This window comes from the organism of the source record quoted next, unplaced genomic scaffold (assembly GCF_019419815.1).
Source record: "Pyrus x bretschneideri cultivar Hongxiangsu unplaced genomic scaffold, Pyrus_bretschneideri_v1 Contig25, whole genome shotgun sequence".
Classification (NCBI taxonomy): domain Eukaryota; kingdom Viridiplantae; phylum Streptophyta; class Magnoliopsida; order Rosales; family Rosaceae; genus Pyrus; species Pyrus x bretschneideri.
Genome location: NW_025999557.1, coordinates 2,345,575 through 2,415,597, shown reverse-complemented (window position 1 = coordinate 2,415,597; position 70,023 = coordinate 2,345,575). Strand labels below are relative to the sequence as shown.

The window sequence follows — 70,023 nt, the reverse complement described above, 5'->3', positions numbered from 1 at the left end:
TGAAAAGCAAAAGACTAAAGTTTGCATCTAAAATATTAAATACTTTTGAGGATATCTGGACTTAATAGATTATTCCAACGGATCTGTTTCAAGTTTTAGAAGACTAACTAATTGAATTGCAGAAAAATGCTTTTGAATGGTGCTTACCAATGATTCCGCACTCAGAGAATGCTATTCAAGTGACTCAGCACGTCGCAAACTTCTTGGTCAGGTTAGGGTTTATGCTTTATCCTTCTGTATCTGTCTTTTAGTTCTAAGTGAACCGTTGCGTTTTTGAACATTGTCTAGAATGTTGAGTGGCACTCTATTCGGAAGGGCATACGTAGAAAAAAAAATTGGAAAATTTAAGGTTCAGAATCTTCGGATAACCGCATTATTTGTTTATTCAATGCATCTAGAACTTTAAAACTCCCCCAAGTTTATTCAACCGGAATGGTATCAGACCCTAAATTTACGCTAATCGTGAATTTGTGATGCAGCGAGGCAAGGAAGTCATTAAACAGACCGCCTGTTGGGCAAGTCCTTGACAATCTCATCTACAATTACAGTCCGACTTTCTGTGGGAAGGTTGGGTAAGCCAAAGTGCTCTTCAGACTGCACTTTTATTTTGAATTTGTGCATGAATTTATTAACTTGGTTGCCTATGCTTTGCTTTGTGACCGCAGGAAGGGATACGACGAAGTTTACATCTTTACACAACCTTCACTCGCTCATTCGTAAATCAAACGTGCAATCGAACGTGTAATGGACAATGGAAATGGAAATAACTGAAGACTTTGAGAACTGTAAACATTGTAATTACAGGACATTAGCACTCTCATGAGTCTAAAACCTTTTTTGTGATATTCATGCCATCAGATTATTTAGTGAAAATATGACTTTAGCCCTTCAAACTCAATTTTCTTCATATTAAACCCTAGATAATCTTTTTATTCAAAGAAAACCCAATGACTAGGATCCACATAAGCAAATTCATTAACTTCATATTAATTCACACATTTTACATTTTTCACATGCCTAAAATACCCCTATTACATACTTGATGTAGACAATTAATTGTAAGGAAGTAGTAAATGATTTTGCAACAAGAAAAAAATAGAGACATTAATGTTAAAAATTTATTGCATATTACTTTTTTAGAAAGGTTTTGAATTTTCATAAAACTATTCGATTTAGTTTTTTCACCCTACTCTTGAATACTTTTGAATTTATCCTTCTTTTATTAATATATTAGAACATTGTATTTCATTATCTACATGCACATTTATTTACCTACGAACAATTATACCATGGGTGTAATATAATATCTCTTTTTTACAATGATGCAAAATAATGTTTATACCAACAACAAAACGTGCCTAACATATTACTAATACATGGAAAATAATTTACCTATATTAAGAAGAAATGTAGTTCGATGCATAGTATTAAAAATACTATGTTACACCCATGTTTATACAACAATAAACCGTGCCTAACATTTCTAACAATACATGAAAAATAATTTACCTACAAGTTAGAGAAATGTTATTTGGTTGGGTGTAGTATAAATTTTTTTAATAATTGGAAAAATTAAATATAACTAGGTGTAGTAAATTTTTTTTTTTTATATAATTAGAACAAATTAATATACCTACCTACTCTTTGAAATGTTCATTTCCAATGATGCAAAATGTTCATTACCTAACTACAAATTAATTTCCAATAATTTACCTACAACAATTATACCATGGGTGTAATGTAATATCTTTCTTTACAATGATACAAAATATTGTATGTACCAACAACAAAACTTGCCTAACATAAGTACTTGTACATGGAAAATAATTTACTTGTAACAAAAGAAATGCAGTTTCATGTATAAAATCAACAATATTATGTTCCACTCATGTTTATACAACAACAAAACGTGTCTAACACATATAAAAATACATAGAAAATAATTTACCTAAATGTTAGAGGAATGTTATATTTGATTCAAAATATATAATATAGGTGTAGTATTTTTTATTTTTAAATAATTGGAACAAACTAATTTACCTACCAATTAATATGGATAAAATTGCTACAAAATATATCACAAAAAAAAAAAAAAACTACTTTTCTAGTTTGCAATGGATACGGTTAATGCAAACACTTTTTTCATTTTATTTCACTTTTTCTACTACTTTTAATTTGTCATAAATTTAGGAATTTGGAAAAGGGACCATAAAGTATGAGTGGCATAAGTGTAAATAAGTTGTATTAATAGGTCAATAGTGTTCCTATATGTTTGCAAATTTTAAATTTGGGCTTAAACTGGATTTTTAAAGATAGATGAGTTTTTATCTAGAAATAATGAATTGTAAGGGCCAAAATCTAAAGCACCCGATTATTTATGAAATAATCTACTCCGCAGTCCGGTGTGCATAAGAAGTGGCAACTAGAATATTGCTTGCATCAAAAGAAAAGGAAAAGGAAAAACGAAGCAAATGCACTTGAAACATTTTCCTTCCAACTATAATAAGGGCAAACCATGCAGTTCAAGCCATAGTCCCCGGGATGTAGTGCAGTAGCAGACTTGCTCGAGTGCCCTGGGCGAGAGTGTAGCATTGATCGCCGCCATCACTGCTTGATCCTCCCTGCACCATATTGCCTTGTCGGAGCGTAAGAGCGAGCCATCGACATAACCCATGAGATCGTAAGCTCCGAGTATGGCGGTCATCTGATATTTCCAGACATCAAAGTTGGAATCTACCTTCAACTTCATAGGCATAACATTGTTTATATTTGAGAGCAGATCGTTGATTGGACGTTTCGGGGTGGAGCTAGATGAAGAAGCCATGGTGGAATACCTTTCGGTGTTGCACTGTAGAACTGGATCAAAACCAAGTGATAATTTCACTATTTGCAAAACAAAATCGAAGAAATAGTTCGTCAGATTTGAAATTTACCAGATGAGGAGCAGAAGGATGAGCACGAACAAACGCACCGTAGTAGTCTTTTGTATCACTTTGAACAGGGATATAAAGTAATTTGAGTGATAAAGCAGTGGTATTGTGTTTGATATAAAGTAAATTAAAGTGGTGGGTGCTTTAGTGATAAAGCAGTGTTATTGTGTTTGATATAAAGTAAATGTGGATGCTTAGTGATAAAGAGTCTTATTATGTTTGATATAAAGTAAAAGTGGTGGACAGATATTTTTTCGTTTTTGGGTTATTGGGATATAAAGTAATGTGAGTGATTCAATTGGGATCTTCAGATATTTTAATTTTTTTAATGAATTTAGGGGTATTCATGCAGGATTTTAAGTGATTCTCTGAAATTCAAGATGTATTCAATTAGAACTTTAAAATAGTTTATTAAAATCCTTAGAAATCCAGGTGTATTCAATTAGAAATTGATTTTAAAGAATTTAAGAAGGTTGAGGAATTAGAGCGAATTGGAGAGATTTCGTAGTGTATTTTAAGCATCTACAAATCTCACCTCTCCCCATAAGAGTTCGAGGGAATTGAATCAAAATTTTATATGGAATCTCTGCAAATCAATTAAACTCCATAAAAATCTATGAATTTATAAATTCATTAAAGTCTCTCAAATTCTCAATTGAATACACTCCCTTATTGTGTTTGATATAAAGTAAAAGTGGTGGATGTTTCTTGGATGTTCCTTCATTTTTGGGCTTTTGGAATATAAAGTAATGTGAATGATAAAGTAGTGTTATTGTGTTTGATATAAAGCAATGGCGTGTTTACCAATCAAGAGTGGAATGGAGAGAAATGGAATTGAATTCCTCCCGAAGCATTATGCCATTTACTAGCAATTGAGGAATCAGATTTTATGTGGGGTCCACCCAATTTCAGGAGTCAATTCCGGATTTTCCCGGAATTGGATTACCTCTGTAGAGGTGGTAATTGAATTTCAGGTAGAGGGCTGCATCATGAATCAAAGTTTTCTACCCAAAATATCCATGTATATTCCTAAAATAACTCCTACCTTCAACAATCACTCCCCTCTGTATTTGTTTCTCTCGTAGCACAGACCACCCCACCCCACCTTCGCAATCTGAAACGATGTCGTAGCATTGAACAACGAACGCCTAGATTTGGAACAATGATCGCCTAGGGTTTGAAATGACGCCCCAACAACGAACATGATCTGGAACAACGAACGCCCAAACCCTCAAGGAAATTGTGATTTGCAGACCCAAACAGAATAGAAGGAAATAACTTTTATCATTTTCACCCTGAAAATTGGATTTTTTTTTTTTTGGTTAAGGGGGTGGGTCGTGGCTTCGTGGTTCCTTCTGGGATTGGATGGTGGGGTGTGGATACTGCGTACAAGGAAACAAAGGAGAAAGAAAGGGGGAAGAGAGAGAAGGAAGTAAAATTTTATTTTAGTTTACTTTATGTAGGTATTTCTAATAGGGTTTAGGGTGATTAAGAATTAGACACTGGAATGCCAAGATATGGAAAGAAATTCAAAAGTTTCCAAGGGTTTTACAGAATCGGATTATATTACATAACATTATATTTGCAGCCTTTTTCACGTGAATTAGGTTCATGTCTTTCTGATATGCAGTTGTGAGTTTACTAGCTATGACTAGTTTCATTATGTCGTTCGAGGCATGGTTGTGTGACTGAGCAAGATAGCTCTAGGTTGTTCTACCCTAATATATAGTGCCATTGCCATACTTAGTTTTTAAGTGAAACATTTTCTTTGCAAGGCAAGGGAATACTTGAAGCTAACCCTACCACCTTGTTAGCCCTTATGGTTAGAGAACAGTGGCAGATCTAGAAAATATTATTAGGGGTTTCATTAAGAATGGTGTGCGTGGTGCACAAAATTTTTTGGACTGTATAACATGAAAATTGGCATTTCATCAAGTCTTGGTAGGCTTGAGGTCATTTGCCAAGTTATATTGCACATATGTCAACATATGCCAACAACTTTCAAACAAGCATATCGACTGATGTCAATAGCTTCTGATAAAGCATCCCAATCAAAAAATGCCTATAGCAAGCATACAAAGGCATGAGACTAGCAGCTACCTTGCCAAGTGCCCTTAAAGGCTATACGTTGAACAGTTGGAGGACAACTTTCAAGGTCATCTTCAATTTTCAAAGAATAGCATCCAGTTCTTCCATAGAAATTTCTGAGTTTGGGGGGTCAGCTGACCCCAGATCCGCTGCTGTGAAGGGGGGTAATGAATTAGAATATCATTGTTTCGATTCTTTATGACAAAAACAAAAGAAGTGTTACTTAAACTTATATTCTCGAGGTTTTTTTTTTAATTTTGTTTTAAGGAGAATATTGCTTGTAATTCAAGATATAATATGCATTCTCTAAACCTTTTTGGGGGACAAGTTATTCTTGCCCATAAATGTGAACTCAACGATTTGCCCTTAGAGCATTCTTACACAACAATAACATGGGTTGTTCCTAGGGATAGACAAAATACACGTGGTTATGGGTAACTGTAGTAACTGTGTATCTATTTATTTTATATATGTAAAATTAACACAAACCATGTTCTCTATCGGACAAAACTTAGATCAATGCTATTAACTGTAGTGCATGGTTTATGTAGCTAATTATAATATAATGTACCTAATTATATATATTATGTTAATACTTTACATTATGGGTTAAATATTAAGAATACTATCTTCTAAACAATTTTCGTAACCCAATAATATTTAGCAAATATTAAATTACCTTCATTGGTAATAGTTAAAAATACCATCGGTAACCTATTATTCCAATTATTGGAATGGTGTAAGGACTTAAAAATTTCAAATACCGAAATGTATGATGAATGTACCTATAACGGTTGTAATGACCTGTCCCCAATTATTACTATTTTTATAATTTAAAAATGAGAAATTACAAAAAATGCCCTTTGAAGCAAATACTTTGATCTTTATTAACCGCCTTGTCGTGTCACATAAGATCTGTTTTCTTGGCATATTTGGGTAGTACTCGTTGCCACAAACGCGTGGGCGTAAACGGAACGTGTTTTGGAGTTATAACAAAAGAATTATTAACGTTTAAAATTGGGGGCATTTTACTAAATTGGTTATTTTCTAGAAAGCTCCAGATTTTTGGAGCTTAAGCTGGAAAGTCACATTTGTGGCCCAAATTTAAAGAAATAATAAATTGACGGTTGGGAGATAAGATAAAGGAGAGAAATGAAGGGCGGGATGCCCATTCAGAAAGAGGAGAGAAGGAAGGGACGAATGGGAAAGAAAAGAAATGAAGGGAAGGGAAAAAAATGAGGAGTACCGGATCACCCTGACCTAGTTTCTCTAGCGACTCGACCCGGTTCTCTTCACTCCCTCCAACGGTTTTCTGTCGGTTTTTCCGATGAACCATGTCAAACAAACACCTAGGAATTACTCCATGGCCTTTCCTCTACCAATTACAACCTAAAATTGATGGAGATTAGCTTTGATTTAGTGAAACACCGGTGGGTGCGATGGATTCATGTCGTCGATCCTCCTATTTCTGAAACAATTTCTTCCAATTACCACCACCAATAGACTTCCCTTCAGGTTTAGAACAAAGCCCAAACAACTTGGGCGTAACATCGGAGGTAACGGATCGAAGTCACCCAAATCAAGGATTTCGGACGATTCGTGGGAAATTTGAGCGGTTTTCCGGCCAAATTGGCCTTAGTCACAAGTATGAAAGTTGCTCCACTCATTGAGATCTTCATTCCTGTAAAATTTGAGATTTTTTAGAAATAGTTAATTTTTCCGGCGAGTCGGGGCGGCCGAGGTATCCCATAACCTTTCTAGACTAAATTTGATTCTCCAATTCCGTATGTGAAGTCCGATTGACAAATTTCTATCATTTGAACCTAGTTTCATTAAGGTTCGCCACTTGATTAGAATAGTAATCGATGATCCGACCGTTGGATTGTCACCAAACTTTAATATATTATAATACGTAATATTTGAGTACCATAGGAATTTACGGATCAAGAATCTGTAATAAGGGTATTTCTGAATTAGATTTGTAAGTTCGTAAAATAAAACGTTGGCTGCCACTTTTTTTTGGCAATTGGCGAAGATCCAACCGTTGGATCGTAATGAAACTTTAGTATAATGTTTTAGAAGCATAATGTAAATATTTGGAATTTATGGATCATAAATCCGAGGTGTGGATCTTCCAAATCGAGTTACGTAGGGTTCTAGACCCTACCATCGATCTTTGACCGATGGTTGACTTTTGGTCAATGGGTCTCAAATCATTCTAAAACATCCTTAGAGATGTGTTTTATGTAAGTTACGTTTTCTATTGATAAGAACTCTGAGATGTGGTTTGATAATTGTTCTAGGCACCGATCGTTCGTGACGCCTCGATGTTTGTGTTAGAGAGTTGTAGCGCGGACTCCAAGTGAGCGGGTCTTTTTCCTTTTTATAGTATATATATACACACCTTACGGTTTTCTAGAAATGTTTTAAATTGATTATGCATAGCATGCCATGATTTAAATGTGTTATATTTAAATATTGCATTATGATGAGATTTGTGGTTATGCCAAATGATCCTACGGAGGTGTAGGTAAGTTCAGGTGAGTTATTATGAGATTGAAATGGTTAAATTATATAAGCATGAATATATTTATTTGGAGCTCATCATGGCTGCACCCCGGTGTTAGTGCTCCCGCACCGTGCGCTCACCTTGGATCCAAGTTTTGTGCCAACCCTATCGTACAAACCACAATAGGTGGTTCCGACTCGTAGGTGACTCACAATTATTCGCACAGCCTTCACGTGATCGTAGCACTTGAGTGTACATATTTACACTCAACACTGTCTTACAGACCATAATAGGTGGTTCTGACTGGTGTGCTAGCCTAGATTAATGAGCTACATGTTCAGTCGTACAGGTCACGTTAGGTGACTCCGACTGGCATACTATTTTATATTGGTTTCACACCTGATTTACGTTTATTATTGCTGAGATATTATGACGTGGCATGCTTCTGTTCTCACTACACTTGTGCATTCATTTTCATACTTATGTAGTATTATTATTTTCTAGAAACTATACAGGTTTTACGGCGAGGGGTTATAACTTTTTCAAAAAGGTTTTTATTAAAACTTTATTTTCAGGCCCACTCACCTTTATTTTTCGCCCCTCCAGGTTTTAGTTGCTGAAAGTTCGTATCGACGAGGATTCTTGGCGAATCTCAGTATAGGTGGCTACCTCTGAGGGTATGATCCTTACCTACATTACTGTACTTTACTTGTGCTCTGACGTCGCGTGTGAAATGGGTTCATTCCCGCTCACATCACACTCTTGTCTTTAGGCACTTTTAGGTTTAAATTTATTCACATTTTCCACTTCACTATACTTTATGGCTTCGTCACCTTCCAGTTATCGGCCATCACAGCTCGATTTGAAGCCCTAGTGAACATTCTGGGTTGGGGTGTGTCAACGGTGCTTAATTGTCAGAAAAAGAAAATTATGACAAATTTTTATTTTTTTTAATTTTCAAGTTGTTTAAAAACATGTAGACGGGTGAAAATTGAGTAAATGGTAAAAGGAAAAAAAAAAAAAAAGATAAATGGGTTAAAAAAGGGTAAATGGGTAAACGGGTACTAAATGGTTATGATTAAATGGATAAGCGGTTATGTGTATGGTTAACCGTTTCTAAACGGTTATCCGTTTAGGCAATTATCCAACAGCTAAACGATTATACAGGTATGAGCATAAATGATTATGGATAAATAACCGTGGTTATCCGCCCGCCATAACCGTTGCCCATCCCTAGTTGTTCCCTGACCCCATTTACCATATTAACTCTTTACTCTTACAATGAGAAACGATGATTTGAAGTTAAGACCTCTTCCGATATCAAGAAAATAAATTAGTTATCATTATATTGAAGGTGTAATTGCTACAGAAAAAAATAAATAATATATATATATATGTATGTGTGTGTGTGTGTGTGTGTGTGTGTGTGTGTGTGTGTGTATTATATCTTTGACTACTTATTAGCATGAATTGAGTAAGAGGCCCATGGCTTAGGTGCTTAACTAACATTTACATGCGTGCTAGAAGTCTTGTGTTCGGACCATCTTCCCTCCATATTTCTAAAATTAAAGACAAGACTGAGGCAGACTTGAGCATACTTAAGTTGCTAGGGCAGTGTGCTTTACACCTGTTACTTTCTCAGGGTTTCGCATGAGAAGTAAGAGGATTAATTTTCTAATGAACCGAAGGTCCCTCTATTCTCTCTTAAATCTTTATAAAGCTCGGCAAGAAAGGGTTGGTTATGAACTCTTGAGCATCAAATTGATGTAATCCAAGAGGAAAAATGAAACTGATCACTATACTGGAGAGCAAAACATGACCATTACTTAAGATTTAAGTACCATTGACAAGACTAAAAAAACCGAAAAAATGACTACCTATAATAAGCATAGGCTAATACGGGCCGACCATGCTCTCTTGCACTCAAGTTCAAGTCCATCTCTTTGTTTTGATGAATTTGATATAATTTTTTAAAAATAAGAAAAAAAGGAATGAGTGTATGGAAAACTTTGATGACACAAAAGAAGTTTAGATGAGAAATGCTTATGGTATCACAAACCACCAAAGAAAGCCTTCTTCCCAAATGATCACGTGACTATTTGCAGGGGCACGTGCTGATGTGAGTCCCTACATATATTTCACTTGTAACAACTGAAGAAAGGGCAAAACTAGGGGTAGTATTGGAACGATTACCGTACCAAAACTCATGTATCAATTACCATACTAAATTTTTGGTATGACAAAATCTATTACCATTACTATGCCAAATTTTCGGTATACCGAATTTCGGCATGCTAAATAGTTCGGTTGACATGGTATGGTAATAGTAATTACTACTTTGGGGAAAAATTTGATTTTTTTTTTTTCAACCCAATTAAAGGCCCAAACGTGTTTTGGCCACTCCCTTTGGGTTTCTAAATTTTATTTATTTAATTATGAAAATTTTATAGATTCATTTAAGAAACAAGAAGTGAATAGATGAAAAAATTGTAGAAAGAACCCAATATCCCTAAAAAAAATAGTACAAAGATTCCTAAATTCCATTTCTACATTCTTTAAAATTGTACAAAAATTAACTTGATAGACGAAGCTAGGGAGAAATACATCCCAATTTGATGAAGGTGAAGATGAGATGGACTCCGGAGAGAGTCGCCGGAACTAAAGCAACAGAGATGAAGTTGATGGCTAAATGAATGAAAAGATGAAGAGTCACAGCACAAGAAGGCTTAGGTTTTTTTATTGGGAAGGTTGAGGTTAGAGGGTGAGATGATTGGATAAATGACTAGGAAAAAAATATAAAGTGCATATATAATGATAATAATACCTAAATATATATATATATATATAAATGAATAAATAAATGATATAATATTAATAGTAGTGGTACGGTATGGTATCACTAGTAATGATTTTGAATATTATTACAGTACCAAAAATGTATAATACGGTACAAATAACATACCATTAATAATGATACAATTTTTTTGACACAACTTTAGTATAGTACTGTTTGTCATTCAGTTAGTATTGGGCAAAAAATTCCACCTAGGCAAAACGCAGAGAATATGGCGGGAAAAGAAGCGAGCCTTGGGAGGGAAACTCATTGAAAGATCTAATCTTTCACTTTCACGCCTTTTACTGTTTTTCTAAGGGAGAATCGGCGACCCAAAATTTTTCCTTTTACAAAAAATGGCCCAAACCGAAACCCTAGGAATCATCCAAGACATCGAAACCCTTGTCTCCGATCAACTTCAAGTGGTACCAATCCCTTTCTCTCTCTCAATCTCTCGATTTTCGTTTTATTTTTCTCAATTTTACAGTTATTATATTATTTACTGTAATTTTGGCATGACCCATCAAATTTTCAGCTTTAATTTTTGTTATTTTTGTTCGATTTAGTGTTTTTGCTGCGTATTACTCTTTGATTTTGGAGCTAGCTCTTACTAGGGTTTTGGTGAATTTCTAATTGTTTCAAAAAATTAATTTTTAGGGATTTGTTATTGGGTTAGGTTCAAAAATGCAATAAGCTTCGGAACCACTTTCAATTTAGCATGGATATCGAACTGTTACTTGTGTGTTTCGTGACAAAGAAAATTCTTGATTGGAATTTGAGTTAAGATGCATTTAACTTCGTATAAGATGGTCTAAATTTAGTTACTTTCGGTACTGAATTATGTTATAGGTTTCCTACAAGTGGCTGAGTCGAAATTATTTGGTGTCTTCGAATGCTGCAAAGAGGTATAGGAACTGTCTCAAAGCTTGTGGGTTGCATTTCTTGTTTACAAGTGATTAAATGTTGTTTTGTATAGGTTACTCCAGGAGTTTGTTGAAAAGCATGAAAATGGGTTCGAAGTGGTATATGTTTTGGCTGGCTGGTTGAAGAGCGATCCTTCAAGCTACCATATAAGGCTTGTTTCTGGGCCTAAGCTTACAGGTGACATATAATTGTAGACTAGTATGTATGTTTACTTGTGCTGATATATTTTCAAGTAAAATCTAATAGGGAAGCATCCAATTATATTCCTTTTAAAAAGAACACCAAGATTTTAAATCAATCGTGTACTTCCTGGTTCTATTAGATGCAATAGAACATGTTAAAAGAGCGAGAGCAGTAGTTTGGAGCATTAGATTCCCAATAGGACATGCATACATGCATAGAATTAGACATGTTGTACATACGTGGACTTGAGTGATGGTTGACACAATTTGGAATGTAATAGATGCTGTTATTTCTTTTGAGTTTAATCATCCTTTCATGAGCTATTTAACAATGGTTTCCATTTCTTACTTTAAAATCTTTTAAGTGTGCTAGTTGAAATCAAAGATAAATGTTCATGCTTTTTCTTGGTCCGTCTCATAATCTTTTTGTCAGACATTCATATTTAGTCTCATCATTATACATCCGGTAAGTGAAATATTATGGAACGCATGTCTGTCAAATTATATGCAGAAGCAAAAGAAGAATTTGATGGCAACTGCTCAGTCGAGGTTTATAGTGTGCAAGCTTGCATCCCAAAGGATCCAGCTGCACTGTGGAATGCTGAATTTGTGCAAGCAGAGGAGCTCTTTAAGCAGGCTCTTACGGTTGAGAATTGCTTGAGAGATAACAGGTATATTTCTTTCTATCCTACTCCTATAAATAAAAGGTAGGCTTTTTAGCCAAAATGGTCCCTGAGATTTACATAAATCCTCACTTTGGTCCTTGAGATTTGAAATAGATAGAATTGGTCCCTAAATATAAAGAGTTTATGAAGTTTAGTGCGTCTAATGTATTGCAACTTTGCAAGTCTGGCAAATCTAACAGATGCTGATTTCTGCTCGGTAAGGATTACGTAATAGTTGGCCTTGTATTCATTGGAATCTTTTCCATACAGCACAAAAAGAAGAAAAGTAAATGAAAGTGATTTGTCACTGTAACCACTTAAATTTATTTGGTTGATTTTTGGTTTATGAAGAATTTCTCCTGCTAATTATCGTAGGAGTACATTAGTAGTTAAACATTGACTTGTGAAGTGTGTATTTTAATCCTAACTTAAGTTATGTAACAGAAAGCACTTAATCAATTGATTTTTTTTCTTTTTTCTGGTGGGTGATTATAAAATTTGCATTCTTAGCTCATTAGATATTTCAAAATTCAGAAAATTTTATAAGATGGTAGTTGGCTTTTATACTTTACAAATACCAAGAGTTAATTACTTAATGTTCTGGAGTTTCTGCTTTCGTGCTCATGCATGGTCAAATATATTCATCCCAGTGGTCATTGTTCCATTCATACGTATGATCTATTAGTTTTTAGTTATATAAAAGCATTTCTACTTATACACCTGCTTATGTGACATTTTAGCTTCGTTACCTTGATTTTCAATGCTCTTCTTTGTTGTCTTCTTCAGGTTTGGTGGGATTTCCAATTCCTTTGTTAAGCGTAATGTGGATGGAGCGCCATTAAGCACTGAATCTCCGCAACTTAAATCTAAAGCAGTAATAGGGCGATCAGAAATTAATTTACAGGCTACCAATGTGGTCAGAGATGTCCAGAATAAAGGACAGCAATCTAGCCCAAAAGTTGGTTTACAGGCTACCAATGTGGTAAAAGATGTCAAAACTGAAAGTAATGGAACAAGAGTTTTTGATCAGGCTAACAAACCTCCTGCAGCTAAAGAAAAAGTTCCTCCTGTGCCTATGAACAAAACGAAACTCCAGAATGAGAAAAGCTCTTCTGCTTCTGGAGGTTCATTGGCAAATTTCTGGGGCCGGGCATCTGTGAAGTCAAAGTCAGATGCTCCAGAGAAAAATAATACTTCCATTCCTGATCATACTGGTTGGTTTCTATTTATCGTTATCTTAAGCAGCTTGTAAAAATTTAATTCTACCTTCTGGAAGTGATGGATAAGTTGGGAATTTATTCTCTGAGAAGCATTTTAAATGCAAATAGGTTCTTTGTTTTTGTGCTCAAGAATGTATCTGGCTCAAATATCTCTATATATCCTTTTTCCTGTTTCAGGAGCTAGTGCAAATCCTCAAACTTGTGCTCAAGAAGCAGTAGCGGGTGTCAGCAGTGACGATGATGGTCAACAAGTCAATTTTAAGAGATCATCCAATGGCGAAGGCACTAGGAAAAGGAGGGTTGTCTTTGATTTCTCAGATGATGACGAAGATGCAGTTAATTTAGCATCACTGGAGAATCCAAAAGGGCAATCATGTCTAGATCTGAAAGAAAGCAGCAAAGTTATGGTTCCAGAGAGAACCAATTTGAATTTTGACGAGCAAGTAGAAGATAATCCCAAGGTTAAGGAAGAAATATCTGTTGATGGGGAATCTAACGAACCTTCCAGAGAAGATTCTTCAGTTGTCAGGAAAGTGATAGATGCTGGGATTATCCTTAAAGAGAAGCCTATTCCCGAACAAAATGTGAACAAAATGGATAAACCCACCAACGCTGCTTCAAGTTCACCTAAAAGAAGAAAAGTTATGAAGACGGTGATTGATGAACGAGGAAGAGAAGGTAAGCTGTGTTTTAGTTTATAAATCGTCCCATTAGCAAGATGTTGCTTGGCAAGCTGGCAGGGCTGTTCCTGTTTCTGCTTCTGCTTTAAAATTAACACCTTCCCCTTATTCAACCAAATATAATTAAGTTGGACTTGTTGGTAATTTTATCTTTGACTATGTATATTAATTTGTTCTTTTAATCAAATTTTTGTAGTGACTGAAGTAATCTGGGAGGGTGAGGAGACAGAAGCAAAGAAAGCCGACAGTGGTGTAATCAAGAAAGCCGGCAGTGATATAATCAACAAAGACGACAGTGATATAATCAAGAAATCTGATAATAAAGCTCCCAGTGCGGTTAACAAGTAAATTAATTTCTTTTTTTATTTGCTTTGGTGGTTTCTATCTTAGAGAATATCTAATTGGGTATTATAACCTACTTGATAAAGGATGCTTGTAACACAAGCAAAACAGTTCATCTTGTTTGATTTCACACACTATTCTTTTTCACATCATGCAAATTCTTGATCAGTTGGATTACGAACATGTGGAATTGTTCACACCTCAGTAAATTCTGCCAATTCCAACTCTTTTTGTAGTATGTGGGTTGAAACAAATGTTACAAATATCAATGGCTTATGTTAGAAACAGGTGATTGTATTTGAAGTTGCAAGTTTGCAACCAGGTAGCAGGCTTAAACTGCTAGAATATTGAATAATTCTGTTCCGGATATCAAATATCAGGTAGACCGTAAAATGCCAGGAAAACCTGTAGATCAGATGCTGTATATCTTAGTTTCTAATTTCGGTGCTTCACTTTTGTTCCCATATACTTGTACTAGCATTTGAATCCTTTATGTGGTTTATTTGATTGCCTAGCTTGGGCAGGAATACGGTCTTGTGTTAGTTATTTTGTGCCAATTTTTTTATCGATCTTTCTTGATGATGTTTTACCTTGTGCCTGATGACTGAACTCTAATTTTGGATATGTGAATCCAGGCTGCCTGCAGCTAAGAAGTCAGTGGGAACTCCGACAAATGCAACTGGGAAAGCAGGAAACAAGAAAGGAGTAAACAAGGATCCTAAGCAAGGAAATATTCTTTCATTCTTCAAGAAGGTCTAGAGGCCTTTTTAAAAGCTCAAGTACCCTGCAGGAGTGTTTGACTATGTGGTCCCTTTGGGTAATATAGGTTTTCGAGTTGGCTAGATCTCACCTTTCTTTGCGGTCTAGGGGGACGGGATTGGGGTGGGGGTGCATTGCTCTCGCATCTTGTTCTATTTTTAAAGCCGACGGAAGGGAGGGTGCTTGTTTTCCTTCACTGCTGCTAATTTTAGGCTCGGATGTGTATATTATCTTCTCTCAGACTTGCACTTGATCCAGCATATTAAATGTACTGTCACAATTTATTTTTGTAGTAGCAGAGTGCAGACGCTGGGCCATTTTGATCGGATAACCTGATTAAACTACTTTGAATTCGAATGTGCATGTCTTCGTATCCTACCTTTGCATCACGTATTTAGGGACCGGATGAATTCTCCGTTGTGGTCACTAGCCATTCAAGTCTACCATTTTGGTCGAATACGACCACCATTTGAAAGATTTTGAAAATATCTGTTGCAGTAAAATCTGATCTTGCACACTATAAAGTTCCTTGGCAGCAAGATTTCCGGTTTAAAGATCCCAACCCTCTCTTCCTCGAGCCGAATTACGTTACATGGTTAAAAAAATTTCACTTTTCTAATGAGAGTAATATTTACAAAAGCATATGTCTGGCCTGAGTGCTGCAGTCTTCCCCTAAGCCTCGTCAGAGGCGATTGTTTGAAACTTTTCAACGAAAAGAACTTGTTCATATCCAAACTTTGTGGTTTCGCCGGTATGTTCTCTTGTGCTTGTAGTTCTTGTACTAGTAGCGATGATCAAATTTATTTTGCTTGTGTGACTGCACATTTTATTGATTCTGCTTGGAAGTTGCAGAAGAGAATTATCGCTTTTGTATACTCGAGTATGATCATAACGCTTATCGTAAGCTCGAGTATGGCACTCTATCAAATTGTTCTTGTGCTTGGAAGTTGCAGAAGAGTCATTGGAGTTCTACTTTGCTCATGTTACAATCATGTGTGAATTACAATGCTGCAATCACCGATTATTATAACGGTAAGCATGATGCTGATCTTTTATGCAAAGTGGATTGGGAGCTTAGTTTTGTGTTCATGGAGTTTTTGAGTGTTTTTTATGAAGTTGCAATCTCATTGGGTTCAAAGGTTTATTCTCCCAGTTCTTGTATGGCTTTCTATCATTTGTTAGGCATTAGCTTTACATTTTCCAAACACAAATCTCATTCGGGGTTCAAAGCGATTTATGACATTATGGAATCGAAATTCAGAAGCTATTACGAGTTCATGTTGCCTAGTTTCTGTTTAGCTAAAGCAAGAGTCCCCACGATGAAACTATGCGGCGTAGAGCACATGGTGAATGACATTTCCGAATGTTTAAGCGCGCCATTGAAATTCGATGTAAAAGCACTTGGCACTGTTGCATAACCAGGATTATGAATCCAAATTTGCAGAGGTTACAGAAGTTACAGAACCTTGTAGTACTTATAACAGTATGAGAAGAAGAGTCGATGTTCAAACTAGCTGGAGAGAATATATGAGGCAAAGCACTTGAAATTCGATGTAAAAGCACTTGACACTGTGCCAAACTTTACACATATCTCATCATTTATATAGCAACACGTTATGTACCACCCTGTATGACTGTCACACAGAAAAATCTCTCCAATCCAATAACAAAAATGTGGCAAAGCCCAAATACAGGATGAAAAAGGGAGTGTGGGAAGCCTGGATAGAAGCTTCACACTTAACACTCGACAGTCGCAGCAGAACAGACACGGTCAAAACGTAGTTCCTCAGTTCTTCGCGCCGTTTCCCAGTAACCAATCACAGCGTTTCAGGTACTTTGCTTCATCTACTTCCTTACCTTCTGTTTGGTTACCAAGAAAACTTCGAAATTGATAGTACAAAATTCAAGCCTTGCCCTTTTGCATTGTTTATTTGTGAATTGTTAAGATTACTTTATCTTTCTTTTCAGCTGCTAATTTCTAGATTGAATTGAATTGGTCTCCGCAAAAAATGTTCCCTTTACTGGGTTTTTTGTTTTAATTTCTCTAGACAAGTAGAATTTCATATGTCAATATTATATATGAACAGTTTAAGGTTTGTAAAAGTAATTGGAAGGAAGCGTAAATTAAGAGTTTTTAGTTTCAGTATTTACAATTTTTTTATCAAAATTCTGAACAGATGTAAAAATGGGTTCGAATTCGGAGACTCGAAGACTAAAAGAGAATTCAAAGTCTCGGGCAGGAGGTGGAGATAGGATTAGTCGATTGCCAGATGCAGTTCATTGTCACATACTTTCCTTAATTCCAACAAAGTATGCTGTGAGGAGCAGCATTGTGTCCAACAGATGGAAGAACATATGGGCTTCTGTTCCTAATCTGGACTTCGAAGATAGATCAAACACTCGTGATGGTTTTATATTGATGGTTGTATCGCGAGAGAAATCAACAGATTTCTTTTCCGCGAGAGAAATCTGTTCATAATGTCGTTGAACTTGACCTTCTAGTTGAAACGGATTCTGGTGATGATTTTATATTTGAGTTTCCTCAATGCATTTTTAGTTGTAAAACACTCGTGGCTTTGAAGGTGTATTCAAATTGTATTAGCTACAGTCCTCCTACATCAGGGTGCGTTCTAAATCTCAAGACCCTCTATGTCGGACTCGGAGCTGAATATCCCGATAGGTGGAAAAGATTTTTTCTTGCTGCCCTGTACTTGGAAGATTTAACTATAATGGGACTTCTTGGTGAATATGAGGTTTTGAACTACAAGATCTCTGCGCCTGCATTAAACACATTAAGGTTGAACTACCTGTATATGTTGGAGATCATGATCAGAACCACAGTATTTTTATTAATTGTCCGAAGCTTGAAAACTTGTTATCAGGCAGGTATTTTGTCGAGTTATATATTTGTGAACGTCAAATCCCTTGTTAAAGCCAGTTTTACTCTCTTTTTCCATAGTGCGGAGAATCTACAACCCAATTTCGATAACCGTGCAATACGAGCCTGACAGGAATTTCTAATGTTCAGTGTCTTTCTCTATCAGCTCATCATTTTTTGAAGGTAAATATTCTTTAACCTATTTCTTTTATACTATGTTTGGTAGAGAGGATCATACAGTTGAGCCCACTTACAGGGATAAGGCTTGGTTGTTGTTGTTTTGGTGTTTGGCATAGGAAGGAAGAAGGAAACAGTATGTTCTGCATAAGTAAATATTTAATTTATGCATGTGTTTTTGTTTTATCGATATATTATCTTTCATGAAGGGTCATTGTCTACCGGCATTTGATAATTTAAGAGAACTGAAGCTGGTTCTTCACGATTGCTATCACTGGGATTCGCTAACAGAGTTGCTCAAGAGATCACCTATTTTGGAATATCTTGTTGTAGAATATGAAGAAGTAAGATGCATTTCAGTATTTTCGCTCTTGCTAAGTCATTCCAACGTGCAGCTCTTTACTATACTCATTTCATTCCCATTTTTTCAGGATAAGGAATGTGTTAACAATTATGATGAGCATGAGTACTTAAAACATGTCTTATACTCACAGCATTGATGGAATACACCAGAGTCTGTGCCTATTTGTTTGATATCACACCTCAAGATTATCGCTATAAGGGGATTCAAGGGATACCTGCATGAGAAGAAAGTGGCAAAGTATCTGTTAGAGAATGGTAAAGTTTTGAATAAGATGACTGTTTATACAAAGAGTTAACACAGAAAAGGGGTTCTACAACTTGCCAAGTTGAATTGGTCTAAAATGTAAGTTTTAATTTGGAAGTCCAGTGTTGTGTTTTGGATGGATTCTGTTACCTGAGTTCTTGATGAGACCAGCACCTTTGTTAATCTTGAGACTGATCAATTTGAAGATGTTTGTTTCGACTTGAATATGTTTCCTTCCAATTCTTTAACTAATGGTGGCATTAACATATTTGAAGATATGTGCTTAGCGTACTCGTACCATGGTTAGCCTGTTGACACGTTAATTTCCAATGGATGCTGTTAGTCTTAATGGATCAATTTGCAGATGTTTGTTTTGGACTGCATTCATTTTAAACTAGCCGTTGCTTTTCAAAAAACTTTCCTCCCCAATAGCTGTACATAACGACCAGTTGAACTTATCTAAAATGCTAAGCTTTTATGAGGTTTTTATTCTGTTAAGTCCAATGTTGTGTTTTGGATGGCTTCTGTTACCTGAGTTCTTGATGAGTCGAACACCTTTGTTAATCTTGAGATGGATAAATTTGCAGATGTTTGTTTCGAGTTGAATACGTTTCCTTCCTATTGTTTAACTGATTATGGCATTAACATACATGAAGCTATGTGCTTATCGTACTCGTACACTGGTTTTTAGTTGATACATCAATTTGCAATTTATTCTCTTAGTCTTACATGTAATGATGCTACCGTTGACATGTTTAGGCCATACGATTAATTTAATTGCGCAACAAGGCTTGATATTGTTGAAAGCTCATATAGAAAAAACAAGGAGGGCTGTTTTTAACCTCCTTGCCTCCTCTCCTGCTTTGTGCGAATCTCGTGGTATGAAAGTGAAATGTAGAAAGTTTAAGCCTGATATGGAGACTCATTGGAACTATACTTTGCTCATGTTACAAACTTACAATCCTGTGTGAATTATTCTGCAATCACTGATTTTTATAACGGAAAGCATGATAGCGATCTTTTATGTGAAACAAATTGTGAGCTTAGTTTTTGTTCATGGAGTTTTTGAGTGGTTTTTATGAAGTTGCAATCCCATATAGTTCAAAGGTTTATTCTCGAACTTCTTGTACGGGGCTCTATCACTTGTTCTGCGTTAGTTTTACATTTTCCGAATACAAAGCTCATTTGGGATTCAGAGCGATTTATGACATAATGGAATTGGAATTCAGAAGGTATTGCGAGTTCATGTTGACTAGTTTCTGTTTAGCTAAAGCAATGGACTATCATAAAACACATTGTGAATGACAGTTTGGAATATTTAAGCGTGCGACTGAAATTTGATGCAAAAGCTCTTGACCCTTTGTTGGATGTATAACCTTTATAAGGTTTATGAACCCAAGTTTGCAGAGGTTACAGAACCCAGTGGTACTTCAGTCGTAGGAAAAGACGAATCAATGTTCATGCTAGCTGGAGAGAATGTTTGAGGCAAGAAGATATAAAGCACTACCGACCAACCGAGCTGCTCAATAACATGACAACCTCAATGTTCTAGCTTGGTGGAAATCGCATGAAGGGACGTTTCCTGTGCTTTCTATTATGGCACGCAATCTACGAACTCCTTCGGTGTCTGCAACAGCAGCAGAGTCTGTTCTCAGTAGTGCAGGCAAGCAGGTCTTGAAGGATTGGGGATGCAAAACATGGATCCGAAAATGGAAGGATGACATGGTTGAGAACTTTGCAGATTATGATCAAAGCGATAGTGATGAATGATCAATGATGACATGGTTTAGTTCCCCTTTTAATTGTGGTTTGAAACAACTCCATTTTGAAGCCCAAAGGTATGGAAGCCTGGAAGCTTCAAACTTCACGGTCGCAGACAGAGCAGAAGCATCCAATATCCATGGTTGAAAGCACTACCGACACTAACCAAACAGCTTTGCAAGTCCAAAGTTTCTCAGTTCTTCCCGCTGTTTCCCAGTAAGCAATTACAGCGTTTCAGGTACTTTGCTTCACCCTTATTATAAATTCCATATCATGTGTTTGGTTACCCAGAAAATGATAAAAATGATGAACAGAAGATTAAGGTCTTGCCCTTTTCGTTTATTTCTGAATTTTTTTTTTATTGAATTAAGTGTGTTTCCAGAAAATGCATGGTAATCGGGGGTTGGGCTCATTTCGCGGTGGATGGTTACCGGAATTTGCAGATCTGAGAGGAACGGGGGGACGGAAAATGGGGGAACACAGAGATGAGGGACGGCGTTCCATAAACTCGGTTCAAATTCATTAAACCAGAAATCCGAAATCCGAAGAAACCCGAAATCCAAAATCCGAAATCCGAAACCGAAACCGAAATCCGAAATCCGAAATCCGAAATCACCCACCCGAAATCTAAAACCCTAAACCCTAAACCCTAAACCCTAACCCTAAACCCTAAACCCTGAAACCCTAAACCCTAAACCCTAAACCCTAAACCCTAAACCTAAACCCTAAAACCCTAAGCCCTAAACCCTAAACCCTAAACCCTAAACCCTAAAACCTAAACCCTAAAACCCTAAAACCCTAAAACCCTAAACCCTAAGCCTAAACCAACCCAAACCCAACCTCTCTGCAATTGCATTTCTTCACGACAGAACCCAGACAGACATTCAAATTTGGGTTTTCTTTTCGACCCGTTTCTACGTACGACCCTTCGTTGTCAATCTAATCTCGACATCCAATTTAATCCAACGGTAACCAGCAAGTGAATGAACCGAGACAGAGAAAGAAACCACTCTGCAATTGCATTTCTTCACGACAGAACCCGGACAGACATCCGAATTTGACACAACCTCTGCTTCACAGGCTTCTCCTAAATCCTAAGCTGTCAATCTTCTTAATGTCGCTCTTTCCCCTCAGGTCAGTGATCATTCTTTCTTCAATTCTCGTTTACCTATTTGCAAATTTTTACTTTTTACCGGAGAAAATAAGTCTGTTTGATGAACGCTTACAAATTCATCTGACTTTGAGCAGCATATCCAGACTTTTGAGGAATAAGCTTGCCCCTGATATCTTACTTAATCCGGGTTCTGGATAACAATGATGATTTGAGCAAGTGCTCAAATGGGCTTCCCTGCTTGTGAATTTGAAAGCAAGTAGCTTTCAATGGTGTGTTGGCTTCTATTGTCAATGAAAAGGGAGCTTTTCGAGATGTTTTGTTTGTGTAGAAAGAGATTGTGACGGCCGGAATCTTGCCAATTCTTGTTGATGCTTTGAATGTTTTGTTGGAGGCATTGTTTAAGGCCGGCCGCGTTGAGTCTGCTCTGGATGAGTATAGGAGGATGAAGAATAAAGGGTGTATTCCTGTAGCAGAACCTTTGAGATTCTCGTAAAATCCCTTATTGCAAAAGACCGATTGAAGAAGACTGTTATTGTGTGGATTCTGGAATGGAATGCTTGATCTTGGTTGCTAGCCTGATTTGAGTTTTTATTCCTGCACAGTACCATTGTTCTGTCTGGAAAATAGATCGGAGGTGGGGAATTAGATTGTTCGAAATGATGAGAGCTCCATATTGCGGAGAATCTACAACCCAACTTCTTTAACCATGTGACTGCGCTTCTTGAGCATCTTTTGACGGTAAATCGCTTTAACCTATTTCTTTTACACTGTGTTTGGTAGAGAGGACTATATAGGAAGGAAAGAAGGAAACAGTATGTTATGCATAAGTAAATGTTTAATTTATGCATGTGTTTATGTTTGATCAATATTTTATCTTCATGAAGGTTCATTGTCTTCCTGCATTTGACTATTTGAGCAAATTGAAGCTCATTATTAATGACTGCTATTACTGGGATTTGCTAACAGAGTTGCTCAAGAGATCACCTCGTCTGGAATTTTTTCTCGTTGAACATGATGATGTAAGTTGTATTTCCCCTCATGTAAGTCAAACCATTGTGCACCTCTTTACTGTTTTCATTTCATTCACACTTTTCAGGATTCAGATTGTGTTGCCGATTATGATGAGCATGAGTACTTACAAGATGTCTTATACTCAGATCAGTGATGGAGTACACCGGAGTCTGTGCCTCCTTGTTTGATATCCGAATGAGCAGAAAGTTGCAAAGTACCTGTTACAGAGTGGTAAAATTTTGAAAAAGGTTACTATTCATGATGAGGTATTCAGAGATTTGATGCTGCAAAAGGATTCTAGGAAATGCCAAGTTAAATTATGTAAGTCCAGTCTTTATTCTGTAAGAGAGTAGAAAAGTTTTAGCTTCTTTGACGTTTTTATTCTGTAAGTCCAGTGTTTTCTTTTAGATGGATTCTGTTAACAAGTTAAATTTGATTCTGCAAAATGATTATAGGAATTAAATACAGTCTGTTTGGTAACCCAGAAAATATTCATTTATGATTGATAGAAAGTTTCCGTTGTTTATTTGTGATGATTAGCAGCTACTTCTAGATTAATTTTGTGGGTCTGTTTTGTTTTCATCGAAAAGCTTTTCTCTAAAGAAGAATTTCACATGTCAACATATTTGAACAGTCTGAAGTTTATAAATTAATTGAATGGAGCATAAATTTAGAGTTTCTAGTTTCTAGTTTTAATTTAATTTAATTTAATTTTTTAACATTTTGATGCAAGAGTTGAAGATAGGATTAGTGGATTAGCAGATGTCGGAGCATCAAGCAAGAGTGAAGATAGAATTAGCGGATTAACAGATGCAATTCTTTGTCACATTCTTTCCTTCATTCCAACAAAGTTTGCTGTGAGAGGCAGCATTCTGTCTACTAGATGGAATAACGTATGGGCTTTTGTTCCCACTTTGGACTTGAAATTCAAACGCATGTCTGTTACGTGGAAGAATGAATATCTTTCTGACCATGTTTGTTGTTTGAACTCTGTCAATTGGGTACTTGCCTCTCGTTACACATCAGATATTAAAACTTCCGAGTCCATTGTTGCTCGCTTGTGGAGGATTTCTCTCAGATTGATGGTTGGATCCGCACTGCCATTAGGCAGAATGTTGTTGAACTTGATCTTCATGTTAAAGCATTTATACTGATGATGAAGTTTTCCGACTTTGGAGTTGCCTAAATGTGTTTTCAGGTGCAAAACACTGGTGCTTTGAAGGTTAGTCAGATTGTATTACCTATATTCCTCCTGCACCAGGCTGTTTCCCAAAACTCAAGTTCCTTGATGTCAAAGTTGAATGTCCTGAAGGCAACTCAATGGAAAACCTTTATTCATGCTGCCCTGTACTTGAAGATTTATCTATAAATGCGACTACTGCAGTTGATATGGTTCCAAAATTTAAAGTCTCTTCACCTGAACTGAAGACGTTAAAAATGTCCTTCTTTCTTAATGTGTTTGTTGTTGAAAAAGATATTAAGTACAGTATTTCTAAAATGCCCCAAAGCTTGACAGCCTTGACATTTGACAGGAATATTTGTCGAATTATATTCATTCAAGAATGTAACATCCCTGGCTAGATCTCACCTTTCTTTGCGGTCTGGGGGGGCTAACGGGATTGGGATGGGGGTGCATTGCTCTCGCATCTTGTTCAATTTTTAAAGCCAACGGAAGGGAGGGTGCTTGTTTTCCTTCACTGCTGCTAATTTTGCGCTCGGATGTGTATATTATCTTCTCTCAGACTTACACTTGATCCAGCATATTAAATGTCTGTCACAATTTATTTTTGTAGTAGCAGAGTGCAGACGCTGGGCCATTTTGATCGGATGACCTGATTAAACTACTTTGAATTCGAAATGTGCATGTCTTCATATCCTACCTTTGCATCACGTATTTAGGGACCGGACGAATTCTGCGTTGTGGTCACTAGCCATTCAAGTCTACCATTTTGGTCGAATACGACCACCACTTGAAAGATTTCGAAAATATCTGTTGCAGTAAAATCTGATCTTGCACACTATAAAGTTCCTTGGCAGAAAGATTTCCGGTTTAAAGATCCCAACCCTCTTCCTTGAGCCTAATTACGTTACATGGTTAAAAAAATTTCACTTTTCTAATCAGAGAGTAATATTTACAAAAGCATATGTCTGGCCTGAGTGCTGCAGTCTTCCCCTAAGCCTCGTCAGAGGCGATTGTTTGAAACTTTTCAACGAAAAGAACTTGTTGATATCCAAACTTCGTGGTTTCGCCGGTATGTTCTCTTGTGCTTGTAGTTTTTGTACTAGTAGCGATGATCAAATTGATTTTGTTCGTGTGACTGCACATTTTATTGATTCTGCTTGGAAGTTGCAGAAGAGAATTATCGCTTTTGTATGCTCGAGTATGATCAGAACGCTTATCTTAAGCTCGAGTATGGCACTCTATCAAATTGTTCTTGTGCTTGGAAGTTGCAGAAGACTCATTGGAGGTCTACTTTGCTCATGTTCCAATCATGTGTGAATTACAATGCTGCAATCACCGATTATTATAACGGTAAGCGTGATGCTGATCTTTTATGCAAAGCATCTCAGTGGGTTCAAAGGTTTATTCTCCCAGTTCTTGTATGGCACTCTATCATTTGTTAGGCATTAGCTTTACATTTTCCGAACACAAATCTCATTCGGGGTTCAAAGCGATTTATGACATTATGGAATCGAAATTCAGAAGCTATTACGAGTTCATGTTGCCTAGTTTCTGTTTAGCTAAAGCAAGGGTCCCCACGATGAAACTATGCGGTGTAGAGCACATGGTGAATGACATTTCCGAATTTTTAAGCGCGCCATTGAAATTCGATGTAAAAGCACTTGACACTGTTGCAGAACCAGGATTATGAATCCAAAGTTGCAGAGGTTACAGAAGTTACAGAACCTTGTACTACTTATAACAGTATGAGAAGAGTCGATGTTCAAACTAGCTGGAGAGAATATATGAGGCAAAGCATTTGAAATTCGATGTAAAAGCACTTGACACTGTGCCAAACTTTACACATATCTCATCATTTATATAGCAACACGGGATGTACCATCCTGTGCGACCGTCACACAGAAAAATCTCTCCAATCCAATAACAAAAATGTGGCAAAGCCCAAATAAAGGATGAAAAAGGGAGTGTGGGAAGCCTGGATAGAAGCTTCACACTTAACACTCGACAGTCGCAGCAGAACAGACACGGTCAAAACGTAGTTCCTCAGTTCTTCCGCCGTTTCCCAGTAACCAATCACAGCGTTTCAGGTACTTTGCTTCATCTACTTCCTTACCTTCTGTTTGGTTACCAAGAAAACTTCCAAATTGATAGTATAAAATTCAAGCCTTGCCCTTTTGCATTGTTGATTTGTGAATTGTTAAGATTACTTAATCTTTCTTTTCAGCTGCTAATTTCTAGATTGAATTGAATTGGTTTGCGCAAAAAATGTTCCATTTACTGGGTTTTTGGTTTTAATTTCTCTAGACAAGTCAATATTGTATATGAACAGTTTAAGGTTTGTAAAAGTAATTGGAAGGAAGCGTAAATTAAGAGTTTTTAGTTTCAATATTTACAATTTTTTTATCAAAATGCTAAACAGATATAAAAATGGGTTCGAATTCGGAGACTCGAAGACTAAAAGAGAATTCAAAGCCTCGAGCAGGAGGTGAAGATAGGATTAGTCGATTGCGAGATGCAGTTCATTGTCACATACTTTCCTTAATTCCAACAAAGTATGCTGTGAGGAGCAGCATTGTGTCCAACAGATGGAAGAACATATGGGCTTCTGTTCCTAATCTGGACTTCGAAGATAGATCAAACACTCGTGATGGTTTTATATTGATGGTTGTATCGCGAGAGAAATCAACAGATTTCTTTTCCGCGAGAGAAATCTGTTCATAATGTCGTTGAACTTGACCTTCTAGTTGAAACGGATTCTAGTGATGATTTTATATTTGAGTTTCCTCAATGCATTTTTAGTTGTAAAACACTCGTGGCTTTGAAGGTGTATTCGAATTGTATTAGCTACAGTTCTCCTACATCAGGGTGCGTTCTAAATCTCAAGACCCTCTATGTCGGAGCTGAATATCCCGATAGTGACTAGGTGGAAAAGATTTTTTCTTGCTGCCTTGTACTTGAAGATTTAACTATAATGGGACTTCTTGGTGAATATGAGGTTTTGAATTACAAGATCTCTGCGCCTGAATTAAACACATTAAGGTTGAACTTACCTGTATATGTTGGAGATCATGATCAGAACCACAGTATTTTTATTAATTGTCCGAAGCTTGAAAACCTTGATATCAGGCAGGATATTTTGTCGAGTTATATATTTGTGAACGTCAAATCCCTTGTTAAAGCCAGTTTTACTCTCTTTTTCCATAGTGCGGAGAATCTACAACCCAATTTCGATAACCGTGCAATTACGTGCCTGACAGGAATTTCTAATGTTCACTGTCTTTCTCTATCAGCTCATCATTTTTTGAAGGTAAATATTCTTTAACCTATTTCTTTTATACTATGGTTGGTAGAGAGGATTCATACAGTCAACCCCACTTACAGGGATAAGGCTTGGTTGTTGTTGTTTTGGTGTTTGGTATAGGAAGGTAGAAGGAAACAGTGTGTTCTGCATAAGTAAATATTTAATTTATGCATGAGTTTTTGTTTTATCGATATATTATCTTTCATGAAGGGTCATTGTCTACCGGCATTTGATAATTTAAGAGAACTGAAGCTGGTTCTTCACCATTGCTATCACTGGGATTCGCTAACAGAGTTGCTCAAGAGATCACCTATTTTGGAATATCTTGTTGTAGAATATGAAGAAGTAAGATGTATTTCAGTATTTTCGCTCTTGCTAAGTCATTCCAACATGCAGCTCTTTACCATACTCATTTCATTCACATTTTTTTCAGGATAAGGAATGTGTTGACGATTATGATGGGCATGAGTACTTAAAACATGTCTTATACTCAGAGCATCGATCGAGTACACGAGAGTCTGTGCCTATTTGTTTGATATCACACCTCAAGACTATTGCTATAAGGGGATTCAAGGGATACCCGCATGAGAAGAAAGTGGCAAATTATCTGTTAGAGAAAGGTAAAGTTTTGAATAAGATGACTATTTATACAAAGAGTTAACACAGAAAAGGGGTTCTACAACTTGCCAAGTTGAATTGGTCTAAAATGTAAGTTTTAATTCTTACAAATTTTTTATTTTGTAAGTCCAGTGTTGTGTTTTGGATGGATTCTGTTACCTGAGTTCTTGATGAGACCAGCACCTTTGTTAATCTTGAGACTGATCAATTTGCAGATGTTTGTTTCGACTTGAATATGTTTCCTTCCAATTCTTTAACTAATGGTGGCATTAACATATTTGAAGATATGTGCTTAGCGTACTCGTACCATGGTTAGCCTGTTGACACGTTAATTTCCAATGGATTCTGTTAGTCTTAATGGATCAATTTGCAGATGTTTGTTTTGGACTGCATTCATTTTACAACGGAAAGCATGCGACTTAATGAATCTTGTGGTATGAAAGTGAAATGTAGAAAGTTTAAGCCTGATATGGAGACTCATTGGAACTATACTTTGCTCATGTTACAAACTTACAATCCTGTGTGAATTATTCTGCAATCACTGATTTTTATAACGGAAGGCATGATAGCGATCTTTTATGTGAAACAAATTGTGAGCTTAGTTTTTGTTCATGGAGTTTTTGAGTGGTTTTTATGAAGTTGCAACCCCATATAGTTCAAAGGTTTATTCTCGAACTTCTTGTACGGGGCTCTATCACTTGTTCTGCGTTAGTTGTACATTTTCCGAATACAAAGCTCATTTGGGATTCAGAGCGATTTATGACATAATGGAATTGGAATTCAGAAGGTATTGCGAGTTCATGTTGACTAGTTTCTGTTTAGCTAAAGCAATGGACTATCATAAAACACATTGTGAATGACAGTTTGGAATATTTAAGCGTGCGACTGAAATTTGATGCAAAAGCTCTTGACCATTTGTTGTATGTATAACCTTTATAAGGTTTATGAACCCAAGTTTGCAGAGGTTACAGAACCCAGTGGTACTTCAGTCGTAGGAAAAGACGATTCAATGTTCATGCTAGCTGGAGAGAATGTTTGAGGCAAGAAGATATAAAGCACTACCGACCAACCGAGCTGCTCAATAACATGACAACCTCAATGTTCTAGCTTGGTGGAAATCGCATGAAGGGACGTTGCCTGTGCTTTCTGTTATGGCACGCAATCTACGAACTCCTTCGGTGTCTGCAACAGCAGCAGAGTCTGTTCTCAGTAGTGCAGGGAAGCAGGTCTTGAAGGATTGGGGATGCAAAACATGGATCCGAAAATGGAAGGATGACATGGTTGAGAACTTTGCAGATTCTGATCAAAGCGATAGTGATGAAAGATCAATGATGACATGGTTTAGTTCCCCTTTTAATTGTGGTTTGAAACAACTCCATTTTGAAGCCCAAAGGTATGGAAGCCTGGAAGCTTCAAACTTCACGGTCGCAGGCAGAGCAGAAGCATCCAATATCCATGGTTGAAAGCATTAATAACTGATATAACAGAAATATAGTTAGAGGGGTATTATTGTAATTGGAATATATGGCTATATAAGGGATTGTATAGCTAGTATTTCATTAAGTTCATTTTGTATACTTTTCATCCATTCAATCAATACAATCTTTCTAGTTTTCTCTCTATCATCTTTCTTTCCTCTTGTACCAACTTTATATTTTGCAATGTAGTTAACATGGTATCAGAGCCACCAAGGCTCACGCCATGATCTTGGTGGTCGATTCCTCTTCTATCTGTCTTCATTACTTTCTTTCGTTTCCGCGTATTTCCTTATTCGTAATACAAGTGCCCTTTCTTCCTTTCTTTCTATGTTAACTTCTCTGGAACCTCAAATCGGTCTTGAAGTCCTGGGCGATCTCCCTCACCAGCCTTTGGAATGGCAGCTTGCAGATCAAGAGCTCGGTGCTCTTCTGATACTTCCTGATCTCTCTCAGCGCCACAGTTCCCGGCCTGAAGCTGTGAGGCTTCTTCTCTCCTCTCCGCCATCATCGGATGCACACCTCGCTCGTTCACCAAGAAATCGATCAATGACAGATTCTGCAGAGGGGTGGCCGAAGAGGAAAGGATTGTTACCGGGCGAAAAAGCAATAACGGCAAGGGTGTCGCCAGTCAAGCAGCAAAGATCAGTGGCCTTTCGGAACAAACCCTTGCGCCGCTTTGAGAATGTGGCCTTGAGACTTCCGGGCAGTGAAGTAAAGGTTCTTGATTGGTTCTTGGTGGAGTTTCTTGGTTCTAGAATTATGGGGTTTCAGTAAAGTAAAGGTCTGTGCATTCTACCTGTTTGTTGATTTGTGTCAGTGAGAATTTTTTTATGTTTGATGAATTCCAAGGCCGATTGTCATCGTCAACTAGTTTGCTCGTCGGTTTCTTGAAGAATTGTTAATTGTGGAGGCTTAAAGATTTGGTTTTGGTTCAATTTCTGGTAGTCTGGTTGGTCTAGGAATGTTGATCTTACTTCCCTTGATAGTCTAGATGAAGAGACTTGGGTTGGGATTAGCAACCAGCATGGTCCTCTGGATGAACAAGATGCGGCTTATATTGGTGAACTACTTAAATCTGTTCAGATGGTTACGGATGTAATGGAAGCTCTTGTGAAGAGAGTTTTACTGGCAGAATCTGAAACTGCAATTGAGAAGGAGCAGGTGACTTTTGGTCAGGAAGAAATTCGGAGTAAGGACAGCTTGCTGGGTTTGCGAACTGGATCTTGAGTTTCTTGAACTGGGATTTTGATATGTGCTCTGTTCTCTGGTATGAAAGAATGTTTAGACCTATGTGCAGCCCAAGTGTTTGACGAAATGCCAAGCTCAGAATTTTCGAGAAGGTTAAGTTTTTCAGCCACTTCTGCTTAATTTCTATGTTTGTGATATTTGGATTCAAGAATACTGGTTATTGATGGATTGTGCAATTTGTATGGTGGTGTCCAATTCTTTCTCTGCTTCACTGATGGTCTGCAAGGTTATTGGGTTTGATTTTTCTGCAACTCTTGATATATTTGGAAAAATGCTTGTGAATTCTTGCATTCTGGTATGTACAATTTTGTTGTTGTTCCGATTGTGGTTTGTGTCAAAATTCAGAACTGTAATGTCTAAGAAGATTGTTCAGCAGCTAACTGAGGAGTGGTGCAGTATTTTCCTTATTACAGCCTATAATGTCGAGTCTAACCAACTCAATTGTTAGCATGAATCTACAGTAAGTCCGGTTATACGATGAAGTTTGATGAAGTTGTAAACGGTAAATCCCACGAAGGGTAATTCTGTGATGTAAGTAGGTAAATCCCACGAAGGGTAATCCTACATAGATGTTGATTTTCTGTTGTTGAAATTGTGAAGGCCAATGCCACTGTTAAGAGTAGTTGTATTTTGGTAAAATCCACAAAGGGCGATCCCGTGGTGCTATAGTTAAGGCCGATGCCACACTATAGTTTGTTATTTTTCTGTTTAAAGGCCGAAGCCAATGTTAAATAAAGTTGTTGACGGTAAATCGCACGAAGGATAATCCCGCAAGAAGTTGTTATAACCGTCCTGAGGGTGTGTTACAATTTTTTAAGAGGCTTTGTATGGAAATTCTTTGTGAAGATCCTGTGAGAGGCAGAGTGTTGGTTTTTTGAATGGAGAGATTGTATCTGCAATATGTTTGTTTGAAAGGATGATACAGGGTTCAGTTTGGTCGTCTTCTTCCACAAGTTCCACAAGGATGATACAGGGTTCAGTTTGTTTGAAAGGATGCACGTCACCAGTTTCCAGCAAATCCAAGGTTCCAAAAAGGGTCCAGTCACAGTGCCTTAGTGTCAACAACTCCAGATCAGTCTCAAATACCTGGCCAGCTCAAACTTCACTTGGATACTCCAAGTTTAGTTTGAGGGGGGGTAATAACTGATATAACAGAAATATAGTTAGAGGGGTATTATTGTAATTGGAATATATGGCTATATAAGGGATTGTATAGCTAGTATTTCATTAAGTTCATTTTGTATACTTTTCATCCATTCAATCAATACAATCTTTCTAGTTTTCTCTCTATCATCTTTCTTTCCTCTTGTACCAACTTTATATTTTGCAATGTAGTTAACAAGCATCAACTTTCTCAATAAGTAGAAGTTGGGACACTAACCAAACAGCTTTGCAAGTCCAAAGTTTCTCAGCTCTTCCCGCTGTTTCCCAGTACGCAATTACAGCGTTTCAGGTACTTTGCTTCACCCTTATTATAAAGAGGTATTTATCAATTTCCCCCCTGAACTTGTGACCATTGGCCAATTTTCCCCCTCAACTTTAATTTTGGCCAATTTCCCCCCTCAACTCTCATAATTAGTCAATTTCCCCCTCAACTTTAATTTGGCCAATTTCCCTCCTCAACTCTCAAAATTAGTCAATTTGCACCCTATTGTTAATTTTTTTTATTTTTGATTTTCCATCTATTCTTTTCTTAATTTTCAATCTTTCTAATAACTTTCAACAAAGTACTAAAATTAATATAAACTCACCTGCATAATATAGGGTAAAATGTACAAAAACATAATACAATTAGTATGTGATATGGGTTGATTATAAGAAAAAGTTATGAATCGGGTTTAAAGCATGTAGAAGAAGAAATAATAACAAAAAGAAATAATAATCCTAAACTCATGGATCAGACCTATTTCAATAAAATGGGTTATTCTTAATAAGAAGTCGAAAATTATGAATGGACTAGCCATTTTTTCACTAAAGCTCGATTCTCCACAATTTACTTGAACTTAGCTTTCACTTTTATAAAGAAAATTGTATTCACATACAAAAATTTACACATCAATCATTTTCGTTATCAATTTTGTATAGTCAAAAATCAAATAAAATTACTTCATACTGATTTATCATGACTAATAATACTATCTATGATAAATTGTAAAATTCTAAATTTTAATCCATTTGTAATAGGATAAAGATATAGGAACATGATTAACATACATCTTATTTAGTTTCTTACACACACTTGTTTAATTATGATCAAATTAAAAAATTAACAGTAGGGTGCAAATTGACTAATTATAAGAGTTGAGGGGGGAAATTGGCTAAATTAAAGTTGAGGGGGGAAATTGGCCAAAATTAAAGTTGAGGGGGGAAATTGGCTAATGGTCACAAGTTTAGGGGGGAAATTGATGAATACCTTTATTATAAATTCCATATCATGTGTTTGGTTACCCAGAAAATGATAAAAATGATGAACAGAAGCTTAAGGTCTTGCCCTTTTCGTTTATTTCTGAATATTTTTTTATTGAATTAAGTGTGTTTCCAGAAAATGCATGGTAATCGGGGTTGGGCTGTACATTTCGCTGTGGATGGTTACCGGAATTTGCAGATCTGAGAGGAACGGGGGGACGGAAAATGGGGAAACACAGAGATGAGGGACGGCGTTCCATAAACTCGGTTCAAATTCATTAAACCAGAAATCCGAAATCCGAAGAAACCCGAAATCCAAAATCCGAAATCCGAAACCGAAACCGAAATCCGAAATCCGAAATCCGAAATCTAAAACCCTAAACCCTAAACCCTAAAACCTAAACCCTAAACCCTAAACCCTAAACCCTAAACCCTAAACCCTAAACCCTAAACCCTAAACCCTGAAACCCTAAACCCTGAAACCCTAAAACCCTAAACCCTAAACCCTAAACCCTAAACCCTAAACCCTAAACCCTAAAACCTAAGCCTAAACCAACCCAACCCCAATCCCAAACCCAACCTCTCTGCAATTGCATTTCTTCACGACAGAACCCAGACAGACATTCAAATTTGGGTTTTCTTTTCGACCCGTTTCTACGTACGACCCTTCGTTGTCTCAATCTAATCTCGACATCCAATTTAATCCAACGGTAACCAGCAAGTGAATGAACCGAGACAAAGAAAGAAACCACTCTGCAATTGCATTTCTTGACGACAGAACCCGGACAGACATCCGAATTTGACACAACCTCTGCTTCACAGGCTTCTCCTAAATCCTAAGCTGTCAATCTTCTTAATGTCGCTCTTTCCCCTCAGGTCAGTGATCATTCTTCCTTCAATTTTCGTTTACCTATTTGCAAATTTTTACTTTTTACCGGAGAAAATAGTAAAGTCTGTTTCATGAACGCTTACAAATTCATCTGACTTTGAGCAGAATATCCAGACTTTTGAGGAATAAGCTTGTCCCTGATATCTTACTTAATCCGGGTTCTGGAGAACAATGATGATTTGAGCAAGTGCTCAAATGGGCTTCCCTGCTTGTGAATTTGAAAGCAAGTAGCTTTCAATGGTGTGTTGGCTTCTATTGTCAATGAAAAGAGAGCTTTTCGAGATGTTTTGTTTGTGTAGAAGGAGATTGTGACGGCCGGAATCTTGCTAATTCTTGTTGATGCTTTGAATGTTTTGTTGGAGGCATTGTTTAAGGCCGGCCACGTTGAGTCTGCTCTGGATAAGTATAGGAGGATGAAGAATAAAGGGTGTATTCCTGTAGCAGAACCTTTGAGATTCTCGTAAAATCCCTTATTGCAAAAGACCGATTGAAGGTTATTGTGTGGATTCTGGAATGGAATGCTTGATCTTGGTTGCTAGCCGGATTTGAGTTTTTATTCCTGCACAGTACCTTTGTTCTGGAAAATAGACCGGAGGTGGGGGAATTAGATTGTTCGAAATGATGAGAGCTCCATATTGCGGAGAATCTACAACCCAACTTCTTTAACCATGTGACTGCACTTCTTGAGCATCTTTTGAAGGTAAATCGCTTTAACCTATTTCTTTTACACTGTTTGGTAGAGAGGACTGTATAGGAAGGAAAGAAGGAAACAGTATGTTATGCATAAGTAAATGTTTAATTTATGCATGTGTTTATGTTTTTGATCAATATTTTATCTTCATGAAGGTTCATTGTCTTCCTGCATTTGACTATTTGAGCAAATTGAAGCTCATTATTAATGACTGCTATTACTGGGATTTGCTAACAGAGTTGCTCAAGAGATCACCTCGTCTGGAATTTCTTGTCGTTGAACATGATGATGTAAGTTGTATTTCCCCTCATGTAAGTCATACCATCATGCACCTCTTTACTGTTTTCATTTCATTCACACTTTTCAGGAGTCAGATTGTGTTGCCGATTAACTTACAAGATGTCTTATACTCAGATCAGTGATGGAGTACACCAGAGTCTGTGCCTGCTTGTTTGATATCCGAATGAGCGGAAAGTTGCAAAGTACCTGTTACAGAGTGGTAAAATTTTGAAAAAGGTTACTATTCACGATGAGGTATTCAGAGATTTGATGCTGCAAAAGGATTCTAGGAAATGCCAAGTTAAATTCTGTAAGTCCAGTCTTTATTCTGTAAGAAAGTAGAAAAGTTTTAGCTTCTTTGACGTTTTCATTCTGTAAGTCCAGTGTTTTCTTTTAGATGGATTCTGTTAACAAGTTAAATTTGATTCTGCAAAATGATTATAGGACTTAAATACAGTCTGTCTGGTAACCCAGAAAATATTCATTTATGATTGATAGAAAGTTTCCGTTGTTTATTTGTGATGATTAGCAGCTACTTCTAGATTAATTTTTTTGGTCTGTTTTGTTTTCATCGAAAAGCTTTTCTCTAGAAAGAAGAATTTCATATGTCAAGATATTTGAACAGTCTGAAGTTTATAAATTAATTGAATGGAGCATAAATTTAGAGTTTCTAGTTTCTAGTTTTAATTTAATTTAATTTAATTTTTTAACATTTTGATGCAAGAGTTGAAGATAGGATTAGTGGATTAGCAGATGTTGGAGCATCAAGCAAGAGTGAAGATAGGATTAGCGGATTAACAGATGCAATTCTTTGTCACATTCTTTCCTTCATTCCAACAAAGTTTGCTGTGAGAGGCAGCATTCTGTCTACTAGATGGAATAACATATGGGCTTTTGTTCCCACTTTGGACTTGAAATTCAAACGCACGTCTGTTATGTGGAAGAATGAATATCTTTCTGACCATGTTTGTTGTTTGAACTCTGTCAATTGGGTACTTGCCTCTTGTGACACATCAGATATTAAAACTTCCGACTCCATTGTTGCTCCCTTGTTGAGGATTTCTCTCAGATTGATGGTTGGATCCGCACCGCCATTAGGCAGAATGTTGTTGAACTTGATCTTCATGTTAAAGCATTTATACTGATGATTAAGTTTTCCGACTTTGGAGTTGCCTAAATGCGTTTTCAGGTGCAAAACACTGGTGCTTTGAAGGTTAGTCAGATTGTATTACCTATATTCCTCCTGCATCAGGCTGTTTCCCGAAACTCAAGTTCCTTGATGTCAAAGTTGAATGTCTTGAAGGCAACTCAATGGAAAACCTTTATTCATGCTGCCCTGTACTTGAAGATTTATCTATAAATGCGACTATTGCAGTTGATATGGTTCCAAAATTTAAAGTCTCTTCACCTGAACTGAAGACGTTAAAAATGTCCTTCTTTCTTAATGTGTTTGTTGTTGAAAAAGATATTAAGTACAGTATTTCTAAAATGCCCCAAAGCTTGACAGCCTTGACATTTGACAGGAATATTTGTCGAATTATTCATTCAAGAATGTAACATCCCTGGTCAAAGGCAGTGTGTATCTCCATAGCCATTAAGCGGCTGAATACCAGGATGGCGTTTCTGACCAAGCAACTGCGCTTCTGCAGGGATTTTCCAGTGTTAAATATCTGTCTATTTCAGCTCATGTTATGGAGGTAAGTATATGCCCCAACTCATTCTTTTACGCTGTGTATGACTTAGGACACAGAGAAGGGGATTTGCACAGGGGAAAAGCAAATCCCTTCATAGTTGGACAGGTTAAAGAAATCAAATAGTAATTTCAGTTTTGGGGTAGGAAGGAGATGACAAAGAAACAGAACTGTATCTAAGTAATAAGATACTCGGTTCCTTTTTCCTTTTTCCATCATAATCCCCTTTTATGTACAAAAGAAACGCTTCCACAATCCTAAAATACAAGGGAAAGACAAATCCCTGGCATGCCACCTTTTCCCGTTCTTTTTAGCCTGTTAATCATTCTTTCTTTGTACCAAAAGTAGTATCTGTCTGTAAAGTGAAACCTGTATTACGTTTTGGCAATTTTTTATTTGAATCTGAATGTTATGTATTATTAAATTTTTTCTTAATACACTAGTATATATTTGATCTTTAACCTATGTTTTCTAGAAGAGTTATCATCTGCTTGCATTTGATAATTTGAGGGATTTGAACCTGGTTCTTTACAATTGCTATCACTGGAATTTGCTAACAGAGTTGCTCAAGCAATCACCTAATTTGGAATCTCTTGTCGTCGAATATGAAGTAAGATGTATTTCGACTCATTGTAAGTCATAACAACTTGTTGCTCTTTACTATTGTCATATTTGTACTTTTCAGGACGAGGAATGTGTTGAGGATTATGAGGAGCGTGAAGAGGACTTAGTTTTCTTATACTCAGAGCATCGATGGAGCACACCTGAGTCAGTGCCTATCTGTCTAATATGCATCAAGACTGTCACTACAAGGGGATTCAAGGGATACCCACATGAGCAGAAAGTGGTAAAGTATTTGCCAAAGAACGGTAATGTTTTGGATAAGATGATTATTTATCGATTGATGGCTTTTACAAAGAATTAATGCTTGAAAAGGCTTCTAGGACTTGTCAGGTTGAACTTCTCTGAGATGCAATTTGTAGCTTCTACATGGTTATAATTTTGTAAGTCCAATGTTTGGGGTTTTGCTTTCAAAGTTGTAAATCAGACCAGCATTTCTGATAATCTTCAGATTGATCGATTTGTGGATGTTTGTTTTGGATTGTATACATGTTTAGTTCAACTTCATTAAACTCTTTTTTGCATTTCTTTTGTATACAAGGCGATATGGATTATAGCGAATTATATTTGTGTTTTCAAAAAAGTTCTGGGCTTAGAAATTACACTAATTCCCTATGAGGTTTCAAATGTTTTCATCCAAAAGTTGATATAAGCCTTTATTTATAAGTTTCTTCCAAATGGCAATTGACAACTTTAACCTCAAAGATTAAATTAAGCGTAGACACTCCATGAGATCTATACTTATTTTCACCTCACAGGTTTCTCAAATTATGTTTCGCCGATCACATTGTCTATGATCTAAGTTTTCGTATGCAATTCTACATGTAGCATACATAATTTGGTTAAAGTTATGCTACTAATTATTTAGCACTCAAACAAAGTCATTGCATTTGCTCTCTCGTTTGTTTATCCCCAATGAACGAATTCGGTTAAAGTTATACTACTAATTATTTAGCACTCAAACAAAGTTATTACATTTTCTCTCTCATTTGTTTATCCCCAATGAACGAGTGCAAATAACAACTCTCTTTCTGAAAAATCCAAAACCGAAGTTTGGCTTTTCTTTTCTACATTCCTTGGCTACAAGCAGAGGCTCTAAAAGCTCTAAACTTGGGAAGACGCAGAGAGTTCAGCTTAGTAGGGGAGCAACCATTCGAAACCAGCCGTTACTTTTCAAATTCTTGGTTTTTCAAATTTCCCATCAATAATGTCAAATTACACACTAGCATTCCCAAATAGACACATACAACGGCTAGTTCTGGGGATAATAGTGTCATTTAAGCACTAAAATTTCTCTATAAATACCCAAAAGCTTCTCCTTCATTCCTTTTCTCACACACTTCTAGCAGCTCCTCCGAGTCCTCAACAGCTACAAGTATTCAATCATCTCTTCAAAATCTTTTCCGCATAATTCATCTTTTCGAAGCTTCTTTTGGACATGGATGATGTCGAAATCAATGAAGCTGCTGATAGTGATAGTTCTGGAACCAATTCTATACCAACTTTTGAGTACTTTCACTACAATACCAGAGAAGGTATGGCCAAATACATTACTTCAACCGGCCAACTTTCCACTCCTGCCGAAAATGTCAGTTTCGAGACATTCATCAAAGGCTGTATTCAACCCAAGTATGTTACTCTTCCCCCATTCCTTATTAAAAGCGACTGCTTGAAACTTTTTAGCGAAAAGAAGAACAAATTGATATCAGAATTTGCTAGTTTCACGGGTACAATTTCTTTGAGTTCCAGTTTTTGGCGTAGCAGCGATGATCGGCTTGGTTTTGACTGCGCATTTTATTGATTCTTCTTGGATGTTGCAGAAGAGAATTATTGGTTTTCGTATGCTCGAATACCCTCATAGTGATTGTGTCAAATTTCAATGCATGATGGATATATTTAGGGAGTATTCAATTGATGACAAAGTTTCTGCTATCACTTTTGATAATGTTATTTGCAACGATGCTATCGTTGATATGTTTCGAAATGCTCTGCATCATCCTAATGGAGTTCCTTTTTCGGACATGAAATGTTTAGGACACGTGATTAATTCGACAAGAAGGGTTGAAACTGATGGAAATTCGTATGGAAACACTTAGGGCGGTTGTTGTTTATGTTTCTTCTTCTTCTAGGCAATATGATTGGAATACTTTCTGTTTACTTCGCAGTTTAAAACCCCAAAACTTTAAACCAGATAGCAGGACTCACTGGAACAGTACTTATCTGATGTTAAGATCTTTGGTGGATTACAAGGATGCAATCTATGATTTTTACAATAATAAACCCGATACCGGTTGTTTACTTGAAAAAGATTGGGAGCTTTGCTTTGTTTTTATGGAGTTTTTGAAGGTTTTTTATGAAACTGCAACCACATTGAGTTCAAACGTTTATTCTCGCAGTTCTTGTTTCATTCTCAAGCATCTTTGCTTCATTAGTTTTACATTTTCGGAACACAGAGATCATTCCGGGTTTAAACCAGTTTACGAAATAATGGAATCAAAACTCAGAAATTACTGTGAGGAAATGTTGCCTAGTATATGTTTAGCTGCTGCAATGGACCCTCGAATGCAGTTACATGGCGTAGAGTTGAGGTTAAATGAAATTTCCCAGAACTTAACCGTGCCGCTGAAAGCTGATGCGAAATCTGTCGAGAAATTGTTGCATAACCTTTACAAGGATTACGAATCAGAATTTGCAAAGAGAAAAACAGAAGGTGAAGATGAAGAATCCGAATTTCACAGCATTGACTACACGAAGAGATTGATGGCTCGGTTTCACGCAAAAGTGAGGAAAAAAGAAGAACAGAAGTATGGGCCTACTGAACTTCATAGATACTTGGGGATGAATCACTGTGGCACCATGAGCAATCAAGAGTATGTCAATCTTGATGTTCTAGAATGGTGGAAATCGCGCGAGGGTTGGTTCCCTACGCTTGCTGTTATGGCACGCGACCTTCTAACACCTTCGGTGGTTGCAAGAGCGCCGGAGTTTGTTTTTAGTAGCGCAGGTAAGCAGGTTTTGGACCAGAGGAGAAGCATGCAGTCTCCGAAAATGTTGGACTGCAATTTTTGCTTGAAGGATTGGGAAGACGCTGAACTTCGAGCTCAGAACTGGACCGATGACATGGTGGAGCATTTTAAAGATTCGAATCAAAGCAATGTGGATGAATCAGTGATAACTTAATCAAGTGCATTATTGTTCTGCGGTTTTTGTAAGTTTAACATTTTGACCAATGTTATCGACGGTCGTTGATGGTAACATTTTAGCATCCTGTGGTCGAGATTTCGACCAATTTTCTTGTACTTTTGTTTTTCTATATGGTAATTCTAAAACTTTTTGACATACTGCACAAGCATTGAATCAACGAGTGAAAACTTTAGTAAATGTAATTGAGATTTACTCTGTAAAATTTATCAGAATTCAAAATTTTCTTTTCTATCAGGACTATATGATTCTACTCGGACATCAGCTCGAAACAAAGAGTGAAAACGATCAGTAAAAGCTACCATTCGGGTGAGAGAGAGAGAGAGAGAGAGAGAGAGAGAGAGTGAGATAAAATTCAAACACTTGCGTTACTGTTCACTTAACTGAAGAAACTTGCAGAAAACTAAGAAGAATTCAAGTGAATGTGAAAGGAAAGGCGTACAAGTGACCATCTCTATTTAAGATATGGTAGAGACGAGAGAAAAATATACATGATTTACAATCGATCTTGTGAACAAAGTTTGTCATATCCTCTCTCGAGTCAACTCTCTTGAATTAAGTTGGTTGGCTCGCTCAAAACATACTTGGGTAGTTCATATTTTGCACCTGCAAGGGGGTAATGTAAGGGCACGCTAAGAGGATTTGAAAATGAAGGCAATAAAATATGAAGCGCAATCGGCCATTTGTACAGAGACGGAACAAGCTCACACGCCAACAATGGTGCATACAACATAAACCGGTAAACGCATATTTAGACTGGGTATTGACTTTAAAATGCAACACACGCACACAAACCTGCTTAAAGACAGGAAAAAAAAAAAAAGCTGCATAGCATTTGAGTTTATTGGGGGCAGGAAATAGTTATGAAGAAAAGTGCAAAATGGTTAACTACCTCTTTCGTCATAGCAAATTGTCAAATCAGCACTTTGAACAATGACCCCAGCACTGTCCACAATCGCTTGTGCAAGGCTTAGATCTGCCTCAGAAGCAGCTCGAAGTGCATCCCAAATCTCTAATGTACAGTACAAGCGAAATTTTTGTTTTAGATATAACATGTGTGAAGAATGCAATTTAGAAAAGGGGAACAAAAACCACAGTAGCAATTCAAAATCAAACAAGAAAATGACCACAATAATCACTTTATCATATCTTAAAGACTTGGACAAGAAGCTAATCCTCGTTCTCTATTTTTTTTTTTTTTTTTTGGGTCAGCCATTAGCTGTCATTGCATTCACATGACGTGAAAATCTTTATTCTCTTATCTAGTTAGCTCTGGTTCTCCCTTATTCTTACCTCAGGTTTGCCTTCATTTAACAAAAAATGCTCACTTGTCAGCTACAAGACTTTCTAGACAAGTTCCTGGGTTACTCAATATATCATAGTAGTTTCAAACAATACAGATTGAGCTCTAATAGGTGCTCCAAACTAAAGTAAAAGCTAAATTCTCAGATGGTGATAACAATAATCAAATGTAATGAACAACCCTTTCAACTCCACCAACACCACCACCCCACCCCACACTCATCAATCCGAAAAGGGAAGCACAACTAGCACAAGACTAAAGACAGATAATGCAACAGCCATCTTGGCACGCTGCACCAGAGAGCATACAACAATATAAGAAAATCATATTCCCCTACACTACTAAGAATGTTCACTCAATACTGAAATTCGGGTTTGTAGAGAAATCATGAATTATTCAGGATGAAAGCAAATTTACCAAAACATACATAATTTAATATCTCATAGTCACGTTCTTCTTAACACTTATGGACCTCAATGGTCATTCAGTCTCGAATGAGTACATATGTTTGTTGAATTGAACTTAAACGACTCAAAGGAAACCCTTCTCAGACCAACTGCTAATGTTGACATTTTTAACATGACTAGAAAAGCAATTAAGTATTTCATCCTGTTGCTTTCTAGTTAATAGTCACATGATAAGAGCTTCTATCACCCTTCTATACAACCAGCTCACTCTAACTCTATACTGCACCAGATTCCAGAGATGTTCTCTAATTTTCCCTCGACTGCGTGTTCATACATAAACTCATTCTATAGTCCTTTGTAAGTTGCCACCCTTTGTTTTGTTATCATTTCACAGCATGCGAGTTGTTTTGTTAAATAAAAATATTGTGCCCCAGTAGGAACTTAGAAACAAGTAAAAGTAAAAAATGATACGACTATTTGAATTAAGAACCTTCAGTGGACCCCAAAAAATCTTCTGTATTTGTCAATATATGTACATCCAGAGGAAATATTACCTTTCCTTCCTCCATAGTGAGGAGCAGTGTCCCAAAACTCTTCACGCATCTGCAAGAGTTGAGACTTTGTTAACGGCTGAGGATGCTTCCAGGGTTTTGGCTTCCTAATCTTCTTCAAAGCCCCTGTTAAACAGAAAGTTCTAAGTATTGCCTCTTAACTTCCAGTGCTTTTAAAACTCAAATTATCAAATTTCTTCAGCGCAAATTGAAAATCAAATTATAATCAAGGATATCCTAATCAAAAGAAAACTGTGAGAACTATATTCCATCAACTGAAGCACGGAATACAAGAAACTACTTGTTTCCTTTCCCCTATTTAATTTACTATTAATATTGTTTTGCGAACTAAAAAAGAAATACTTGTGGTATAACTAGCCTGAAAGGAAATTAGCGATGTTTCAAGAATATGCACAATGCCTTCAAGAACAGACATAGGACCTAAGATCTCCTTCCAGCAGTCTATTCTTCACAATATGATGATGGGATGCTAAGCTAAAATCCTATCTCATGCATATCATTTGCAGACCTTCCAGCTAGTGATTCACAATATCAATTGCAGATAACACAGATACATGCAGGAATGACATGAACTTAAAGGGGAAGAGAGAAGGTGCTGGATAACTAAAAAACCCATCTACTACTTTTCACTTTCGATCCAATAAATGTCCAACATACAGACTGCAAAAATTAGTACCGACAATCACACGCGGATGTCAAAATCAGAAACAAAATAACACCAACAAAATTGTCCGATAACATCTTCGGCACAAAAATACCATCTTCGGCATGAAAAACTAACTCCAGCTTGTCAATGTGCAGATCGATGGTCGAAAACACATTTAAAGGCCTAAATCCATCTCTAGAACCGCAAGTTTCAGACGGTCGATTCCTCGGCTAAACCCAATGCCATTGCCTCATTATCTTCTTAACTCTATCTACCAAAATGCAACTAATCATCTTCTTCAGCATTATTTATCAATACAAAAAAGCATATGAATCTTGCGAAATCCAAACTATATCAAAAACTAATTCTTGAAACTAAAATAACAACAATTCATAAACCCCAACAACATGTTAATCAATTTTTTCAAGAAAATCAAAGAATTCAGCAGCCTGACTCAGCTGAGCTGAGCTAAGCTCAACCCATTCCAGAAATCACAATTATTTTCAGTTTCTTCAAAGATTTTTCAACTTTCCTTTTCCTGCGTTTTCCCAGCAGCCAAACAGAAGCTAAAACACCGAAGCCAAAAGATAAACAAAAGCAACAGAGGCAGAGAGAAAGATAGAGTAACCTCACCGTCTCCTTTGGTCTGTGACGATCCAGCACAACCCATTATACAGAGAGACGGTCAAAAATGGGAACCCAAGAGACTGAAAGCTCCGAGCAGAGGAGAAGAAGAAGAAGAAGCAAGCGAGCAGCTTTGAGCTTCGAGGTTCAGCTTCGTGAAGACGCAAAGTCAAAAGTGGAGCAACCCCGCCAACCCGACCCGATTCCGATTCCGGCTAGAGAGCCTGCGGGTTTTCCGGTGAGAAATTGAGAGTTGTAATAGTAAAAGAAGGGAGCTTTATTAGATTTTTTTTTTTTTAAGAACTTTTTATTTTTTATGATTTAATTAATCATTCCTCAATTATATACGGATGACAGTAAAAATCTTCTACTTTTTCTTCTTCTTTTTTTTTTTTTTTTCTTTACAATATTTTTTTTAATTTTCACATGTAACAGATAAATCGTTGAAGTGATTTTTATATTAATAATATAATATATATTATTATATTATTCAATCAGAACATTATATTATATTACATGTAGAAAATTTAATTATATTATATAATTAAAAAATTATACACGATGAACTTATTTTATACAAATTGTTTCTTTGTAGAAAGTGAAGGACTGAGGTTAGTGAAAAATGAGTTGGCTGTTAGTCACGTCCTCATTTTTCTTCCTTTTGGGAGTGGGCCAAGAATCGCAACTAGCCATTTGCTTTTGTGTTGGTGAATGAAATGTTTAGTTACTCTCTAATCCTTGTTGTAATATTCAAAGAAATCTTATTTTTATTTTAAAATTGAAGTAAAAATGGTAGAATCGGTACTTATTAGCTTGTTTTCAAATAACGAAGTCGCGTTTATGTCTTTACTCTTATGTTAATAACAAATAAACTTTAACGTTTCGATAAACTTTAGACTCAATTATTAAAAATGCACTAAAAGAAGACTCAGAACTGCTTAAGTACTACCAAAATAGTACTAAAACACTATTAAGTGTTCAACAAAGACACTACACACAATTTTTCAAATGACACATTGTCATTTAAAAGTTCTAAATAATACATTGCTTCTTGACATTTTTAAGTTCATTTATCTGATTTTTAAACCATTCCTAATAAATTTAGCTTACGTGCCATAAAACTTTAAAGTTTGCCCGCGCCAAGTAATTGACTTAAAAGTATTTAGAGTGGTTTAGGTCATCTCCAATCGAATGGTCCAGAGGGTCGAAAAAAACCCCAAAACCGTCTCCAATCGAGGGTCAGGCCAAAGGGCTCGTGGGCCCCACTGGACAAAAAATGGCCAAAGGGCAAATCAGCCGCCCCCAAGGCAGGCTGGAATTCAAAAAGCAACGGTCATTTAGCCGTTATTTTTGAAATTTTTTTTTTACAGTTTTTTTTTTTACAAAATTTGTTTAATAATAAGCCCAAAAAGTATGTTTGGTTGAATGTTTGGGTGTTCTTTTTATAGACTTTAGAGCTTGCTCAAATCCCTTTCACTGATGTGGGACTCCCACCCACTTCCATTTTTTTTTTATACTTCCTCTCCCACCCACTTCCTTTTTCTTTTTTTTTCTACTTCCTCTCCCACAGCCAATGTGGGACTCTCCCACTCACTTCCTTTTTGTATACTAGCATATGGGCACACACAAAGTGTGTGAGAACATTTTTTATTTTTGTTTTTGAAATAGAAGGAAAGAAGAAGAGAGTGACAGAGAATGTGGGAGTGAAAGTTTTTTTTTATTTTTTTTATTTTTTTTTTAAATTAGAGATATGTTAGGATTACATATTGTTGAGGCTTTGAAAAAAAAACAGCAAAATTTGTTTGTGTGAAATTACTTTTTTGCCCTATATTTCTTATTTATGTTATGTTTTAATTAGAGGGTTAACTTGGTAATTTTATAGGGTTTGGTTGACAATGAGTGTTTTATTAATTAGTAGAGAAAAGATACACACACTCTCTCTAAATAAAACCTCTTACATTTGACTTGAAATATATAAGTTGTATTTTTTAAATTTTAGTTGTAGTTTTTAAATTTAAGTTGTATTTTTTAAATTTTAGTTATAGTTTTTAAATTTAAATTGTTGTAGTTTTTTAATTTAAATAATAAATTATGTTTGGCTATATAGCTCTCGATTGGAGATTATTTTTAATGACAGGACTAAAACAAGTCTTATGACTCTTTGACCCTCGATTGGATATGTTAAGAAATATGGCATTGCATTGTTCATTAAAATATTTATTTCTTGGAGGATTAGAGGATTAAAACGAACCATCTGGTTACCTTTCAGTTGGAGATGGCCTTAATTTAGTTGAATTGAAGAGTTCATAGGGTTTCTCACCCTTATTCTTCCTGGACAGAGATCCTCTCCGGATCAGTCCTGTAGCGATCTGGCGGATCCATTGATCGCAACCGCACGATATAAATCCAACGGTCAAAATTTACAATATGTTTCACGCAAAACGAGGTCGTCTCCGCTCTCTTTTTCTGTTGCTTCTTCCCCTTCCCTCTTCGGCATGTCTGCAAGAATTCTCTCTTCCCATGCCTACAAATTCTTGCTCCACATGCTCAAATTTCTGCAGCCCAATTGATCAAGAGGAGGGGAGACAGAGAACCTTGGTTGCCGGAAAAATCCAAGTAAACTCAGAATCTCAAACCACTCATAAAATTTCAAAACTTTGGAAATTTCATTGATTAATTGGCAACGAAACGAAGCATAACAGGGAAATGGAATGAAGATTATACCTTTGGAGACGAGAGGGAACTGACATGGCCATGAAGGGAGGAACTTTCAGGGATGGAGAAGGAAGAAGCGGACGACGTGATTGCAGGAGAAGAAATTTTTTGGCCGTTGGATTTGTACCAACGACTATGATCAATGGATCCGCAAGATCCCCACGGGACTGATCCGGAGAGGATCTCAGTCCATTCTTCCCATATGCAATAATAATCTATAGGTCTACTCTACATATCCTTCATAATGCTAATTGTTTCAATAATGTAGATTTTGGTGGCTGTTTCCTTTCAATACGGACTATATGTCATCAACCCTTTTTTTTTTTTTTTTTTTTTAAATCTTTCAGGTCCTCCTAAAGTTAGAAAATAATGGATAATTATCTAAAGCCAAATCTCTGTCCAAATCTAAGCAGCATCTTTTGGAAGAGTCATCTACCGATATCCACCCATCTACTATAAACATATGATTATGACCATTAAATTTTTATTTTTGAAAATACTTGCATATTCAAGTTCTTCACTTTTAAGATAATGGTCTTGGTATTATTTCATCTTTCCAACAATATCAAGTTGATTTGTATGAATTTCCAACTACTTACTTCATTATAGATGTAAATTAAGTCAGTTGATCAAGGAAATATATCTACTCCCTACTTCCTTGTACCCGAGTTCAAATTTTCTCTTCGTAAATTACAGTAGTCTAAAAAATCGCATTATGCAAAACTACCAACCCTATTACACGAGAGGAACTCACCTACAATGTAAATGTAATTGTAGTATCTCATGGTGGTATTCTAAGTCAAAGATGTTGCATGTCATGCGTTTTAACTTTCCTATATGATGATGCGGGTCTGGCAAGGAATACCGCCACGATATATGGCATCCTTATGTCACGAAAGTCGTTGTCTACTATGCAAACAAAAGAAGAAACAAGAAAATATGCAAATCCACTTCTGCATGTCTCAGTTTCTCATTAACTTCCTCACAAAATGACTGCAGTGTATGGTGCCTGGACTAAACAGTCCTATGTCAGATAATACTTGTTTAGAATCGTCAGCCATCTGTATTTTTTTCCCTCTTCAAAACACATCTTTGGTAACAAACGTGCAGACTCACGGGATACACATTCAAAATCAGGCAAAAACTAGCTGAAATTTGCAGCGTGGCAAAGCGTAGTCACGGGGTCACGGTTTGATCATAAGCGGTATGAACTATCAGCCCCATACCTGCTCCTCATGTTGTAATTTTCAAACTTCAGATTGTCATAGCCCGCTGCCTTCATATCCACCAGTTTTGGTTCTGCCCCAACCGTGCCATAAACTACCTCTCCACTCTTCTCTCGCTGGCGATGCCTTGTTCTTTCTTTCTGGCTCTTAGACCTGCTATGAGAAGAAACCTCACCAGATCCATAGAATTCTGCAGAGTCCTGTCGTTTTGAAGACCGGTGCTTGCTTGACAAAGAGGGATCTTTGAAACTAGTTGACTTCATTTTTGGTGGCTTCATATCTGAATACTTCTCACTTGCATTGGGAGTATAGGCCTGTCGAGTTTCAGACAGAGGAGCAGGAGCATTTTGTCTCTGAACTACTGGAGCCTCGGCTTCATCTTCAGGCATCCTAAGAGAACCTTTTAATGGTGTTAGGCCTTTCTGGGAGCCACCAGGCATAAACCGCGACGGAAGGAAGTGAACGAATATGCCAGCCAATGCTGCAAGTCCAAGCTTGGATAGATCACTGACAAGCTGTCCAAAAGATGGCCATCCCGGTTCCTCTTTCATGCTTTTCACAAGTAGCATGGATTTCCCATTGCTTGGATGTTCTTTCATTTCACTCTTTGAAAGCGGTTGCTGCACCAGTTATGCATTAGATTAAGCGAAGAACACAACTTGCACAAATAAAATTTACCAATGTGGGAAACCTACACAGCTCCATTGTAAGGCATAAAGAATGAAATGGATTGACTTCGCTAGCCCAACGAAAAACTCTAAGAACAGTAAAACCACATAAGGGGCAGTAAAGCCCAAACTTTTTGCTTTCCATGAGAAAACTTCAGACATTAATGAATACTTTGAACGCAAAACAGATGAGAATAGTGAATATAAAAGCATGCGCAAGCAGTAATGAAAATAATAAGGGCAGAAATAAATCTTTTCCTTAATAACATGTTTCACTTGAGATGCATTTTCAGCTGAGATGGGATGAAAAATCAATCAAATTTTGGAAAACAAAGGTTCAAGACTGGAACAGGGACGAGCTTTTATTTTATATTTCGCATTAGTAAATCATAAGAAGCATACCGTTCTCGATAAGAAATAAGGTCCATATCCCTGCTGCAGTATGCATGTAGTATACCCTACCAAGACAGCACCAACAACCATAAGGATATCTGCAAAAGACCCACAAATATCAGTCAGAACGATGCTTCACAATCTTAAGCAGAATTTGATGGCCTAATCGTTGTGAAACATCATATATACCATATATTTTAATGCAGCACATAACCAAGAATTATCCCAAGCTTAAGAAAAACCTTCGAAGAGAAGGTTAATAATATAAAGCAACTAAATGGTATTACAATATATAATTGTAAAAAGGACGGAGTAAATCATTAACAGAATCTGTAACGTTTAAAGAAACTGGAGATGCTATATATATTATCCGCAGAAGGCAGAATGTCCACATAATCATATTCTTTATACTGGAAGCAAAATGCAGTGGCCTCAATTTGGTGTCCAGTTGGTGCTTATTTCTCACATCCGCATATAATAGTTTGGCAATAAAACCCTGCTATTTCTTTGGATCCTTTAAGACATAAACCATCAATATGACATCTTTAGTAATAGACTTAATAAAACACATAGGCCACCCTTTGTCTGCAGAGCTAACTGATACAGATCATTTCAAATGTTCGTATACAGTATGTGAAACCATACTTACATAAACTAAAAGGAGAATCAGTTATAGTAACCTATGCAAATTGTAGGGGTAAAACACTATGTACATGAAGACTGACAAGTATGCTTGCTTAAACAACTAGCATGGTCAAACTAATATAACAGTCATACCACCAACCATCGTAATTATGCCTAATGAATGGAAACTGAACATAAACATCATGGGATCAAACCTGTGGCAGAAATTGAACTGTACTGATAATCACAATCCTCCTGGTTGAGAGAGATCTGCCGGAGAGCAGCATTTCCTCTATCAACAACTAGCAACGAACAAGTAGGCTGAACATATATGATATCGAAATCATTTGAGAACATGGCATCCTCACTGGGCCCATCTCTATAGCCTGCAACATTTGATTTCCCACCCGCAATGGTTGTTACTCCTGCAAACAGTTTGCATTAGAATTTCAGAAATTGAAATATGCTCCTCTCTACAAAGGGATTCGCAAAAATGGTTTTCAGCTAATTCAACATAAATACATGCATACATACATAAAGAAATTTGATATTTTCCCTCATATTTACCTTCACTTGTTGCCAGCTTTCACCTGTATAAGCTTCTAAATAACTATGAAAATGACATGTACATACCAGCGTCTCCAATCTTTCGTATGGCGTGATTCAAGGTATCAGCAACATACACGTTCCCTTTATCATCCATGGTTACACCTTTGGGATGATTGAAACGAGCATCACTTGACTTCCCATCAACATGTCCAGCGTAACCCTGAAATGACCCAGCAACCAATCTTCCCCTACTATCTGCAGCAATGAAATGTTCAAAAATGAAAATTGGAAATCAAGGAATGTATTATGAAAAAGATAATAATTCATATAACAATGCAACTCATTAATATTGATTATTGAATTCCACAGTTAACCTACACTACAGGACTGTAAGCACCATCTTGTTACTTTCTTTATAAGAAAATTATTAGCATCGAGTAATTGATATACAGAAATTTTATCTGACGAAAAAAGAGGAACACAAAACCTTTAAATGTCAAAAGATTTAAACAACAAATACAAATATTAAGTTAGAGAGAAGCCGGGAACAAATCTCAAGTAAGGTGAAACAGTATAAGTATTTTGCATACATTGGGACAACGGTGGAGTAATGCGCATAACGTTGCTATTAACGGAGTCCACAGCAAAGAGCTCCCCATCCTCTGAGATGCGGATTTTGTGAGGAATAACTCCAATGTCATTTCCTTCCAAAACAGTCTCAACTAAGTACCCATTCTCATATTGAAGAACATTCTTCTCTGTAATAAAACAAAGTGACAAACCTTATAATACTTGCAGAAAAATTATCCTTGAGCAAGCATAACGTTCACGAAAACCAAAACAAATAAGCTGAAAAAGTCACTTGAAATTACCTGTTTGGGGTGTTTTGGAGGATATTTCCCGAGTCCACTTGAGAAGAGAAGACAAGTGCTTTATCAATGGCCCTGAGCAAACACAATTTAACTCAAAACAATATTACAAGTGCAGTAACAACAAGTATCTGAAATCCCCTGTAAACAGATCACAGAAACCCAACATACTATCGTTACTAAATGAATGAGAGAGAAAGAGGGTTATTTGGGAATATCAGAACAAACAGATCCCGGTAGGCAGAACCAAGAAAAATGAATAATTGGGGTATCTAATTATGTATGCAAAGCAATATTCCAAAGTCGGTTTTTATTTTTTAATAATATGATAAAATATTTCAAGCAAAATAAGAGAAGTAAATGAAGAAACAAAGCAAACCCAGTTGCCAAACAGATCAAACATACAATCTGAACCATCAGAGAAAGCCAGAGGAAGATGGTGACTGAAAGTTTACCTGCAGGAGCAGCATGAGCTTGGAATCGGAGGGAGTAAGTGACAGTGAGTGTTAGGAGAGTGAGGAAGAGATGGGAATTTCTCATTGCACTGATTTACAAAACCCAAAAGGCAATTGCTTGGCTTTGAATTTTCAAGTACAAGAAGCTTTACGGAAAATCATGGCCTCTGAGGTGCAGATGAAACTGGTTTTGGGGATTTTTGAATTTAGTTTAGCAAGTACGAGATGGGGCTGTGTTTTTGCTGCGTACTTTTGAGAGTGGGAGCTGCGATTTGTGTAGTGTACAGACAAACCGTGTGCTTTTCTTTCACTCTCTTTCTCTCTTGATTTGTTTTTTGTATCTTGCCTTTTCTTATTTCCTTTTTCACTTTTCCCTCAAAGTGATTTTTTTTTTTTTGTTTGAAATATTATATTCACACACCCAAGTTACTTCTTTCACATTTTTTTAAATTTTTTAATATTTTTTACACACCATTAATACTTGATAAAAAATATTAAAAAATTAAAAGGGTGTAGGTGAAGTAATTTGGGATGTGTGAATATAATCACCCTTCTTTTTTTAGGAGGAAAAAGTATAACATGTTGCGAGCATTGTTAGCCCATGTGTAACTGTGTAGATTTTAAGTAAATTGGATTTAAGATTTTTCATTAGTTTAGCGATTCTTTTTTTATTAAACTTTGTATTTACTTAGATGACAAGTTTTTCTTTTTTCAAGATTTACTATAAATAAAGGCATTAATGTAGAAGAAATAATACTCCTAAACATTCTACAATTTCTATATGCTTATTTTCGCTCCAATCTCTCTTGACGCACCATCTCTCTTCTGTTAGAAAATTGGCTACAACATAATAAAAAATAATCACTTAGTACTACGGTCTAGTAGTATTTCTCTTCACTTGTACTTAGGTTCGATTCTCGCCAAAGGCGAATTTGAACCACATTATTGCTAACCCATTATGAGTGTCACATCCTGACCTGGGACGGACCACTTCCTGGGGCTGCTCCACCATCGTAGCATGATATTGTCCGCTTTGGGCCCCAACCACGCCTTCACGGTTTTGTTTCTGGGAACTCACACAAAAACTTCCCGATGGATCACCCATCCTAGGAGTGCTCTCGCGCGCTACTCGCTTAACTTCGGAGTTCCCATAGAACCCGAAGCCAGTGAACTCCCAAAATGCCTCGTGCTAGGTAGGGATGAGAATATACATATAAGGATCACACCCTTGGGCGATGTGAGATGTCACAATCCACCCCCCTTAGGGGCCCAACGTCCTCGTCGGCACACCACCGCCAGGGTTAGGCTTTGATACCAAATTGTCACATCCCCACCCGGGACTGACCACTTCCCCGCCCCGCTCCACCACCGTAGCACGATATTGTTCGCTTTGGGCCCCGACCACGCCCTCACAGTTTTGTTTCTAGGAACTCACACGAGAACTTCCCAATGAGTCACCCATCCTAGGAATGCTCTCGCATGCTACTCGCTTAACTTCGGAGTTCCCATGGAACCCGAAGCCAGTGAGCTCCCAAAATGCCTCGTGCTAGGTAGGGATGAAAATATACATATAAGGATCACACCATTGGGCGATGTGGGATGTCACAATGAGGCTATGCCTACCTTCTCCCTTTTAATGTAGATAATATCGTTTGTTCAGAAAAAAAAAAAAATATGACATGCTCACCTTACACATGTGAAGCTGTAACCCCATGTGTGAGGTACATAATCCACCCGAGTTTGAATTCGTGGACCATTTCGTCTAATCTCATTCAACATACATCTAACACCATCAAACATGAGATTTGGATTGATATCCATTTTAATTGGCTATACTTATCTGATCCAGCCCATTAAACGATCAAAGACCTTGGCACAGTGCCCACCCTAATTCGTTAACCTAAATGTATGATCCTAAGCCTCCAATCGTGAGAATGAATCCCCGCCTTAAGTTCATGATCTCATATCATGATTCTAACCCTAGATCGAGACTCGACTAACCAAGGTTTTTCCAAATCTTACAATTCATACATGAACTTCAAATCTAAGATAACTTTGGAATTTATTTCTTAAACCTTAAACACTTTCGAACTTTAGTCCCCACATCAAATTCTAAAATCTTAATCCTCTTCGGATCTCTTGCACCTAATCTTTCTTATTAAACAATCCGGATTCTTAACCTTAAAATTTGATCAAACGATTAAAGTTATTATAATTTTTAAAGTGAGCCCGTATTTTTAGCTTTTCATAAAATTTCAAATATCTGAATTATTTGATCAAATTTCAAATATCTAAATTATTTAATAAGAAATATTAAATGGAAGGGATTCTAAGATGATCTCTTTCCCACAAAAATGACCAAGTTTGCAAAAATTGAAAATGTCGCCCATCCACTCTAATTTCGAAATTGGAGTCAAATTAAAAATTTCAACCAAAAAAGGAGTCAATTAAAATTGACACATATAGTGTCCTACTCCACGTATTTATCAGTACACGTGTCAAATACCCATTCGCTTTGACCTCGTGGCCTGCGAGTCCGGCACTCCCACGCACGCCCTTCGTTTACATCGCCGAAGCTCTTCGAGCCCATTTCTCATTTTTCAGCTCGTAACCAGATCCGAAATTTCTCTCTCGGATCGATTTTTCCCCCATCGGAGAAAACCCACTTCTAGGGTTTGGAGATCCCAAATTGTGGTTTGCGAGGTCAGTTTCCCAACCTCGAATCGATCTCAATTTCTTATTTATATTTTGTTTCGGCATTCTCAGATCTGTTATGATTTGTCCTCGATTTCGATCTCCGCGATCCACTTATGTATATATGCATGCATGTATCGATTCATATATGTATAGTTATTGAAGCATGTATGTATGTATTTATGCATGGCATTATGTATGCATGTGATATGTGATGGATCGGAATTGTATATTTCTGTGAATCTAGATGCTATGCATGCGTATGAAACTATGAATGTGTTTCAGTTTCTTAATTTCATAAGATTAAGCTGGATCGGAATGCCCCTTACCAAAAATGTCAAATTTTTGTACCAATTTAGTGTTTTCAATGCGAAAGATTTTGGCTTGGTGTTAAATGGGTTTTAAATTTTGATTTTTTTGGATTAGGTTATTAGATTAGACGAAGCAAGATGGGAGGAGGATTTCGAGTTCTTCACTTGGTCAGACCGTTTCTGTCATTTCTGCCCGAAGTTCAGAGCGCTGACCGGAAAGTTCCATTCAGAGAGAAGGTGATATACACCGTTATCTCGCTGTTCATTTTCTTGGTGTGCAGCCAGCTCCCTCTGTATGGCATTCACTCTACCACGGGGGCAGATCCCTTCTATTGGATGCGTGTTATCCTCGCTTCCAACCGCGGGACTGTCATGGAGCTTGGGATCACCCCAATTGTCACATCTGGGCTGGTGATGCAACTCCTTGCTGGGTCTAAGATTATTGAAGTTGACAACAATGTACGCGAAGATCGTGCTCTTTTGTAAGTATACCTTAGGCCTTTGAAATTTTTAGTGGTTAATCTTTTTTGATGTGGTTGTTTGCCTAAACGGTCTCCAGTTCTTGATGATATATGAAGCCAAAAGTGTTTTTCAGAAAGAGTTTTCAAAATACAGGCTTGAAAGCTCAAGACATTAAATTATGTTTTTGGTTCCGAAACTTCAATACCTTTGTTTTCTGCTGCTTTTCAAAAATTGTATTTGAATACATTTTGGAAACTAATCCAAACTCAAGTGCCACTGTCTAGTAAATCATGCATGTCAATCGTGGTCACCTGTCTCTAGTTACTTAATTTTTCTGGAAATCTCTGTTGCTGCGGTTTCAAATCTGCTGTTATGTTTGTCTTAAGTTTTAGTATTCTCTTTTATTCGTAACTTGTATACATGTTTTGCTATATGTATTGCATGTCCTGATTTATGTTTTTCTTCACAGAAATGGAGCACAGAAGTTATTGGGTATCCTGATAGCTATTGGTGAGGCAGTTGCGTATGTTCTCTCTGGCATGTATGGTAGTGTTGGCCAACTTGGAGTTGGAAATGCCATTTTAATTATCATTCAGCTCTGCTTTGCCGGTATCATTGTGATATGTTTGGATGAACTTCTTCAGAAGGGATATGGTCTAGGCTCTGGAATTTCACTTTTCATTGCCACCAATATCTGGTGAGTTCTTTATCCTTTCTTCTGCCTTAATATGTCCAGAAGTGGGAATAGTTTATGAGTCAGCATGTTCAAGTTTTTGGGGAAGTTTTCTAATATGCTATTCCAAATTTTAAGTACTTAAAAGTTACATTATTCTTTTTCAGTGAAAACATTATCTGGAAAGCATTTAGCCCTACCACTATCAACAGTGGGCGAGGAGCTGAATTTGAAGGTGCTGTTATTGCCCTGTTCCATCTTCTGATTACTCGAACAGATAAGGTTCGAGCTCTCCGGGAGGCCTTCTACCGGCAGAATCTACCGAACGTGACAAATCTGCTAGCCACAGTGTTGATCTTCCTTATAGTAATTTATTTCCAAGGGTTCCGCGTGGTTCTGCCTGTGAGATCAAAGAATGCTCGTGGACAGCAGGGTTCCTATCCTATCAAGCTGTTCTATACCTCCAACATGCCCATCATTTTGCAGTCTGCACTTGTGTCCAACCTTTACTTCATCTCCCAGGTACTGGAGATTTTATGCTTGTATGGTCTGTTTGGGGACTGTTTCTTCTACCACATTATTGTGACCAGTTTATGTGTGTGTACAGTTGCTCTACAGGAGGTACAGCGGAAATTTCCTAGTGAATCTTTTGGGCAAATGGAAGGAATCTGAATATTCAGGAGGGCAATTCGTTCCTGTTGGTGGTCTAGCATATTATATCACCGCACCTTCTAGGTACTTGGGAGTATTTTCCTTTTGAAAATATTTTGTTTTATGCTTGATAAAGCTTGAGTTTTGTTGGTAAACCTGATGATTACGTGCTTCCTCTCTATTCCTGCTGATCCCCACTTCAGTTGATATGCTGCGGTTATATTTTGCAGCTTGGCTGATATGGCAGCCAATCCCTTCCATGCACTGTTCTATCTCATATTTATGTTGACTGCCTGTGCACTTTTCTCAAAAACGTGGATTGAAGTTTCTGGATCATCTGCCAAAGATGTCGCCAAGCAGCTCAAGGTATTAATTTTAATGATTTAAACAAATTGTTTGATTTGTTGCAAATGAGGGGTTAGTGTAGGTAGGTCTGACCCAATCTACACTGACATTCTTCCCACTTTTTGACAACTTAAGTGGCCAGATCAGACCCAATCTACTCCTCTATTGATGTTCTTACCTAATGCGCTATTTAAACCATAAATATGTACCTGAACAATTAGATCCGGCTTTTTGTTAACATAATGTTACCTATTCAATACACGCTAAGCGTCATGCTAACTGTATCCCTTTCCAATTTGCAGGAACAACAAATGGTCATGCCTGGTCACCGTGAGTCAAACTTGCAGAAGGAGTTGAACCGCTACATTCCCACAGCTGCTGCTTTCGGAGGCATGTGCATCGGTGCACTCACAGTGTTGGCCGATTTCATGGGGGCAATTGGTTCAGGGACCGGAATCTTGCTTGCAGTGACAATCATCTATCAGTACTTCGAGACATTTGAGAAGGAGAGAGCCAGTGAGCTCGGTTTCTTTGGTTTCTAGGCACGTGTATTGCCGAGTAATGGTCTCGCCCTGACAATTTTGGTGTGCTGAGAGATGTAAGTAGGTTTTAACGGAGAAGTTCAAGATATTAGGCTAGTCTCTTATCACTCCGTTTCATGAGAATACAAAAGCAATGCAATCCTCTTAAAAAAAACAGTGTTATATGTCAAGTGTCGTTGTATCGGTTCCTGTGGATTTTTATAATTTACTGTCTGAAGTCTTTAAGGACACCTTTGAGAAGCTACTGCCAGGATTTTGTTCTTGCTAATTAGGTGTAGAAATTCACTTTGTTAGAGTGTATTTGACTCTTTGTTAACACAAGTGAATTTGCCCGAAAATCTGAATTTTGCTGTTTCTGTCGTTACAAGAAATTGAGTTTGTTATCTGGTTTGCTCTGCGTTTAAAATTCAATCTTGGTGCTATTCTGCCGTTGATTTTGTCAATGGAGCCTCTGGTCACCGGCGCTGGAATTTATCAACAAAAAATGGACGATCCGTTGACATGTTCTCCATATTTCTCGAGCTTCGACCATTGAATTTGAACTCACCCGTTGACATGTTCACCGTATTTCTCAAGCTTCGACCATTGAAGCGTTTGTACCGGACAAGGCTCGCGCAGAAGCGTTCATTCCCGACACCGTAATTCTCAGGCTTGGACCACTTAACCCGTCCGACCGATAGAATCGGTCATTTGGAGTCGGTAAAACCAACACACGGCGCAGGCCTCTCCGTTCGGTTAGCGTACACTACACACAACCCAGCACAGCACTATTAAAGCCTGCAAGCTTGTCTATTGATCTTCCGAACAAACAATAAGCTTCAAATATTTAAAAATAATAAATCCAACATTTCGTGGCAAAAAATATTTAAGTGAATATGCTCCTGCCAAATGGGTGGATTTAAGGGAATTACGAATAATTTTTGGCTTGCCGCCCTTCTCGCCTTCTGAATGGTTAACTTTTGAATTAAAGTATTTTCTTGTACAAAATAGAGTGGCTTTGTTTGGCTTTTAATTGGTTCATGACATAAATGGACAAAATGGGAGAGAAGCTTTGCTAGGGATTGACGTGTAGTGGAAGTAAATGATCTCTGGTTTTTTTTATTAGTGTCAGTCATAAATGACAAGTGAGGGAAAATAGGAGTATTACTTTTACTTTTCATTTATTTATTGTACGATACATCCACGCCCCTATATTGAGGTTTCAATCTGAAGAAGTCTCTCAATACATCCATGCTTAGCACGGTACTGTGTTTTAAAAAAAAATTGATTATGTTGTATTGTAAAAATAAGCAGCAGAGTGTTTGATAAACTTTTTTATATAAAAGTACTTTTGAAAAAAAAAAAAAACAGTATGATAATATTTGGTAAACTTTTATGTAAAACAATTATGAATGTCTGCAATGATAAAAAATGATATATACTAAATGTGTTATTAATGTAATTTTCTTAACAAATAAAGATGAATTACTAAATATACTTTATTTTAAAAAAAATTTATAAACTTTTTCTTAAATATTAATTAGTATGACAAAATTATCCATTTATTTGTAGTTATTTTAACTTTTAAAAATTTAATTAATTATGAAAATGTATTGTTGATATGCCCAAGGTTATCCCTTTCTCAAACTCTTCTCTCTCAAGAACCCAAAATCAAGCAGCTTTGGCGGTCATGAAAAAGGAAGTGCAGGCTTTAGTTTATGGAGTTGGCTTCTTCGACGAGCTTCAATCCCGCTCCGCCGTCCTTCCCTTCAACCTCTTTATACCCGACAAAAACGCCACCTCCAATCCCTCCAGTTCCAATCCGTAAACCTTTCTGCCCCATCATGTCAGATACGAAAAGACGCCTTTCTAAAACCCAAATCCAAATTCAGACGAACTCCAAATCTTTCGAACAAGAAGTTATGGGTCTCATAGGAGAGAGAGAAATCAATTTGAAGCAAAGAAGGGGTTGGGTTCGAGGGACGATGGAGATCGGCGAAGCCGTTTCTGGTTTGGTGATTAGAGAAGGTGGCAAAGCCATTTCAATTTGATGCATGCTTCCAGACGATGGAGACTCATGCTTCAAAAATGGTTTCTCAAAAAGATTGAATCCTTTTCTTATTTGTGTATTTGGAGGATCTGGAAGGAGAATAGGGATGCATGTTGGTGCAGTGGTGTTGGTCGGTGTTGAGCGAAAGTGGGCGGGATAGCAGCGGTCCTGCTTTGATACGAGAGGGTGAACGAGTGTGAGAGATTCCAGTTTGAGTACTAAGGACAAGACCTGTCATTTTGTTAAAATGACGAGAGTGTTATTAAACTTTAGAAAGTTTCATTAAAAGTGCTCTATAGCTCTGTGTGCTTTGAAAAAAAAAAAACCAATTTTCCAAACCAGCATTTAGCTGCTTCGGCTTTCCTAATGATTTCAGCTCTCAATCACCAAAGCTTCCAAAATAAATTTCTTTTTTTTTTTTTTTTTTTTTTTTTTTTAAGTTTACCAAACACCTTCAATATAAAAACTTTAAAAATAAGTAGTTTTTTTTTTAAGCACCTCAAAGCCAAACCAGAACTTATACTATTTACATCATACGTTTTTTATATTTCTACTTTTTCACTCTTCATCTCCATTAATTAAACCCCCCTGCCCCCCCTTTCGATTATCAACAACTCGGTACATAGATATATCAAAAGCTATTTCTGTTAGGAAATTATTATTGGTACTTCTAAATTCTCATTTTGCATTTCAAAGTTTTCATATTTAAAAATAAAATTACACTTTTAATGAATACAAAATGAAAAATTTAAAGTACAAATAACATTTCTTTTCGGTCATCAGATACATTTAATGCCTTGCTAATATATGGGCATGGATATTTTATGGGCCAGCAATGTTTTGTGCTTAGTGGGCATGGGAAGTCTATACCCAGCCACTCTTTCCCAAAGCCCATCACTAATTCAGCATATTGCTTGAAATTCTCACAAGTTAAGGGTGGGATGAGCAGAGCCATGGTCGGAAGATGGAGGGTAAGGATGTGTTAATTTTTTCACAGGAGCCAAGCGGGTTTCGGAACAAGGAATTAAGCACGTGCATTTGTAAGTATATAGTCTAGGTATGGACGGTCGTTCGTTCTTTGTACATCATCAACAATATATAAATATTATTATCGTTAATAAAACGTAATCACGTAAACTACAATTGTGATAACGAACATCATAACTTAAGATCTAAGTTTTATTTGTCTGTGTCATTTATGTTAAATGCTAAACACAATTAAAATAATATAATTATTAGGTGAGGTTTTTGAATCCCACACTATTTTATCACAATTGCAAAATCGTTAACCACCAACCTTGCAGAAGAGCGGTACCCTTTTGCTGTCGGGTGTTATCGCCGTTACTAAGAGGGAATGGTATGCATTTGATCACAAATTAAGGCGGTGATGGTGGTGGGAACGCCGGAGGCGCTCACTGAGGTTGGACGGCCATACAAAGAAAGGAGTCATATCTCTCTTGCTCTTAAATTCTTTATAACCGTATGACATTATTTTACTCTCTTAATAACGAGGTAAAATCATTTTCTAGTACAAATGTTACAATTGAAATAGCATCTTTAGAGTCATTATAGGGTGGCTCAGTGACTAGGGACAAATTATAGACAGGTCATTCTAGGTTTAATTCTTAACGCTGATGAATCATATGACCCTAAACCCTATACCTCTTTGAGTCTTTTTGGCCCTCGAAAAGGTAAACTGCCGTGGCGAAGCTACCAATTAGTCAATTTTAGAAAAAAAAAATTTATCGTTTTTAAAAAAATTCATTCGATTTGGAAAAAGGTGTATTCATTAATTGAATCATACAAAATGAACGTTCGTCCTGAATATGTTACTTATTATCATAAATTGACTAAATAATATATAATTTGAATGAAATTTTCTAAAATTAATGACAATATTATTTATAATATTTATATGGTGAAATACCATCAAGTTGTCAAAGAGTCGAATATTGTCCTTATAAAATCAATTAGTTGAATAAAGAAATGATTTCAACATTAGACTTTCATTTGCCCAAACATATTTTAATTTCGATCTGTCACTACCCATTAGTCACTAGAACAAATGAGCCATGACAAATTCCATAAACGTATGGAAAAAAACAACACTAAAAGTAAAGCTGATAAAATCTTCTATTTTCCTTGATTTATTAATCTGTCACCTTCAGAAGAATTTTCAAAAAAAAGACTAAAGTTAGTAATTAATTTTTTTAATAGAATTTTGTGGGACCCCAGACCGCTAATTACCATTCAAAGACATGAACCACAAGCCACTTTTGTGGTATTGGATTGGCCAAATTTCAATTATCTGGGATTTTGTAGGAATCATTATTTGATAATTATTTTGTTCCAACGCATGGTCCAAACGGCCATTAATTTCAATCTAAGAGGTAGGACGATTTTGATTTAGACTAATCACCCAAAACTCAAATCCAATTGTTAATTATTAGTTTATTTGTTTTCGATTAATTTTGGTGTTTAAACAAAGACATAGTTTGCTAAATATGTCTTATGCTTTGTATGAACGGAATGGAAGAGGGTCATTGAATTGATATTTCAACGAGAAATTTGTCGATTTGAACATAGAACTTCCTCTAGCAAAGTGAACAAATCGTGGCTCAGCATCCATAAGAATGGTTGTGGGATTTTGAGGGCTGAATATAGAAATTTAAGATGAATATCTTGTGAATGACGACCGTTACAAAAACGATAAAAGTAGTACCAGATGCAATTCAATCTAATTAATTTTTATTTTGGTTTGAATAAACCACGATGTCAACTATTATATTCTTTTTATTTTTCATGCACTTCTTTTTTGTTTGATTCTTTTTTATTTGATATGGATATTTGATTTAAGGTTGTGCTGCCCACACATTTTTTTTTATTTTTTACCTTTTACATATTATTCTTAATTTTTGATCGTCATAAATTAAAAAAATATCAAAGGATCAAATGAATTGAAAAAGATCAAATGACAAAAATTAATAATAGTGTAAAAAAAAAAAAAAAAAAAAAAAGTAGATAACACAATTTTTGCTTTAAACTTTTTAACTTTACAAAATTGCACTTGGATTTTTTTTCTTGACAGAAAATTGCATTAGATTTTTATTTTCGTTCACACTCCCTTCTATATGAATTTGGTCGGAAAAAATCAAAGTTACATATTGTATGAATTTGTATACTTCCAAGTTTCTTCCTTTCTTAAAAAAATATTGTCCACAAACATATCGATATTCTCGAATCAAATAATTCATATTTTCCATTAACAAAGAATATGAATATTTGCTTAGTTGGGAAAGAGGGGGTGACACATGTTGACATGCGCACCCACTCACACCTAAACTTTCCAACTCAGTATCCACACACGACACCGTTTCCAACAATCAACACACACCGTGCATTTTTCCAAACTTCTCCGCCTGCGATCTACGTCAGATCTACCAGTCTACACGGTCAGATTCCACTTTTAGAACCCCAAACTACCCCTACCGCACCTCAGCGTCTCCATCCAAACGGACCAGGAAAACCCCTACAATTACAAGGGCACATCCGGTGTAATAAAATTCCGAAAGCGACCCGACCCTGCGAGCCCTTTTTAATTCCCAATGCCCCTGCTGTCGAACCCTTCTCCCAAAACCGTGCCCTCTTTCGCCATTTCACACCACGCTCGTTCCTCCCTCCCCCTCTCTGTCTTCCTGCATGCTCCAGCTCTTTGTATTTCTTTGAAAATCTCTGGCCTTTCGTTCTCCGAAAACGCATTTCCAAAAACCCTTTTCAAACTCCGTTTCCGTCTCCAAAACCCAGTTTTTCGTTTCTGAAAACGGTCGGAAAACAAAACCCAAGACCCTGTAGGCATTGAAGCATTTGAAGAGTTCGATTCGGAAACAGATACAGAAACCCTTCAGAAATCCGAGTGTTTTCCTCAAAAGGTAAGAACTGCGCTGCTTTTAACCTTTCCTGCTGGGTTTTTAGCTGCCCATTTTTGTTTATTTAATAAGAAACTTAATTAGTGCATTTAATTCATATTTTAGGGGTTTGTGAAACGGTTTTTTCTTCATTATTTGTCTCTTTTTAGCTTTTAATTAGAGCTAAGGTCGGTGATTTTTTTTTTTATATATATTCCTCAAAATCCAAACGCTTTTTTTGAAGTTTTTCTGTTCATTTCTTCGATTTTTGCTTCTGGGTTTCTAAGAACACTTGTTGTTTTCTCATTGGAAAGAAAAAACACAAAGTAAGTTGCTTTTTTAATTTATTTTTCAGAAAATATAAATTATTTATTTAATTTTTTTTTCTTCAGTGTTTCTGATTTCTGGGTTTGTTTTGCAAGGTAGGAAAGACACCATTTCTTCCTCCGGCGGGTTGTCTTGTCGACGTCGTCGTTCTGTTCGCTTGAGATTTACGTTACAATGAAGAGAAACTGAAACTGATCGCATTTTCTCGTGATATTTCTAAGGTCTGTTGAATTGTATTTTACGCGAGATATTGTGTGGTTGACCAGTTAGTGGTCAAAGCAAGGCTTGGTTTATGATTAATGACATGATTAATTACTGGTTTGGGGCCTTTTTTGCCCATGATTATAGGGTTAGGTTCTGCTAAAGTGTTTGCAGGACCAGAATAGTGGTCCTGGAAAACCACCCCTTCCCTCTTTTCTCTGTGTTTCCATACTTTGCATTTGTGATATGGTTTCTGTGTTTGCCAATGACTTTGCTTTGCTATATCTGTGTGGGACCCCCACCCTTTTGCTTTTACAAATCTTATTGCTAAGAATAGTAAGAGATTTGTGGTGTCCAGCTTGTGGGGTTCAATGCAAGATCTATAATCTTTTGTTCAACACTCATTTGAGGTCTTTTAGAGTTCATGTTAAGATTAGCATGTCAATATTTGGTAGTGCTATTTGTTACCACATTTACTGATCCACTTACTAATTACTGTCTTTCGTTAAGTGGGGTTTCCGCGAAACCCACTTTTGCGAGCGGATCTCAGCTGTGAGAGATGAGGTTGGCAATGTAATCAGTAATGTGATAGTGTGACAACGACACTTGTTATTTGAACTCGGTCAATTAAATTAGAAACATGGTTAAGTGTGGCATTGAAATTTTGAGATTTGTGGAAACCTGTATATGTATAATCTAACTTAACCTATATTTGTTTAATCTTTGTAATCTAGCTTCTTTTTAACATTAGAAACATTTATGGGTTAATGCAATGAGTCACAAACCCTAGACGTGTGGGGTAGGAATGCAAAAAAGGAAAGGAATCCGGATCTCTTCCATCTAATCTTCCTCATCAAACTCATCAAACAATCTGGTCTTGAAATTTGATACAACGGTTAAAGTTCTTATAATTTTCAAAGTGGGCTCATGTTTTTAACTATTGGATTAAATTTCAAGGACCCGGATTGTTTGATGAGGAGGATGAGATGGAGGGATCTAGAGGATCCCTTTCCTGCCAAAAAAAAAAAAAAAAAAAAAAAATGGAGGGAGACGAGGTTTGTGAGTCACAAACCCTAGACGTGTGGGGTAGGAATGCAAAAAAATGGAGGGAGACGAGGTTTGTGAGTCACAAACCCTAGACGTGTGGGGTAGGAATGCAAAAAAATGGAGGGAGACGAGGTTTGTCAGTATACGGGGAGCAGGAAAAATGTGGCAGTGGGAATCAAATATTTGCCCGTTGGATTACAATAATAATCTGCATGTCATGTACAATCTGGCTCAGATCTCTATGAGTTTTTTCTGTGCCATGAAGTGTTATCCAGTGGGGGTGATTGTGTAATTTCATGTTCTTACATGGTAATGGTCTGATGCATTTGGGGGTGGTTGGAGGGCAATGAAAAGAATCCACCGCTTTTGGGTGTACTAAAAACCATGATTGCGGATTGTGGATTGTGGTGTAGATGATCCAAAATTCCTAATAAGATTATCACTATGATGGGTCCCACGAATTTCAGATTTTCTGGTTTTGCAGAGATTACTCTTTAGGACCTCACTGTTGTTCTAAGTGGGGTGCCTAAGGGAATCCTAGGGTGGATGCCCTTTGTTTTATTTTGTATATCGAGCTCGGGACCTCGGTTGCAAGGGCAGAGTGTTCTTGACCAACCGAGCTACTAACCCTTTGTGCTTGTGTTTTTTGGTTAATTTGGTTAGACAAGGTTTTTTGTGTCCTGCAATTACATTTCTAACTCTTATGATCTTCTACGTGTTTACTCATCGCACACTGGGAACTTACTTGAAAGACCTAATTGAGAATGCGTTTCTAACTTTTGGAATTTTGACTTGGAGAAAGACTTAGGCAACCATTGATGTGTGCACCGTGGGTCCGACGGTGGGGGCCCACAAACACAAAAAAGGGTTTGGAAATTAGCTCCTTTTTTATTTTCTAAGATGAAGGGTGCTCTGCACTTACCTAAATTTTGTTGACTTGAATAGCAGGAATGACCTGACGGTAGAGTTGGGGAGAGAATGATAAAGAATGTCAAGAACAGGAATCACCACTAACCATGCCCTCCAAATTCTAATTAAGTTATTAAAAAGTGTATTATTGTTTAATCTTTGATCTTTGGTCTGTTTCGAATTTAATATCACAATGCATGTGCCATTGTAACCGAGGTTCCTAGTGTTCCATTGATTTGCATTTAGAATTTTGATTTATACGCGTCTTTTGATCCTGTCTGCTGAATATCTCTTCCATAGCTTCTCCCTCTTCGTGTTCTTCACTCTGCATTGCTTTCGCTTTTTCCCGCGTTTTCAAATCTACTTTTGTTACACTTTCGAAAGAAAGCAAATCGGAAACTCTTAAAAGTTGAAAGAGCAAAACTAAAAGAAACATTCCCTCCTCTATCAATGGCCGTGGTCTAAGTGTTAAAGCATATTGCTTTTTTACCTTTCCTTCAACACTCTCATCATTGTCATCATTAGTATCCCCGTATCTTTATTCCTTTTGGTTCTTTAAATTTCTTTTTTTGGATAGAATCTCTTAGATCTTCATCACTCTATCTATCCCCTCTCCATCATTTGTGATCTTTGTTTTGCAGATGGATGTGGTGAGACCGTCATCTGTGACCCCGAAGAAGAGTAGATTGGCACGTGCTATTGCTAAAGTTCTTCATCTTCGGGCTGCAACAGGTATTGCCCCAGTCGATGGGGTTCAGAAAGTCAAGTCCCAAGAATTCAGAATTCCAAAGGTTAAGTCCCAAGAATTCGGAATTCCAAAGGTTAAGTCCCAAGAATTTGGAATTCCGAAGGTTAAGTCCCAAGAATTCAGAATTCCGGAGGTTAAGTCCCAGGACTTCGGAGTTCAGAAGTTTAAGTCCCAGGAGTTCGGAATTCAGAAGGTTAAGTCCCAGGAGTTCAGAGTTCAGAACGCAAAGTCCCAAGAATTCAAAGTTCAGAAGGTTAAGTCCCAAGAATTTGGAGATCATAAGGTAAACTACCAAGAAAATGGAGTGCAGAAGGGGAAGTCTCAAGAAATTGGAATTCAGAAAGTCAAGTCCCAAGAAAATGTAAAAAATGACCGGAATGGTGGTAAGGTTATGGTTGGTCAGTCTGAGTCATTTGACAAGAACAATGAGGAGCTTCAGGAAAGAGTCGCCCTTGAGGCTCTTCTAGCGAAACTGTTTGCAAGCGTTTCATCTGTTAAAGCTGCGTATGCACAACTACAGTATGCTCAGTCTCCCTATGATGGTGAAGGAATCCAAGCTGCTGACAAAGAGGTAGTCTTCGAGTTGAAGAACTTGTCTGAGTTGAAGCGGTGTTTCTTAAAAAAGCAGTTTGATCCTAAACCTGAGACTACACTGGTTTTGGCTGAGATCGAGGAGCAGAAGAGCGTTCTAAAAACCTATGAAATCATGGGGAAAAAGTTGGAATCTCAGGTGAGGCTTAAGGACTCTGAAATTGTGTTTCTTGGAGAAAAGTTAGAGGAGGCCAAGAATCAGAATAAGTTGCTTGAGAGAAGTTTAAACCAGAGTGGGCAGCTACATGTGTTCGACAATCTTCAGTTATCTGGTTTAAGTCCTAACCATTTCATTGCAGTTCTCCGACACACAGTAAAGTCCATTCGGAGCTATGTTAGGATGATGATGGATGATATGAAATCTACCGGTTGGGACATTCATGCAGCAGCTAAAGCGATTGACCGCAATGTGGTTTATTGGAAAGAAGACCACAAGTGTTTTGCATTCGAACACTTTGTTTGCAAGGAAATGTTCGATGCTTTCCAGCACCCCAACTTCTCACTCCCAAATGAGTCCTTGCCAGAGAAAAAGAAACAACAGCAGCAGCTCTTTTTTGTGAGATTTACGGAGCTCAAATCAATGAGGCCGAAGGAGTACCTTGCCCAGAATCCCAGATCAGCATTTGCTAAGTTCTGCCGTGTCAAGTACTTACGACTGGTTCATCCCAAGATGGAAACATCATTTTTCGGCAATCTGAATCAAAGAAACCTCATCAATGCAGGTGAGTTTCCGAGCTCTAATTTCTTTACTTCGTTTGCTGAAATGGCGAAACGTGTCTGGCTACTGCATTGCTTGGCCTTCTCCTTCGATCCTGAAGCCGCAATCTTCCAAGTAAGCAAGGGATGCCGATTTTCAGAAGTGTACATGGAAAGCTTAGCTGACGAAGCGTTTCTCTCAACAACATCTGAACCGCAGGTGGGATTCACAGTTGTTCCGGGATTCAGACTCGGTAAAACTGTCATTCAGTGCCAAGTTTACCTCACTCGGTTGCAATCCACTCCGGGAAAGCAGAGGTAAACCGTGATTGATCGTCGGCGAACCTCGGGCCCCACAACAGTTTACCAAACAGGAAAACGGCCTGTTTGGATCTCGGGACGATGTTGCGGGGTCCTTCCAACTTGGTCCCCTTTGGTAATTTCAACCTCCATACTTTGAAAAAGGGAAAGCGCGTTGGACCGTTGTGTTGGAAGCTACCTTTTGAATCTTTCTTTTTTTTTTTTTTTGGTTTTTTTGCATCATGCCCTTCTAGTTTTTTAAATTTTCTTCCAAGGACATTCCAAAATTTTGTTAATATTAGGTCGGTGACAGAGGGATTGTCTAGCTGTTTTGCATCATTGTTAACCGGACATGGGCAGGTTTTTTTAATTATGTAAATAATAATATATAGTCGGAAATTTTTATGTTCCTTTTTCTTTTACTTGTCTCCCTGCTTTTCATTTGCACTAAATGGTTGCAATGGATTGGTATGTCATACATGTTGCATGGTCAATTTGGGTTGGCCCATCGTTGACTCGGAGATTCACATTAATCAACAAATTAACTGTGACGCTCGTGTTGTGAAATTCAAATTAGTCATTTAGCGATTCACAGTTGTTTATCATTACATGTAACATCAATCTATGAGTGGATAGTGGCAAATTTACGACTTTCAGTCTGATTTGTATTAATTAACAGTTTACAGTCGTTCATCACCAAAGATGGCATGAGTTTACTTGTAAACGATGACATATGTCTACATAAAGAACATTAGTCTATGAGTGGACAATGACATTCGTTTACAAAGTTCAAATGTGTAAAATTTTATTGATCAACGGTTTACCGTCGTTCCACATTACAAGTGGCATTTAGTCTACTCGTAGATGATAAACGTATAACAACGAGTATTCATCGCGCGCACTCTTAAAAAATTGTGGAATTTACATTAATCAATTAGCGATTCACTAGTCGTTTAACATTGCACGTGACATCAATCTATGAGTGGATGGCGGCCATCAATCTACGAATTTCAATCTATGAGTGGACAGTGACATCAATCTACGACTTTCAGTCTAACTAACATTAATTAACAGTTCATAGTTATCCATAATTGTAAATGGCATGAGTTTACTTGTAAACGATGACATGGTTATAAAGTTCAAAACGTGTCAATTTTTATTGATCAACAGTTCACAATTGTGTCACATTACAAGTATCATTAGTCTACTTGTAAATGATAACAATATAACCACGAGTATTCGTCGCACAATCTCTTGAGAAATTAGGGAAAAAACCTTTTTTTGGGTTTACTATATTGAAAATCAATGTCACCTTCATTGAACCGAGCAAAGCTGATTTTATTTCTATGCACTCTGCAATATGCATGCATGACCAATTGATGCATGATACACATTGGTCTATAAAACAAACAATAAAAAAATAATAATGCACCACTTGAGGGGGTCCCACACAGTACGCCGACTTGCTATTTAATTGTATGTGGCTGGTCGGTGGATATGGAGGGCCATTTTATTGGCCAATTTGTCTTATTCCTCTGTGGAAGAGTTTATGTGGCAGTTGCGTAGAGCCTTTGATCACGCGGTGTGTTCCCCTCACCCTATGCAAAAATACTTGATTTTGCCATTGGCTAGTCATTTTTGCAGGCAGGGTCACATGATTTGGTTGTGGAAAATGATGGAATTAATTAGATTTCGGCAGTTGTGGCATTAACTATGGGAGACACATTGACATGCCATATACCCTCCTGGCAGTGAAATTTCTAACCCTATCACATAATGTCTTCAGATTCAGATAATTGTCGATAATATAACTAGTAAATCAACTGAGTGGTATTCTGCTTGTTTGAAACTGTTTTTTTTATTTTTTATTTTTTAAGTAACAATTCTCCCTATAAGCACTTTAGTAAAATCGTTTTGATTGTAAGTATATTATAATTTTAATAAAAATTCAAGAGCCTAGTGAAAAAACACTTAAAATGCTTTTTAAAATTAAAAAAAAATTTAAAATTTAGTATAAGTTTGAGATACTATCATCTTAAAATTTTAATTCTATGTAAATTTTTCTCGTGAGTAACTGACAACTATCGATGCCTATATTGCTTGGATTTCACTGGAAACAGTCGCGCATGCATGTTGTCAATGTCCTTATGGCCTAAATCTAAATGGTTGAGATACCTAAATTTGCATCAATAGTCAAAAGTCGTGTACTTATCCTTTCACCATCTTTACCGAGTGCATATCTGTGTACAAGTAGC

The 70,023-nt window shown here is 37.0% G+C and overlaps 5 protein-coding genes, 3 long non-coding RNA genes and 4 pseudogenes across 10 annotated transcripts in view; 9 read left to right on the top strand and 3 right to left on the bottom strand.

Moving 5' to 3' along the window:
* Positions 1–1,059, top strand: part of LOC125478512 — a 1,096-nt gene extending 37 nt beyond the window's left edge. The window contains exons 1-3 of the long non-coding RNA XR_007259352.1: positions 1–211; positions 480–572; positions 666–1,059. The exon at positions 1–211 is cut by the window's left edge and continues 37 nt beyond it. This is a non-coding gene — a long non-coding RNA (uncharacterized LOC125478512). The remainder of the gene's footprint in view (positions 212–479; positions 573–665) is intronic.
* A 1,240-nt stretch (positions 1,060–2,299) lies between these two features.
* On the bottom strand, positions 2,300–3,195 carry LOC125478612. The gene is made up of 2 exons (XR_007259416.1): positions 2,934–3,195; positions 2,300–2,856 (listed from the first exon to the last, which is right to left on the bottom strand). It is a non-coding gene; the product is annotated as an uncharacterized LOC125478612 (long non-coding RNA).
* Positions 3,196–10,600: 7,405 nt separating this feature from the next.
* LOC103934879 (eukaryotic translation initiation factor 5B) lies at positions 10,601–15,483 on the top strand. The gene is made up of 8 exons (XM_009344638.3): positions 10,601–10,785; positions 11,210–11,265; positions 11,337–11,461; positions 11,978–12,137; positions 12,918–13,345; positions 13,529–14,029; positions 14,228–14,375; positions 15,009–15,483. Exons 1-8 carry the CDS (start codon positions 10,717–10,719, stop codon positions 15,130–15,132), a joined length of 1,611 nt encoding a protein of 536 aa, XP_009342913.1. The 5' UTR covers positions 10,601–10,716; the 3' UTR covers positions 15,133–15,483.
* Positions 15,484–16,277: 794 nt separating this feature from the next.
* LOC103934875 lies at positions 16,278–19,019 on the top strand (annotated as a pseudogene).
* Positions 19,020–23,402: 4,383 nt separating this feature from the next.
* Positions 23,403–24,267, top strand: LOC103934876 (annotated as a pseudogene).
* Positions 24,268–24,702: 435 nt separating this feature from the next.
* On the top strand, positions 24,703–29,542 carry LOC125478537 (annotated as a pseudogene).
* Positions 29,543–33,361: 3,819 nt separating this feature from the next.
* Positions 33,362–37,555, top strand: LOC103934878 (annotated as a pseudogene).
* Positions 37,556–40,635: 3,080 nt separating this feature from the next.
* Positions 40,636–44,147, bottom strand: LOC103934874 (ubiquitin domain-containing protein 1-like). Its single transcript, XM_009344632.2, has 4 exons — positions 43,848–44,147; positions 42,551–42,673; positions 41,179–41,298; positions 40,636–40,892 (listed from the first exon to the last, which is right to left on the bottom strand). Exons 1-4 carry the CDS (start codon positions 43,882–43,884, stop codon positions 40,828–40,830), a joined length of 345 nt encoding a protein of 114 aa, XP_009342907.1. The 5' UTR covers positions 43,885–44,147; the 3' UTR covers positions 40,636–40,827.
* Positions 44,148–45,515: 1,368 nt separating this feature from the next.
* On the top strand, positions 45,516–46,798 carry LOC125478608. Its single transcript, XR_007259413.1, has 2 exons — positions 45,516–46,454; positions 46,541–46,798. It is a non-coding gene; the product is annotated as an uncharacterized LOC125478608 (long non-coding RNA).
* Positions 46,799–47,491: 693 nt separating this feature from the next.
* On the bottom strand, positions 47,492–51,661 carry LOC103934873. Its single transcript, XM_009344630.3, has 7 exons — positions 51,338–51,661; positions 50,886–50,957; positions 50,604–50,771; positions 50,098–50,268; positions 49,680–49,889; positions 48,850–48,938; positions 47,492–48,399 (listed from the first exon to the last, which is right to left on the bottom strand). Exons 1-7 carry the CDS (start codon positions 51,420–51,422, stop codon positions 47,749–47,751), a joined length of 1,446 nt encoding a protein of 481 aa, XP_009342905.1. The 5' UTR covers positions 51,423–51,661; the 3' UTR covers positions 47,492–47,748.
* A 2,222-nt stretch (positions 51,662–53,883) lies between these two features.
* On the top strand, positions 53,884–57,359 carry LOC103934872 (protein transport protein Sec61 subunit alpha). Its single transcript, XM_009344629.3, has 7 exons — positions 53,884–54,040; positions 54,458–54,824; positions 55,274–55,501; positions 55,645–55,999; positions 56,085–56,212; positions 56,359–56,494; positions 56,776–57,359. Exons 2-7 carry the CDS (start codon positions 54,481–54,483, stop codon positions 57,013–57,015), a joined length of 1,431 nt encoding a protein of 476 aa, XP_009342904.1. The 5' UTR covers positions 53,884–54,040; positions 54,458–54,480; the 3' UTR covers positions 57,016–57,359.
* Positions 57,360–62,661: 5,302 nt separating this feature from the next.
* On the top strand, positions 62,662–68,190 carry LOC103934871 (protein GRAVITROPIC IN THE LIGHT 1). Of its 3 annotated transcripts, none has more exons than XM_009344627.3 (3): positions 62,662–62,973; positions 63,376–63,497; positions 66,075–68,190. In XM_009344627.3, exon 3 carries the CDS (start codon positions 66,075–66,077, stop codon positions 67,788–67,790), a length of 1,716 nt encoding a protein of 571 aa, XP_009342902.1. In that variant the 5' UTR covers positions 62,662–62,973; positions 63,376–63,497; the 3' UTR covers positions 67,791–68,190. The 3 variants fall into 3 exon arrangements, with proteins under 3 accessions (XP_009342902.1, XP_009342900.1, XP_048442628.1); XM_009344625.3 differs by having other exon boundaries at positions 63,372–63,497; XM_048586671.1 differs by having other exon boundaries at positions 63,372–64,594; positions 64,657–68,190.
* Positions 68,191–70,023: the final 1,833 nt, after the last annotated feature.

What these genes read in the sequence shown, in the direction of transcription:
- LOC103934879 (XM_009344638.3), top strand. Translation starts at nt 10,717, where the DNA reads ATGGCCCAAACCGAAACCCTAGGAATCATCCAAGACATCGAAACCCTT. An exon ending in TTCTGGGCCTAAGCTTACAG is followed by an intron (nt 11,462 to 11,977) that starts GTGACATATAAT and finishes AATTATATGCAG; the next exon opens with AAGCAAAAGAAGAATTTGAT. An exon ending in TTCCATTCCTGATCATACTG is followed by an intron (nt 13,346 to 13,528) that starts GTTGGTTTCTAT and finishes TTCCTGTTTCAG; the next exon opens with GAGCTAGTGCAAATCCTCAA.
- LOC103934874 (XM_009344632.2), bottom strand. Translation starts at nt 43,884, where the DNA reads ATGGGTTGTGCTGGATCGTCACAGACCAAAGGAGACG. An exon ending in GTCACAGACCAAAGGAGACG is followed by an intron (nt 42,674 to 43,847) that starts GTGAGGTTACTC and finishes TCTGTTTAACAG; the next exon opens with GGGCTTTGAAGAAGATTAGG. An exon ending in TCACTATGGAGGAAGGAAAG is followed by an intron (nt 41,299 to 42,550) that starts GTAATATTTCCT and finishes ACTGTACATTAG; the next exon opens with AGATTTGGGATGCACTTCGA.
- LOC103934873 (XM_009344630.3), bottom strand. Translation starts at nt 51,422, where the DNA reads ATGAGAAATTCCCATCTCTTCCTCACTCTCCTAACACTCACTGTCACT. An exon ending in TACTCCACCGTTGTCCCAAT is followed by an intron (nt 50,269 to 50,603) that starts GTATGCAAAATA and finishes TCATTGCTGCAG; the next exon opens with ATAGTAGGGGAAGATTGGTT. An exon ending in CAGTTCAATTTCTGCCACAG is followed by an intron (nt 48,939 to 49,679) that starts GTTTGATCCCAT and finishes GGTCTTTTGCAG; the next exon opens with ATATCCTTATGGTTGTTGGT.
- LOC103934872 (XM_009344629.3), top strand. Translation starts at nt 54,481, where the DNA reads ATGGGAGGAGGATTTCGAGTTCTTCACTTGGTCAGACCGTTTCTGTCA. An exon ending in TTCATTGCCACCAATATCTG is followed by an intron (nt 55,502 to 55,644) that starts GTGAGTTCTTTA and finishes ATTCTTTTTCAG; the next exon opens with TGAAAACATTATCTGGAAAG. An exon ending in TATATCACCGCACCTTCTAG is followed by an intron (nt 56,213 to 56,358) that starts GTACTTGGGAGT and finishes TATATTTTGCAG; the next exon opens with CTTGGCTGATATGGCAGCCA.
- LOC103934871 (XM_009344627.3), top strand. Translation starts at nt 66,075, where the DNA reads ATGGATGTGGTGAGACCGTCATCTGTGACCCCGAAGAAGAGTAGATTG.